Here is a 72,089-nt window from a genome sequence, read left to right as displayed (position 1 = left end):
TGCGTGGCCTCCTACAAGCAAGGCAACCTAGGTACAACTAACTTGACACCCCCAAAGTTGCTCCAAAATGTCTAAAAGTGCCTGTAAAATTTGTGGTTACTCTTATGTACTCCAAAGAAACACTTTGGACCGAAAAAGATAATTTATAATTTATATACCAAATGTAAACACGCTCATGTTGGCTTTGGTTAAATCATTATGGTTTTTACACCTCTCAGTGCCTAACCAATTTTACTATGTATTTAACTGATCATAACATCATGCTTATGGACTTACTAGGAACTATAATCAAATGTATGTTTCTGTTTGGAGTGCATATCCCCAGAATGTTATGGTAGTGATGAGTAGATAAACATTGACCTAACTATTAAGTAAGGTTTTGTTTCTCCTCTATGAAACACCATTCTATGATGGTGTTCCAAGTATTGTGAGTTTGGATAGAATACCATGTTTTAGCAAATGATCCTTCAATTTCAAATCACGGTATTGACTTCCTTGATTAGATCGAAGTGTTTTCAAAAAATTTACCTAATTGTTTTTTAGCTTTAGCTTGGAATTTTTTATGTTTTCCAAAAGTTTCAGATTTCTTTTTTGTATTAGGCATATATACTCGCATCTTGAGAAATCATCAATGAAAGTGATGAAGTACTCATAACCACCTCTTACTTGTACTAACTCAAGTCGTTCTTTGGCTCTCTTGCCTTTTGTAGAGAAAGGTGTTTTGGTCATTTTTCATTCTATACATGATGTTAGGATTGATTAAAATACAAAGCCTAAGTTATATTTCACAAGTTGGCGTAGAATTGTTAACGATTTCACATAATGGAGGTGTGAAATTTTAGTTTGAGTTATATGCATCTAAAACATATATTTTTGGCTCTAAAGTGGAAAAATAAGGTATCTAATCATACCCAAAAAGTTTAGAAACATTTAGAGGTATTTTGGGTCACTTTTGAAGAAGTAAAACTGGCCTAGAGACAAAGGGTCGTGCACCAACTTTAAAAATTAGGAATTGATATAAGTGACACGTCGCTTGCTATTTGGCAACACATCACCTGTTTTGTTCTGTACAAGTGCATTTGAAAGCTCCAAATGATGTTTTTGAAAGCTCTAATCCTATCGGTTAGACTTAATGATAGTGCCTACACTATGAAAATGGTCTTTTAATGTTTTGAACCCTTGATCACACTTCTAAACTCTCTCTAGCTCTCTGGGATCATTAGTTTTCTCAAAGATATTCATTAATAAAGAGTTTGTCTTATGGATTTCAAAGCCATGTTCAATACAAATTCCCTTTCCTATTAGAATAGGCATCAAGCATCAGTGGTGAGCTATGAAATAGAGAATCTTGACAACAATACTCCTTGTGTATGAGCCTTTTGTGATTCTTCCTAGAGCTTGAAGATTCAAGTGATGTTCTACAACATGTGCATGATTTGATTTCAATTTTTAGTTTGCACATGGGTTCTTCTCTTTTATTTGGGTTTTCTATATTGTATTTTTGATCTAGAATCTATCTAGATAGTGTTAATATTTGTTAAAATACAAAGCCCAAGTGGTACTACACAAGTTAGGTATTAAACACTAACGGTTTCACATAATGTAGGTGTGAAATTTGACTTTTCTTGTAGGCATTTATAATTGTAATTTTTTGTCCAAAGTGACTCAATGAGGTCTCTAAGAATGCCCAAAAGGTTTGGGAGCATTTGGAGGTGTTTGAGGTCACTTTTGAGAAGTGTGACCTACCTAAACCCAAACAAAAGCGGCCTAGGTTTCCAATAAAAAAACCTAGATCACTTAAGGGCATATAGGCCTAGCTAACTAGACCACCTTTGTAGACAAAGTTTTTCATTCAACCATAAAAGTGTTAAAAAATTTGATTCTTTAAAAATTCAACCTATTGAACTGTGAGGATAAAAGATTTAAATTTGAAACCCTCACTTAATGTCAAAAAATGCATGTTCAACCTCGAGAATAATAACTTGATCCTAACAGGTGTTATGATGTTTTAAAGAGGACTAAGGATCCTAAAAAATGATCTAGTTAAAATCTTTACAAGCCTTAACTGACCCAAGGCTCATGGGGAATAAAAAGATCAAACAAGCGACGATTAGAATAATCAAATGAGTTGAGAGCTTAGATTATATAAACGATCTAAAATATAGAATTTATAATTTTTCATATAAAACAAGCAAAATAATAAGATTGAAGGTAATTTCTACTTCTCGTTCATTTTTCTAATCACCTTCACTGTGGTCTACTGGCAGGAGGCCATGATAGAGGCCTCTATGTTTCCACCTAAACCTTGAAGAAGTTCTGCCACTAGGGGATGACAGTGAATCCATATTTCTCAGAGAATAATGTCTCCATCCGTTCCCGGCAAACCAGGGCTAATTCCTCCCAATCCTCCACCTCGCGACGAGAGGGCTTATGCTAACAGATGTAGGTCATACCTCATGGATTTGGGCTTTCCCTTCTTCTTACCTCATGTATTTGGGCTTTCCCTTCTTCTTGACGAGCCTTGAAATGGTCGACTATGGCGTTGTACCTCTTTAAAAGTTTCCCCTCATTGTGCTCGGGTATGCAAGGAGATTCAGAGCCCTCAAGGGTGATGCCCGAGAGGTTGATTGTGCCTATGTCATGGTCTGCCCCTCAGGAGAGGCAGCATGCTTGGAGGAGACCTCCATAACTGGTAGCCTAGGTACCGACCTATACTCCCCGATTGACATCCTATTGGCGCCGCATCACTTTGACTGTTGGGAGGAGCCAACTTTCTCCCGAGGTGTCTTTTCCCTGCCAAATCCCGGAGCTCCCAGAGAGGTTATTCTAGCAAACTAAGTGAAGTTACTTTTCAAGGAAAAGGTAATATGTTAATTCATGAGAAAAAAAGCCAAAAAACAACAAAAAATACTTAAACTAAATATTGGTGAAACAAAGCGAAAATCCTAGGGCTTCTTGGGAAGCCTCACCAATACTTTTCTCCTCCGGATGAAGCAAAAATTGAGTAAACGCACTCATTAGTCAGGCCATCTCTAAAGTTGCATTGGATTTATATTGGAAAAACCACGAGGCTCGAAAAGAGGTCACGTAGTCAAAGGGTACAAAGCTCTAAGGAGGCAGGAGTTTCCGAGGATGTTGGAAGTAATGGTCGATTACATTATGATAATCTTTGTAATCTTTTTGGGTCCATCGATTACAGCCATTGAAGCGACATCTAATAATGGTGGGAGATACCCACACATAGTCCGGACTAACACCTTCACCAACTATCCTAGCATGAAAGTGAAGAAGAGGGGTTTTATGTTGGTTTGAGGTTGAAGCCCCATCATCCCAGTTCTCCTCTTGAGGAGGAGCAATCCCTGCTAGTAATAAGGCTCTACCCTCAATCTCCTCCTCGATCTCCTACTCAATGAGGGCTTCTTGGGTTGCCAGAACTGTCCGAGAACTCTCTACATGCTCCATTTCTAGTTGTTGAGCATGCAGTTGTTTGATCGACAAGTCAAATTATTCAATATGCCTCGTGGCTTGTTCTCTAGTCCTTCGAGAAGTCCAGAACTTTACGAGATCAAAGTTACCAATATTTTGACCTTCCTGGAAGAGACCGACCCGGACATGGTTCTCGGTTGTTACCAACTTGCTTAATTCCAATTCCACATTAGGAAATGTATTAATCTACTCCAGTCAAGAATGGAAGGCAACAACTTGATGGGTACGATGGAAAGGACCTATGGACATATGAGAAATTTGAGCAAAATAGAACCTAGTATTAAACGTTTCTCGGGAAATAATAACAAGGCTTACTAACTTTTGCAAAGTCTGTCAATAAGGTGGGATTGGATCTAGTGGGGAATCCCGTGGTAAAGAAGTATTGGTTCTCAAAATCCCTGGCATCGCTCTCGTTGAGGTGAGGAGCCTTGTAGTTGAATCGAGAATACTTCATCAGGGTGGTGAACCCATCATGGTCATTGCCCTTCTTCTTCGGGCAAGCTCGGAAGATCTACAAACATAGGATTTCCATCAGAAAAGGCTCAGGTTAATTATGGCGCTTGTACAAGATGTTCAAGCCCGCGAAGACTCAACACCCATTGGGGATCAGCTAGAGAGGAGCTATCCCCACTAATTTCAAGAAATTTACAAAGTACTGTTGAATGAGAAGTGTTGCACCAGCTTAGAGGTGTGACTGGCTTTAGGTTTCGAAGCCATGCATGCTGCGATGAGACCTCTCTGACCCCCGATAGAGCCTCGTCAAGTACCTATCCGGGATGACCCCATAGTATACCTCAATGTGAACAATGGCTTCCAAATTCCTTAGCTTGGAGGAGATGTGTTCTGCCTTGAACCTCGAGGCCTTGTAAGTTGACACCTAATTGAGAATTGGTCCAACACTAACATCCTTTTCCCTAAGGTGCCTATTGTCAAAATGTGCCTTTACAGCTAGTAGCCTCACCGTCATTAAAGCAAGCCCTACTAGGGCTAGGCACTTAGGCCCTTGAGTGGTGTCGGGAATTCTGTTTGTTCCACGGGCCATGTCTTGGATTTCTCAATCGAAGTCATAAAAGTCGTGCTCATGAAGTTCTTTGAGCTCCTCAAACATGTGAAACAAAACAAAGAAATTAGCATCCTGATCGAAAGATAAATGACTAGAATATGAAAGTACCCTAAGACAACTGCTCGAGGACAAAGAAAAATGAGGAACATTTTTCTAATATGAGTTCTCCCGGAAACACCATTGGAGATTAGAAGATTACAACCAAGGAAGCCGAATTCCAGCGAAAATCCCACAAACAAAACCCATAAAGTCCAGTTCTGGGTCAAAATACAAACAAGCCGCTTACAATTGGATATCTCACCGAAAAGGGCATAGAAAGAACAAAACAGTCACAAATACCCAATTTTCCCCTTGATTAAAAATCTAGCATGCTCAATACCCCAACAAAATTAAGAAGCATATACTAAACAAGAACAAAAAAGGAGAAATGTAAAGAGCACTTACTCTATAAATGGTGAATATAGGAGCGAATTCGGATGCAAACTCGAAGGTATTTCACCTCGTTCATCCAAAAGTATGTTGACTCCCTCCAATTATCGAAATTGCATGCAAGAATCACCGGGGAAGTAAAACACTCAAATAAGTGGAATTTTATGAGAAATGAGACTTCTGAGAAGAGAGGGTTTCTGAATATGCAAAATCTTGAAAGTGGGGAAAATGAAAGGAGATGGAGGTATTTGAATTCAAATCCTCTAGATAAAAAATGGCCATTTGCTTCGTAGTCATTGATCACCTAGGGGTAGGTACTCGAGTGTGATCCAGCGATCACAAAAATTGAGGTAACAACTGTACTTGAATAATGGAAGGCGTCTCAGGTACGGAAAAGAAACCTCATTTAATGTTATCGATTGACGACCTAAACAATGGGGAATTGACATGTAGGGCCCCTCTCCAATGGTGTCAGCATCCGAGGACCTTCAATGGTCATGTCCCGAGGATAGAGCCCTATGAATATAATGGTCATTTGATTTAAGTCTCCACTATTACCAAGAATGAGTGAAGACTTGGGGGAAAATGTTGTCCATGTTTTCTACATACAACAATGTGGCCTAAACAGATTTTGTCATCTAGCCCTCCTTGAAAACTAGAACCTAATATGTGGGTGTCGTTCCTATCACTACCAGAGAACGTACCTGACTGATTATCAATGAAAGTCACCCCTCGAGAACCTAGGCAAGTAGTGGTCTTCTAGAGCTCCTCGAGCCATGATCAACTTATTAAACTCTGAGAGCCCTTCCTCTGAGGAAGGAGAACACTCTTATCAAGTGTCAACTAGGGAGGCACTCAGGAGCACAAACACTTGCATCAGTTCTGTAAAAGTAGCAAAGGGTATGTCCCAAGACGCCGCCTCATAAGAAACGTGCAGCTGCCACCTTGACAAGTACCCGAAAGCACCTTTACCAATAAAGTGTTTGGATTGAGATGCCAAATAAATAATGGGGCCTATAGGCCTATTTTATGAGAATGAAATAATCATTTATGTATAACTAATCCCATCATTGGTACATTATATTGTAATCATATCCCATTAACGAGCTTAACCCCCTCAGCTGCCTATAAATAAGGCTAGGGCGTCACTTGTAAAAGGATCCCAATATCTAGTGCATGCAGAAATGCTGTCTAAATTTACAAAGAACTTGAACTTGGCAAGTTCTTCATCCTCAATATAATTGATTTAGGGCTAATTAATAGCCGAAACCACGTAAAATTCCGTGTTTGATCTTTATTTTCCTTAAGCTTTGTATTTTAATTGTAGTTGATGAAAAAATCAATTAACATGTAATACTTTGTATAGGTTAAATTCCATATATAATTTTGGGAAGCCTTAAATGCCAATCATCTCTATAAATAAAGAGGTATTGGTTCATTGTAAATGGTTTGAAAAAATACATATCGAAACTTTGATGAAATTCCTTCTCAAGCTTTAAACCGAAAGAATAATAAAGATTTGTGGACTAAGTAAATTTTAATCAATGAATCACGTAAAATCCTTGTGTGTTCAACTATTGTATTTTATACATTCTAATTCTTAGTGTATAAATCACTTAATTCTCTTCTTAGGTTGATGAAATTTCGTGTCAACAGCTACCCTTGTAATTGAATCCCAACAGGATGTCACAAGAAGCACAATTGCTAGACGTCATTGGAATGTGCCCCAGCTAGGTGTCCTTAGGGTGAACATTGATGTAGCTCTAATGCCACTATGAAGACGGTGTGCCTTGGAATGATTGTTAGGGACAATCAACAACACGTTTTGGCATTTGCATAGTGGCCTAGGTGGCAGAAGCCATTACATTCTTGAACAATCTAAAATTATGAGGAGTATGGGGTATTATAATATTGTTGTGGAATTTGATTATCCTGTAGTGATTATCTTGTGGAATTTGATTATCTTGTACTATAAAGAGAGCAATGATTTTGATTAAGAGAGAATATATGCTTATGGAATACATAGGAGTATAAGAATTGACACTCCCAAGACAAAACTCATACTCAGATAATTAAATACTACGGTCTTCTTGAAAGTATGGAACAATGCCTCTCCTACAAAAAATCCAATAGTAACTGTAATGACAAATGTAAATAAAATATTTTATTAAGTGCTCCTTTGCAAAATAGCCTCTTTTTATAGTGCGATTTACACTTTGGTCTAGTTCAATAGTTTTTAGCTAAATGACCTCTTTTATTAATGAATATTTTGTATTATCCATTTTACCCTTAAAATAAAATAATAATAAATTAAAACAAAAACCCTAAAAATTATCATCTTCTTCCTCTCACCCATCCACCCACACCCATCCACAACCACCCACTCTCATCCCGCCGCCGCCACCACCACCACCGGCGACCACTGCCCCTTGCCGCCACCACCCCGGCGAACACTGCTCATCATCTGCCACCACCCATTCAAAAGGTTAGTTTATATTTTTATGAAAAATGAGATTTTTTATATTTTTTTTGTATATTTAAAATGCAAAATGATTGTTTTAGTATATTGAAAAGTATAAGTAAGGATTTAGGTTTATTTATGGAGTTTTATGGAGTTTAAAGCTTGAAAATATGAAAATTTTAATAGTGGTTTTGGCCATTTTCGAGATAGAGAAACCCAGAATTTTTTTACAGCTTGCTAATTTTTCGACAAGGACTCTGATATTTTAGACCAGCTATCTAAATTTCAGACCAGTAGTCGTATTTTTTCGACCACCTATCTAAATTTTAGACCATCTGTCGAATTTAGACAAGTAGTCTAATTTTTAGACATATCGTTGTATATTTTTCAACCACCTGTCGAATTTTTAGACCGGTTGTCGAATTATCAAACAAGTTGTCTAATTTTTAGATAGGTTGTCGAATTTATAGATTTTCAACTTGATTTTTATTTTTTGTACAACTTTTCAATCAAAGTAATACCAATAATTTGTATTTGTTTATTGTATTATTTTTTTTTCAAATTTCATTAAAAAATATTGTAATATTATGTGATGGATTGTGGAAAAAGAATGAAGACTCATGGAAATGGATTTCAAATGGCTCACGATCAAGATCAAGTTTTGTACAAACTAACCTAACTTATGAGGAGTTAGTTGAACACATTTATGAAGTTACAGAAATCGATTGCAACCTCTTTGATAAAAATTAACTTACAAGATGACAGTGGTGGAGATTGAACCAATTGCAATAAAAAATACTAGAGACATTATTAGTGTATTTACATGTCAATTGCAAGATAACGACAATGGTCACAACATTCTTGTACATGTCGATAGTTTGCCATTGATAAGATTCCATGTACTCACGGCGTCGCTGCGGCAATGTATCGTGGAGTAGATGTATATAGTCTATGCTCAAAATACACATTTGAATTTTGGAGGATGGCTTATGCAGAATCTATTTACCCTTTACCACCTGAAATAGAACGACATATTCCAAAAGAGGTTAGGTCTCAAGTTGTTATCAAACCAATGAAGTTAATCCGCCCAGGGAGACTAAAGAATAAACGAATTCCTTCGAGATGAGAGTTTCCAAAGGAGAAGACTAATTCTGCACCTGAATCGTCATCAAAGAAAGTAAAGGGTAAGGTTTCTGATGTTGATGGGGAAAAAAAGCAACGAAAGTGTTCCAATTGTGGATGTTATGGACACAACAAAACCACATGCAAGAAATGATTATTTTTGGATTTATTTTGGACTTGGTTTGATGTGTAATGTTTTGATAATATTGTGTGATTTCATATTTTGGACTTGGTTTGATATGTAATGTCTTAACTAGGTTGTCTAAAAATTGAAATTGGTTGTTGATAGTTTTAGACTGCATATCGAAATTTTTAACTGGTGGTCGAAAATTTTAGACAGATTTTCGAAACATAACACAACCTGTCGAAATATACAAACAGGTAGTCAAAAATTTTAGATAGGTTGTTGAATAATAAGACAACATGTCGATATATATAGACAGGTGGTCGGAAATGTTTAGACAAATTGTCAAAACTCATGACTAATTGTCAAAAAGGTATAATTAAGATCCAATTCTACATGATAAAGTGTTGTTCTAATACTATGAAGATAATCATCATATCAGTACCTCAATAGCATATCTACCACCAATCCTTGATCATCATAGTAGTTTGATTGAAATATGTACCACTCAATCTATAATCATCATAATATCATAAAGATTAAGTTTTGTTTAAATTTATAAAATGTTAATTGGGATATTATAATTAATATATATCGTTATATAGTTATTGGAGCCTTTTTGTACATTTCAAAGTTTTTGGACAACCTGTGAAAATGTTTAGACATGCTGTTGAAATTTGAGATTACGTGTCGAAATATTGAGACAAGTTGTCGAAACTCGCGACTAATTGTCAAAAAGGTATAATTAAGATCTAATTCTACATGAGAAAGTGTCGTTCTAATACTATGAAGATAATCATCATAATAGTACCTCAATAGGATATCTACCACTCAATCCTTGATCATCATAGTAATTTGATTGAAATATGTACCACTCAATCTGTAATCATCATAATCTTATAAAGATTAAGTTTTGTTTAACTTTATAAAATATTAATTAGGATATCATAATTAATATATATATATATTGTTATATAGTTATTGGAGCATTTTTGTACATTTCAAACTTTTTGGACAATTCGTGAAAATGTTTAGACATGCTGTCGAAATTTGAGACTACCTGTCGATATATTTAGAGAAGTTGTCGAAACTCACGACTAATTGTCAAAAAGCTATAATTAAGATCTAATTCTACATAATAAAGTGTTGTTCTACTACTATAAAGATAATCATTATTGTAGTACTTCAATAGAATATCTACCACCCACTCCTTGATCATCATAATAGTTTGATAAAGATTAGAATCTATTTGATCCATTGATCATAATAGTAGTTTGAATAAAATATTTAACACTCATTAAGATTAATTTTTGTTTAAGTTTATAAAATGTTAATTAAGATATATGATGTTTTATTGTGTGATTGGAGCCTTTTTGGACATTTCAAACATTTCAGACAACTTGTCGAAATTTCAGACAGCTTGTCGAAAGTTTTAGACAGGTTGTCGAAATTTCAGACGAGGTGTCGAAAGTTTTAGACGGGCTGTTGAAATTTCAGATGGTGTCAAAATTTTTAGACAGGTTGTCGATATTTGAGACTAGCTGTCGATATTTCAGACGAGTTTGGTTTTGGGATTGGGTTTTCTTAGGAGCAAAAAGGTCTTTTTAGATTTGGGACTAAGTCAAGATGGGGCTTTGGGCTAAACACTCTACGAGATTCACGTTCATCCCCTCTCACTCTCACTTTTGGTCACTCTAAAGTACACACTTAAGGAAATTCTTGAAGGTATTTTGAAGTTAGTGGAATTTCTTGAGAGAATGTGGGATTTGTTGATGTTAGGAGCTACTCATGACACTCATTCATCTTATAGTTTGACGGGTTATTATTAATTTTGAGAGGTTCTGTATCATTTTCGACATGCAATCTAAAATTTAGAATACTTGTATCAATATTTCAATAGACTGTCCAAAATTTCGACTGCATGTCTAATGATTTCGACATCACCGTATTTGTCATCATCAATATTGTTTCCTTCCCCCTCTTCAACATCACTGTATTTTACATCATCATCATCGTCATCTTACATACCAACATCGTTATCATCGTTTAAGCCAACATCATCAAAATCATCGTCACTAGAAAGGTTTGCAATAGAACCAACCTTTGCAGTAGAATCAATATCAGTAACAAGGTTATCCTTAGTGAGTGCATTTTTCATCTTCTTTATCAAACCCACACATAATGGAATTAGATCACACTCTTGCCATGTAAAGAAACTAACAATGTCTCTACTATTCTTTCTTGCAATCAGATAAATTTCCACCATCGTCATTACCTTGTAAGTTAATTCTATTTCGAAGAGGTTGCGAACGATTTCTGTAACTTCATAAATATGTTCAACTAACTCCTCAAAACTGAGGTTAGTTTGTACCAAACTTGTTCTTGATCGTGAGTCATTTGAAATTTATTTTCATGAGTCTTCATTCTTTTTCCATAATCCATCACATAATATTACAATGTTTTTCGACGACATCTGAATAAAAAACACGACAAACAAACAAATATAAATTATTGGTATTACTTAAATTAAAATATTATATAAGAAAATTAAAATCTAAAAATTCGACGTCCTGTCTGAAAATTCGGCAGTCTGTCTAAAAATTCGATAAGTGGTCGAAATAAATGACATGCTGTTTGAAAATTTGACATGTGGTCTAAAATTTAGACTGGTGGTCGAAAATATATTACGACTAGTCTAAAATTTAGACAGCTAGTCTGAAATATCAGACAACCTGTCGAAAAATTAGACAGGTTGTCGAAAAATTCTTGGTTTCTCTATCCTCGAAAATGGCCGAAAGCACCATTAAATTTTTCAGATTTGCAACTTTTAAGCTCCATAAATCTCCGGAAATAAACCTAATTCCTTACTAATACTTTCAATCTACTAAAAAAATAATTTTACACTTTTAATCTACAAAAACAACATCAATTCTTATCAAATCTTATTTTTAATAAAAACTCATATAAACTAACCTTGTTGGCCATATTTGTGGAGAGGCGTGGTGGCGGTTGTGAAGGCAGTGGTCCCCGGCGACTATCCCAGGTGGTGGTGGTGGTGGTGGTGGCGACAGCGGGATGGGGGAGGGTGGTTGTGGGTGGGTGGGTGAGATTAGTGAGGAAGAAGAAGATAGTTTTAGGGGTTTTTTTTTGTTTTAATTTAATATTATATTATTCTAAGGGCAAAAAAGGTAATAACAAAGTTTCATTAATAAAAGAGTTCATTTAACTAAAAACTATGTAAAGTAGGGCATAGTACAAAATGCATGGTAAAAATAGTCAATGTCCACCAATTTCTCTTTAACTATATAAATTTATAAATATATATATATGCATATATAAGGAAACATTTGGGTATATGCTATGAAAAAGTCATATTGTAGTGTTATTTTTTTTAATTTTCAACTCTTGGAGAAATTATAACCTATTTTTTTTTATATGACAGCATAAATTTTAGTTATAATATATATCTTACTAATATTTTAGAAATTTCAAATAATTTACGCTGCTAAAATCGGAGTTTAAACAGTTTGACTTTTATGCGTATAAAAAAATATGCAAAAGTAAAACTGACTATTTGAACTCTGATTTTAACATCATAAATTATTTTGAATTTCTCATTAAGATGCTTTCTATAACTATAATAGATATTCTTATATAAAAAAAAAAAATGAGTCATAATTTCTAAAACTAAAACACAAAACTACAGCACTTGTGCTTTCGAGGTCTGCATTCAAGAATTTCTATAGCAGAATATTTGAATAATAATAAAAATAGGATAATATATTTGACTTGATCTTATTCTTGTGTAACATCACTATCCCATGGTGACAGCGATGCTTTTGATCGAGGCTGATGCCAAGATATCTTCTTTTGCCTACCTTCTTCGATTATGCTAACTTCAATAGCAATTTCGTGGACCTCCAATTTTATTTTATTTTTTAAGGAAAAAAAATACATGAAAGCAATTTAATTTGTGAACCATCACAAAAAGTAATATCCATGATATACGTTATCTCTTTCAACACCAAGGTGATACTTGTGTAGTTTATTATGAGGATAATAAAGTGATTAAGCTTTTGTAATGTATATTTTTTATTATACATTTGAACTTTGTATTTTAAAAATTTTATTTTTGGACCCTATATTTTATAAAATGATTCAAATATAGACCCCTAAACTCAATTTTGATGAAGAAAAAAATTAATATAGCAACATCGTTTTTAAGCAGAATGAATTTATTTTTGTTCTGAATTATTAGTTTAGTGAATTATTTGTGATTTCAGCTGAGAAAAAATTGACCAAAATTGTGTTTAAGATTATATTTGAACCATTTTACAAAACATAGGGTCTAAAAAGTAATTTGTCAAAACACAGGATCTAAACAGTTAATAGGACAAAACACAAGGTCCAAAAAGGTATAAACCTTATTTTATATCGGTGTATACTATATATGGTTTTTTCTTATTTTTAAAATTTACAATTTTTTTTAAATATATGGAATTTTAAAAATACAATTATTAAAAATTATTTATTTAAAATCAAATGTATAACCAATCTAAATATATATTATTGATTTTATCAAAATATAAAAAAACAAATTAAAGGCTGTATATTCTTTTACAAAAAGAAAAACAAAATCATAATAGATATGATTTTTTCTATTTTATACTGAGATAAATATTTAGGTAAATATAATACTTCTTGTTGACTTGTTATTTTGGTCAACAGTCAATTAAAATGAAATAAATAAAAAGTGAAAACACAATATTTCGAGAGGGCACTACAAGAAATAAGGGTATTTGTGGCACTCAGGTTTGCTGCAAATAACCTCCAAATTCATTGGAAATTCCTCGTTGTTAATGTAATTATTTACGGTGAAAAAAAGTTGCACTGCAAATACTCAAGTCATTTACAGCAAAGAAATTGCTACAAGTATCCAGAATCGTGTCGCAAAATAATTGTGCTTTTGTTGTTATTGATCCTTATTTGCGTAGAATTATTTAAATTATTCACCGCAAATAGTTCAATATAGAAATAAAATAATAAAAAATTATTTAATTGAAAATTAAATATATAATAAAATTTAAAATGTATAATTGTGTCTCAATTGATAACAAAATAGTTCATAGAATATAAAATTAATAATTTTCTTAATAATATTAAAACATAAACATTAATTAGACAACACTAATCTATCCTAAGTGCATAGCATCATCATCATCATCATCGCCATCAACATCTTAAAACTCTATGATAGGGGCCGGTGGACATCATTATGGAGGTGCTAATGACAACTCGCCATATCCGAATGTAGATCGATGAGGTGATTGGGGACGAAATTGCTACATATCTCTAGACATATATTGAGTCAGTACTGGTGGGGGAGCTTGTGTAGGAACGTCAACTTAACTGTGAACATATATTGAGGTGGTGGCGAATCTTGTGAAGGTATAACTGTATACATCTCTCACCATTCAGCCGCTTCATTCTATCTCATTGTTTGAGGTGGTGGATGAGATTTGGGAGGAAGGCTCTGAGACAAAAATTCAATATCTTCTTTGTCATGTCTCATCAAGTTAGCTATCGTCTTTTCAAACATTCTATTATCATTTGATTGAGTAGGCTGGATATATGACGATGACTGAGACTATATCCAAGCCTGAGAATGATTGGCGGAGACCCCTTTCCCCTTCAATGTGCGGCCTGCTCCTCGTTCATGGGCAACATGTTCACCCAACGCTTTTCTCACAATCATCATTTAATTGACCGTGCTTCCTTAATCAGAAATGGAAGACTGGGTGTGCTGGCTCTCTGCTTCAAAATCTTTATACATCATTTCCTATTTAACAGAAAAATGACAGTAATACATCAAAACCATAGTGATTTTAAGGCCAAAGAATGATTTAATTATATTCTTACATATTTCATTCTTGCGTGGTCATTAACGAAGTCATCTTTCTCCTTGCGACTGTGAAATTTCTTCCAGCTTTCATTGTAACCAAGTATATTCTCACATTACAGGTTTTCATGAACACAAAGAAACAACTTATTAGATAACTAATTAATTAATAAAGAAAAGTTATATTATTTTTGTTACTTACTCTATCATGACGAGTAGCCACGAATGACTTCGATCCTTGAGTAGAAGAATACTTCAACAACTTTCTATTGACCTGATTCTTTTCAGCCTGTTTAATCATTTTCTCATACATCCATAGGTCAATGCACTTTTACCAATCTTCAACATTAATACCACTGTAATGGTTATTGAAAGTCTACTCTATGTTCTTATCTTCACCATAAAAATTTTTGAAGTGCGCCTTTCGACTGGTTTTCCTATCATAGTATTTTACGCTAGCGTCATCATTTAAAGCCTCAATAATATGATAATAATCTGACCACCCTACTATATAAAAATAGTACTCCATTTTGAAAGAAAAAAAAACAAAATACATTAGTAAAATTTTATATAACACATTTTTTAGAAATATATTTTAATTTTTTACCTTTACAATGGTATAAATTCATTGTTTGTATTGCTCTAACATTGACTTCCAATTCCGCATAATACAGTGGTAATTTTTGAGTCACCGTGTTCTTGATACAATGTGTGAACCATGCATAATTCTCCCACACTGGCTTATAAGTGCCTGGGTCAAATGTTATTGGAAGTGGCTTACCGATGATGCGCCTTACCTTTCCGAGATCCTGGACTATCCCTACTGCAAGCCCTTTACGCAGGGTTGTTTTATTTACATTATAGAACAAAAAAAAACATGGGTAAATAACAAAAAATACCTCACTTAATTATCTAAAATTAAAAAGAAAACAATTAAATACCTAACTCAGAAGATGAAGGGATCCTAGTAGGATGAGGGGGAGGATCAACACCTGCATCTCCACCGTGGGATCGTGTGACATCTACTGACATCTTTATAAGAAAAACATTTATTGAAATATGACAAAATTAGTTAATGTTAGTGTGAGACACGCGGATAGATCACTAGATAATGACATATTATTATTTCTAAACACATTGTTTTTGTTACATATATAAATACAACTTTCTACTACATAGAGTAATCACTATCATCACTACTTGAAGCTACATTAATGGGAGACACATGATCACTATTGTCATCACTAATGTCTTCAAGCAGTTCATCCTCAACATATTTTCCTCCTTCCTCGTCCTCATCATCGTCGTTAATAAAACCTTCATCGTCACTGTCATGATCTTATTGATTAGTAGTAGAAGGACGAGACACAACATCAACATGTTGAGCTGGTTCATTAGAGTGTTGCACAATCAACTCTCCCAAATCGGAAATTAGGATGAAATTTGATGAGTTTTCATCATGGACAACGTCAATATTAGTGATGACTTCATTAGCGTCCGTAATATCCCAAATATCTCTATGATTCACTTCTTGAAACACATTCCAACCTCGACCTTTCACCAGATCATCGAGATAGAAAACTTTCTTCGCTTGGGTAGCAAGTGTATAATGATCATCTTTGTGTCATTCACCAGTGACATTTATACCAATGATATTATTTTTAGTGACTGATTTTTTCCTGCTCGGATCAGTATTGAACAGTTTACACCAAAATAATACCACTTTATATTCACCACTACAAGATAGTTGCAATACTTCCTTAAGCTGGCCATAAAAGGTCAAACTTTTTTCTCCAACAACGAATACTCCACTATTTAGTGTAGTGTGATTATGATCTCAATTATGTGTCACAAATCGAACCCCAATCTCAACACATGCTTGGTAGGAATGGGCAAGTAAGTCTAACGTAGATGCTAAAACTAGTAATTCATCTGTGCAGTTAGGTGACCTATGTCGATGCAATTAAAATATCTACATATAGATAAAACTTAAATTACATTAATGGATAAATAAATGATATAAAATGTTTGAGTAAATAATTTAGCAATTACATATTACGTTCTTATGAAATTACACACGAAATAGTGGCACCTTGCTCTACGATTAGAATCTGTAATGAATGGTTACTAATGCAGTTTACTAAGCATACGAGATGCAAGTGATCTAGATTAGGATTACTGATGTGGATAGACATCTTAGTAAATGTGTCATATATAATAGAGATTATATATGACAACACCAATAACAATTAATTATCTTTATAAACTTGTCGTTTGACATAAAAATTTGATTCTTATTATAATAGATGATCATTTGTAGATCAATCTAAATCCTGAGTATTTATGAACTCCTGGTTGTGTGTATTGGATCTTTTGACTCACTCGTTAAGGTTTCTTAGTATAATGAGGCTAATGACTTTTGTTTTGGAGATTCAATATCATGAATGACTCTAAACATGAATTACAATAATGGAATCCATACTTTCCTAACGGATCGAATATTGGTTCCCTTAAGGGTTAATTCTTGAACTGAATAGTTGTTGATCAAACTATAATTTGATTATAGATTAATTATTCGCTAGTGAATTAATGGTACTTAAGGATCAAGAGGTAATTAGAAGGGTAAAATGGTAATCTTGACCCGCTCTAATTAACGAACCAATAAATGGAGGACAAAATTGCATTTATTGATTATATTAATGGATTATAAGAGAAAACTCAGTAGATATAATTCTATAAATACTTAGAGCTAAATTTCATATTTATAATGGAGTAATCATTGAATTAATAAATATGATTATTGGATTAAAGATTTTGATTAAGAATATGGTTTATTGGAGCTTCATATTATAGGTCCATAGTCCACAGATCACATTTGTCCTACATTGTCAAGGGTAAGGATGTCAAAAGAAAGATTTGTAAAGGGAAGGACTTAATTGCAAAGGAATCAATTTTCCTGGGTAATGAAATATTTATGTGGTAGTTATGGGAAATTGATTAATTATGAATTAATTAATTACTTTACTATATAGTTTTTATTTTGAAAAACTATAGGTAAAAATAAATATTAATCTTGTTTGGATTAATATATAAAGATAGATTAATAATTATCTTATTTAGAATAAGTTAGTTATTTATTTATTTAAAACTGATATTTAAGATAAAGTTAATTTTGAATTAACTGATATTTATTTTGGGATAAATATAGTGTCTTAAATATTAATTAAATAAATAAATAAGAAAATTAGGGAAAACCCTAATGTGGCGCCACACAGGGATATTTCCTATCCCTGGGATTTGAATTTTGAATTTTAAAATAATTTGTTTATTTAATGATATATATTTAATTATTCGTTTTTAAATATGATTTAAATTAAATAATTAAATAGGTTATAACTGATCAGTTTTATTTTAATAAAAATACAGATTAAGTAAATTAGTTAATTATCTTTATAAACCTAAAAAGAAAGTATTGTTAAAACATAGACTCTGTCTCAGAAAAAGAAGCGATAGTTTTCCTAAACCTGAAAAACTATTCAATTCCTCCTCTCTGTCAAACCTCTCTAGATCTCCTGTGTTGAGTACATCTAGAGAGTCATAAATCAACTTTTTGAATCCTACGTGCCCACACACGTCCTTGTGTGTTTGAGGATTGGTTTGGAAGATCAAGGTGTGAGTCTTCAGAACTCTAATCTGATTGTATGAGATTTAATATATACATTGACATAATCTGCATATCTCTTATTTTCTCTTTTAATACCAACATTGACCTCAGGGACTCCTTGAACAAAAGGAGTCCAAAGTAAGACACTTAAATGAAGAGCCTTTAGAGAAAGATAGTCACTCAATCTGGGGGGCATGTGGGTGATGACGAGTTCGACTATAAGTCACCCTTCACAAGGGAAACTCAAGTCAAGCGACTCCTTGCCAACTTCAAAGAGCCTCACATGACCACTTACGAGGGTACTACAGACCATAAGTACCACCTAGACACCTTCAACGATTTAAAGAAATTGAGAGTGTTCAATAGTAGAGCAAGGTGCCACTGTTTCAGTGTTACACTAAAAGGAGGGGCATGCAAATTGTTCAAGAGGTTGTGTGCAACATCCTCATATTCCAGGACCGTTAAATTGTGTAATTGAAATTGTGTTTAACTCACTAAACGAGTCATTTGGACTTAAAACGTGTAATTGAAACTACCAGGTTTAGGTACTAAAATTTTTGGCCAAAATACAACCATTTCATTAAAAGGGTGTTTGAGTTCGATACATGGGATCCCAACAGAGTTTAACACTGTTACGGACTCAAAATGAATACAAAAGTCAACCTAAGCGAAAAAATCAGGGTCCACCCCTAGTTCCAACTGATACCCTTGGTCGTGGCAATCGAGCAGGCCGCATATGTACACCCTGCCCTTGAAGCTCTCCAACTCATGGCTGCTCCAGTGTTTCTTTTCCTTTACCTGCAACATTTAGCACCCGTGAGCTGAGGCTCAACAAGAAAACATAATCATGTTCATAAGCAGTAAATCATCAAATCACAGAATCATAATTAACATGCCTAGCAGTAATAACCCTACTTGTGCATGCACTCAATCCAGATAAGTGACTATAGAGCCACACCAGGGCCGATTGCCCAGTTCCCTATATAACCAACCTTAGGGCTGGCCGAGTGTACCTGAAGCTTTATTTTTAAGGCATCCATATGGTGGTTCAAGCGTGTACAATGCTTCCAGGTTAGCTTAACCAAATCAGGCCTCCATCGACTCATAAGTTGAGCCTTTAAACCCTTGACTTATTAGCCGAGCCTTGTAAACCCTTGACTTATAAGTTGAGCCTTTTAATAAGATATATCCTCGATTAATAAATCGAGCTTTTAATCAGATACCATAGATAGATCCTCAACTTATAAGCTGAACTTCTATTCATATACAATAGATAGATCCTCAACTTATAAGCCGAGCTTTTCAGTCGAATATAATCAATATACTCTCAACTTATAAGTTGAGCCTTTCAATTATATATAACAAATAAACCTCAACCATAAGTCGTGCCTTTCAACTAGACATAACAGATAAGCAGTCATTACTTAACACAAGTAAGCACAATGCAATCAACATGTTTAATAAAAAATTCCAAGCGTGGTTATGACCATGTTCTATAACTGGGTCAACCCCTCAACACAGACTATGTGCAGTTTTCTTACCTCAGGTCCTCAATGAATAGCATATGACGACCCCAAGTATGATCATTTCCTCCTGAGCCTAATAGTTCACCCCAGTCACAACCATAACAAGGAATAACTATCATGAATGAACTAATAAAGGCTTCCAGACCAAGTCCTAGCCTCCGAGACCCTGAATTCTACTAATCTAGGTAGTAGAACCATTCTCGAGCTCTTAAGTTTGGGTTCCCATCACCCAAAAACAAAATTTACAATTTTTCCCCAATTAGAGTCGCGATGCCCCCCACTTAGGGTCACGAAGCAACAAGTCTGAGAGCCCTGAGCCCAAAACCATAGGGCACGCACCGCAGCTCAACCTGCCTAGCGCCCCTCTGAGTTCATGAGGGTCACGGCGCTCCAAGAACAGCGCTGTGGCACGACCTACGAACCTTGAAAATAAACAATTTTTAAAATTGAAAACATATCCAAAATCATCCCAAAACACGATTTTAACCAGTTTCGATAACAATAATGGTCCCAGCAGCTTAGAAACATCAAAATCAACCTTAAACTCAATCAAAACTCCCTTAAACTTATAATCTCAATAAAACTTCAAAACTATAAAAACCAAAACTAAAACTCAGATAGTCGAACTACCTCTGATAGAATTCGTATCCAGCTATGTTCGTGAAGCTCATAAGCTTCCAATCCCTCCAACACTTGCCTCAAAACTCAAGGATCAACAGTTCTCCGAAATTCAATCACTTATAGAGAGAGAGAGAGAATGTTCTGCTCTAAAAAAAAATTAAAGCTGATAAGCTTTAGCTAATCAAGACAAACCCATGATCCAAATGACCATAATCGCTTCACTCTCTTAGAATCTTCTCAAAGCCCCTCAAAGGAAAAAAACGTCATTTGACTCCTAGTCCCACAATTCTCAAAATTTCTAGAAAATTTTGCTAAACCCGAAATATCACTATTTTCCCAAATTACCACTCATACTCTAATGAGTCCCAGTAACTCACCGAAATACCGAAATACCCCTTGGCTCACCTCGAGCCGGGTATAAATCCCCCATTGTGACTAAACTGCTTTCTTACTTAAAAGGACTGATTCCTGCTGAATATCTCAAATATATCCACATAATAATGTGGTCTCAATCATATAATATCATATAATCACAATTATACCCTCAACGGGTCAAAATTACAAATATGTCCCTTTAAATAATCAGTCATATAATAATATAACCCATGCAATTCACATAGTCATATAAATAATTAATTAATTCACATATAAACATGTAATATTCTAATAACGCCCTCCCGAGCCCCTAATCAAGGCACTAAGCCTTATTAGGAATTTTGGGACGTTACAACTATCCCCCCTATAGAAACTTGGCCCTCAAAATTTACCTAAACAACTCGAGATACTGATCCCGCATGTCTGATTCTAGTTCCCAGGTCACTTCCTCAACCTTGTTGTTCATCCATAATGCCTTAACCAAAGGTATGGTTTTATTCCTCAATACTTTATCCTTCCTATCCAAGAGCTAAACTGGTTGATCTTTATAGGAAAAATCTGTTTGTAGCTCCAACTCCTCATAACTTAGCACATGAGTTACATCTGACACATATTTATGAAGCATCAAAAAATGGAATATGTTATGAACCACTGGCAACGATGGAGGTAAAGCCAATCTATAGGATACCTGACCAATCCTCTTCAGGATCTCAAAAGTTCCCACGAACCTAGGGCTTAGCTTTCCCTTCTTCCCAAACCGCTTCATCCATCTCAACGATGAAACAAGGAGGAAAACATAGTCCCCAACCTGGAACTCTATGTATCTACGCTTGGGATCAGCCTAGCTCTTCTGTTTACTCTGAGAAGCGAGCATCTGAGCTCTAATATGCTCAATAGCCTCATTTGTCCTCTATACTACTTCAGGACCCAAATATCACCTCTCACCCATTTTGTAACGCCCTATATAAACAAGATCGTTACACTATGTGTTTATAAAGGTGTAAGACTTACTAATCAATTCAATTAGTTGAAAATGTGGCACTAAACCATAATTGAACTTGGGTTAAAAGATTTTGGTCATAAAAGATAAATTTCATTTAAATAAGTGTTTGATACACGTGATTCCAAAAATAGGGTTAAAGAACAGTTTACAAAGTTTCAAAGGTTATATACAATCACAAGCCACTCTAATGAAAAAATAGGAATTTTAGGTTCTCTAGTCCCTGTATCATCCCTCGGCTGTGGTGGCTAGCAGTCGGCTATGTACATTCCGCCCCCAGAGTTCTCCAAATCAGGGTTGGTCCAGCTTACCCTTGCCTTTACCTGCACCACGTAGCACCCGTGAGCCAAGGCCCAGCAAGAAAACCATATACATAACATAACCAATAACAGTAATCAAACCATTTATAAATCACCAATCAGATACTCAGCAGACCACATTGTTCACATAATTAGCGATATCAGTCAACAAACCAATAATCAATCATCCAGGTAATAAAAATGCAATAATCATCATAATAACAACAATAAATATATCATACAATATCCAGGGTTGATGCCCATAAGCCGCACCCTCTATTTATCCCATTGACTCCAGCTCGTTTACGAAGAGCTCTGTGATTATATAATTAACCTCAGCTATCAGTGGTCGAGCCGCGTCCTGTGCGCCAATATTAATTATGGCACTCTTAGGCCGTTTATTTCATGTTCACATGGAATAATATCATCATACAACATTCCGTACAAGTATAGGGAACTCCTAGTCCCAACATAGCCACACAACCGGGTGCAATTTTCTTACCTTTGATTCCAAGCGGAGAAGGTGAACTGATTCCGAGCACGATCCCTAGCCTCAAGCCCTGGCGACAAACCTAGTCACAAGAGTTATTGATATCTATCAACTTCCAATCATAAATAAAATACCTAGGGAACAAAGCTAGCCTCCGGGACTTCAATTTCTACTAAACCGGGTAGTAGAAATTATCCCGAGCCCCTGGGTTCGAACCCCAAAGCCCTAACAACACTAAGAACACTTCTAAGCTCAAAACCCCCAAGCAGGTCACGACTTGGCTCAGCAAGTCGCGACTTGCCCCAAGTCAGAGAGCAAGCTCTCACGCCAAAGGGGAGGCGGGTCGCGACTTGGCTAAGCAAGTCGCAGCGCGCCCCCAAATCAGAGAGCTCTTAGGCCAGGAGAGCCACATGCATCACGGCCCCCTAGGCTAGGTCGTGGTGCGCCCTGCGAACCTAGAGAAAACCTGGGTTTTCTCCTCCTTCTCCCAGCCATGCACACACAAACTTACCCAGAATATTACCCAACATCTTTCCCTAATTCCATCTTTAGTCAAGCTACGAATTTTAAGAGTAAACCACCTATCTTAATCCTTAAAATCTCAGCAATAAACGTGAAGTCACTAATCAAATCCATTAGCTATTATCCTATACACGAAGAATTATCACATGTTCTAACCCATAAACCTCATCAAAATTACCAACAATTCACCATTCAATTTCATATACAAGAACCCAGCAATATTAAGAGATTAAGGTCAAAGCTTTTACCTCAAATTTAGCTGGCCTTTCCTCTGAATCTCCAGCTCCAACACCCAGCCTACTTCCCTTTCAACTTCTTCTATTTCTTCACAAATTTTCAACTTAATCCCAAGAGAGAGAGGAGAGAAATCGCTTAGAGAGAGAGAAATAATTCTGTTTTGTTTCTTTCCGTAATTGTTTATACCCTTCTGCCTTATTCTAACATAAAGGCTGAATATATCTTTGACTTAGGAAATGACCATTATGCCCTCCCAAACAAAATAATTCTTTAACTTATTCTAGGGCTATAATGATCATTTATTCCCAATTCCCACCAACTCCTCAAGTGTTCCTAGTTTTCACCACTTATATCCCATCCTCCAATTAATCACCATTTATTTACCCAATGTCTAATAATCTCCAATATATCTCCTAAATTCCCGAAAATACCACAGGCTCCCCCGAGCAGGGTATAAATCCCCACCGTGACTATTTCGCCAAAGCGCTCACTAGGACCATCTCAAGCCATGTACTGCAAATATATCCACATAATAATGTTGTCTCAACAATTTATCCCAAATAATCACATTTATGCCCTCAATGGGCCAAAATTACAATTGTGCCCCTATAAGCTAAACAGGGCCCACATGCATATTAATACCCATAAACATGCATTTCATATATCCATATAATCATATAAGCATGCTTATCTCATAATCATGTATTAAATCATTTAAATCACACATAAACCAATTATGCCCTGCCGACATGCTAATCAAGGCTCTTAAGTCTTATTAGTAATCTTGGGTCGTTACAACTATCCCCTCCTACTGAGAATTTCATCCTCGAAATTTACCTGAATAACTCAGGATACTGATCCCGCATCGCTGACTCAAGCTCCCAGATCGCCTCCTCGACCCTGCTATTCCTCCATAACACTTTAACCAGAGGAATTGTCTTGCTCTATAGAACCTTATCTTTCTGATCTAAGATCTGTACCGGTTTCTCCTCATAAGACAAACCTGTCTACAGTTCCAAGTCTTCATACTTCAACAAATGTGTTGTATCTGAGACATACTTCTGAAGCATAGAAACATGGAATACGTCATGAATTCCCTACAACGATGGTGGCAAAGCTAACCTATAAGCCACCTGTCTGATCCTCTCTAGGATCACAAAAGGTCCAATGAATCTAGGGCTCAGCTTGCCCTTCTTCCCAAACCTCCTCACCCCTCACGGTGGTGAAACTCGCAGAAACATGTGGTCCCCAACCTGAAACTCCACGTCCCTACGCTTAGGATCAACGTAGCTTTTCTGTCAACTCTGCGAAGCAAGCATTCTAGCTCGGATCTTCTCAATAGTTTCATTAGTCTTCTAAACCATGTCCGGCCCCAAATACTTCCTCTCACCCACCTCATCCCAATGAATGGGTGATCTACATTTCTTCCCATATAACATCTCATATGGCGCCACTCCAATCGTCGATTGATAACTGTTGATGTATGAGAACTCAATCAATGGGAGATACTTACTCCAAGATCCTTCAAAGTCGATCATGAATGCCATAAGCATATCCTCCAACACCCGAATCATCCTCTCAGACTGTCCATCAGTCTGAGGATGAAAGGCTGTGCTGAACTTCAACTGAGTCCCCAATGCCTTCTGCAAACTACTCCAAAACTTGGAGGCAAAGATAGGATCCCGGTCTGACACTATAGACTCAGGAACCCCATGGAGACATACGGTCTCCCTCACATACAACTCTGCATACTGATCCACCGTATATTTCGTCTTCACTAGAAGAAAATGAGCTGATTTAGTGTATCTGTCCACTATCACCCACACTGAGTCATGAAGCTCCACTGTCCTAAGTAAACCTCCCACAAAGTCCATGGTAATATCCTCCCATTTCCACTCGGGAATACCCAAAGGCTGAAGCAACCCTGTTGGTCACCGATGCTCAGCTTTCACCTGCTAATAGGTCAAACACCTGGCCACGTACTCCACCACATCCTTCTTCATCCCGGGCCACCAAGACAATGTCCGTAGATCCTAATACATCTTCATGGTACCTGGATGAAGTGAGTACGGCATAGTATGCGATTCATCCAGTATCTCTCATCTGATCCCCACATCAGTCGGAACACAAATCCGACCCTAATACTGTAGCAGACCAACCTCAGAAATAAAGTAATCCTTAGCAGAACAGAGGAGTTGATAACCTTTTCTGAAGACGATGCTCAACATATCCGATTTCCACTCTCCAATCCGCTGGTCGTTGACGTCCAAATTGCCAAAATGATGGTTAAAAGGGTGTTGGTTGACACAGGAAGCTCAGTCAACATCTTGTACACGTCGTCACTGGAAAGGATGAAGTTGTCCATCCAAGACCTGGAGCCGTGCAACCAAACCATATACGGTTTTTATGGCGAGGGGCTCACCTGACAGGGTCGATTAGATTCCCAGTTATAGTAGGAACTACGCCTACAAACAGGACATTACTCACTACTTTCATAGTAGTTGATTGTCCTTCAGTGTATAATGTTGTAATTGGAAGGCCAATTTTGGTGGACCTGCGAGCCGTTACCTCGATATGGCACCTTGCCATGAAATTCCCAACCGATGTAGGGATAAGATGTGTGTTGGGAAACCTGCAAGAAGCAAGGGAGTGCTATAACGCCTCAATATCTAAGGCGAAGAAAGGCTGGTCGAGGGAAGCTGCCGGAAAGGAGTTGCAAACGGTCAGTGATGTACAAGCCCAATCAGGTGATTGTGTCACCAAATAGGGTGTTGCCCAAAGTGAGGATAGGGATTTGGATCCTCGCTTTGGGGATTTTAATGAAGAGATAGGTCCCATCGAGGACCTTGAAGAGGTCCAACTCGATGAGATAGGTCCAACCAGGGTTGTGAAAGTCGGTAAAAACTTAGAGACAACAAGGAAACAAGAACTTATGGAATTTTTAAGGAAAAACCAGGAAGTCTTTCCCTGGTCTCATAAACACATGGTTGGAATAGACCCTGCGGTTATTAGCCATGTCCTGAACATAGACAAGATTTTTCCACCAGTACAACAGAAAAGGAGGCTGCTCTACAAAGATAGATCGAAGGCTTTATAGGACGTAGTCGAGAAGCTAAAGGAGAATGGATTCATCAGGGTAGCATTTTATCCATTATGGATCTCTAATCCCGTGCTTGTTCCCAAGCTGAATGGAAAGTGGCGAACATGCATGGATTTCACAGACCTTAATAAAGCCTGCCCTAAAGATTGTTTCCCACTTCCTAGAAACGACCAGCTAGTCAATGCCATTGTAGGCATGAGATTCTCTCATTCATGGATGCATACTCCGGATACAATCAGATCAGTATGCATCCCCCTGACGAGGATCACACTAGCTTTCGGACCGATACAGGGCTCTACTGTTTCAAGGTAATGCCCTTCGGTTTGAAAAACGCTGGTGCGACTTACCAACAATTAGTCAATTACATGTTCAAGGAGCTGATCGGAACAAACATGGAGGTATACGTCGACGACATGCTGGTTAAGTCGAAGAAGGCTGAAGGACACATAGGGGACTTGGAAGAGTGCTTCAATGTCTTGAAGAAATATCAGATGAAGCTGAATCCCCTCAAGTGTTCCTTCGGAGTTGGATCAGGGAAATTCTTGGGATTTATAGTAAACCCACGAGGAATGGAAGCCAATCCCGAGAAGATCAAATCCCTGTTCGATATGAAATCACCAACAAAAATCAAAGATGTTCAAAGCTTGACTGGAAGAATTGCTGCTCTCAGTAGATTTATTTCCAAATCGACAGACAAATACGTCCCATTTTTTAATCTACTCAGAGAAAACAAGAAATTCGAATGGACGAAGGAGTGCGAACAGGCTTTTCAAGCCTTAAAGAATCACATGTCACAGCCACCGATTCTATCAAAGTCAGTTCATAAAGAGACTTTGTTCATCTACTTGGCGATCACAGAATACGCTGCTAGTGTGTCCTAGTAAGGGAAGAGGAAGGCGTGCAAAAGGCTATTTATTATCTAAGCAAGAGACTAATAGGAGCAGAGTTGCGGTATCCACCTATTGAAAAATTAGTCTATTACCTGATCTTAGCCTCCAGAAAATTGCGGCCATACTTCCAAGCTCACCCAATCACAATTTTGACCGACCAACCTCTACGGCAACTTCTACAGATGCCAGAAGCCGCAAGCCGATTATTGAATTGGGCGGTCGAACTTGGGCAGCTTGATATCTCTTACTTGCCATGAGCAGTGATAAAAGGACAGTCTCTGGCCGATTTCATCGCAGAACTCACTGGGCTTCCAGACAGCGAGCAGCTAAAAGGGCCTGATGAGCCTGAGTCTCAAAGTCAAACTCCTTCTTGGAAGTTATTTACAGATGGTTCTTCTAATGAGTACCACATAGGAGCAGGAGTGATTTTGCTAACGCCTGAGGGACATCGATTTCATTGCGCAATCAGATTTGACTTCACTGCTTCTAACAACGAAGTCGAGTATGAAACACTGCTCGCAGGATTACGGTTAGCCTGAAGCATGCACATAAAGTCACTTGATATCTACAGTGACTCTCAGTTAGTGGTCAATCAAATCATTAGAGAATACCAGGCCCGAGGTTTAAAAATGGTCGCTTACTTGAATAAAGCGAAGGATCTATTGGCATAGTTTGATAAGTACACTCTCCAGCAAGTACCTCGCGACCAAAATTCAAATGCTGATGCTTTGGCCAAGTTGGTGAGTGCCAAGGATGCTGACACTAAACATAGTGCCAGTTGAATGACTATCTACACCAAGCATCCAAGCAGAAGGGGCCTCTTTGGTGATTTAAGCGGCAGATACATGGATGGCACCTTACATAGAGTACCTGACGAAGGGTGTGTTGCCAACAGATAGAAACAAAGCCAGGACCCTTCAGCGGCAGGCTGTTAGGTATATCCTGGTCAATGGAATCTTGTACCGAAGGGGATACTCAATGCCACTCCTCAGGTGTATTTCGAAACAGAAGGCCAAAGAATAGATGAGAGAGGTCCACGAAGGCTTTTGTGGGGACCATGCTGGCGCAGAGTTTATCAAAAAAGATCCTAAGGCAAGGATACTTCTAGCCAACAATGAATGAAGACTTGATGGAATCTGTGTGGAGGTGTGAAAAATGCCAGAGGTTCTCCAAAATTCCATGAGCAGCCCCTAATGGGCTAAAACAGATGCAAAGTCTGCGGCCGTTCGTAGTCTGGGGTATAGATCTAATCGGATATCTACCCACAGGAAAGGGTGGCATCAAGTACGTCGTAGTGGCCATTGATTACTTCACTAAATGGGCTAAAGCTGAACCACTTGCAACCATAACGACCAAGAAAGTGCTGGATTTCACAGTCAAAAACATCGTGTGTCGCTATGGATTGCCAAGAAAATTTGTCTCAGAAAACGACACCCAGTTTGATAGTGATATGTTCACAGATTTTTGCAAGCGGCATGGAATTATCAAGAGCTTTTCTTCGGTTGCTCACCCTCGAGAAAACGGACAAGTCGAGGCAGTCAATAAAACGCTAAAAGATACTTTGAAGAAAAGACTTGAAGAAGCAAAAGGGGCATGGCTAGAGAAATTTCTTGAAGTCCTTTAGTCATACAAAATGTCCCATCACACAGCAACAGGGCATACCCCATATTCCTTAGCTTATGGATATGAGGCTATGTTGCCTGTTGAGTTAGATCCGCCATCGCATCGAAGAATAACGTACGATCAGGGCTCTAATAGCCAGCTATTGATGGAATCTCTAGATTTGGTCGATGAAAAGTGAGAGCAAGTGTAACGACCCCAAATTTGCTAATAAGGCTTAAGGGCCTTGATTAGTATGCCGGGAGGGCATAATTGAGCTATAAGTGATTTGAGTGAATTTATTGACTTAAATGCATAACTATATGATAAAAATGCTCGTATGATTATATGAATGTAAATGTGATATATACAGTATTTGTGAGAACCACATTATTATGTGGGTAGGTTGGTAGAGAACGACTTGAGGCGATACTGGGGAGCTAGATAGTGGGAAAAGTCACAGCGGGGCTTAATATTTGACTTTGGATAAGTTAGGGGTATTTTAGGTATCGGGTAGTTATTTAGACTATCGGTTTATGGAAATAAATATATGGAGATATATTTAAGGTTAGGAAGTCTAGGCGGAAATGTTGGGGAAATTTACCATTTTGCCCTCGGGGACGTTTCCGGCACCCCAAGCCTTGGGATTGACTTAATTAGCCAAAGTTAGACTTAGCAAAAACAGAAGCTAGTGGAACAAAAATAGACCGACCCTCTATTGTTCAACCCTCTTCTCTCTCAAGAAAACTAGTGAAATCCAAGGTGAATTCAGCTAGGAATTCAGTGATTTGAGGATAGAGCTTTGAGGAAATAGCTCAGTTTCAGCCAGGGAATTCAAGCATAAACTAAGGTAAGCACTGAATTTCATTTTGACTAATTGATTATAAGGTTCATGGGTTGAAAACTAAGGATTCCAAGGTTCTTAATCTCAAGGTTGAATCAAGGTGGAAAGCTTGGGAGTTGGCTTGGATTCCGTTTAGAGAAGTGATTTCGCTGTGGAGGTAAGCTTGAATCCATAAGTTGATGACTGAATTCCGGTGTTCCATTATTGGTTTTTTTGTTCTTAATTTCTTGAGTTTCATAAATTAAAAATGGGATTTTAATGAGATTTAACCTGGGTTTTCTGTTGGATTATGTTGTTAGAGTCATGATAAAAGTGTTGTGATTGATGGGTTTTGAATTAGGGAGCATTGGGATGGTTTTGGATGAGGTTTAGATGTTGGAAATGGTGGATTTTCTGGGCACGAAGGGAAGGGTCACAGCTCTGTTCTAAAGCGCTGCGGCCCTAGCATGCGAAGGAGCCAGGGAGGCTCGGCCAAAGGCACGTGTCTGCTTCCAGGGATGGCCTTGGCTCTGTTTTAGGGCAGAGCCACTGCTAGGTTTCAAGGGCCGCAGCCCTTAGGTGAACACTTGAACATTTGGATATTTTAGATACGGGAATGTAGCCTAGGGTGCTCGGGATCGATTTCCCCACCGTGCTTGGTGGAATTCGATGTCCCATAAGCTAGTATTGTACCCGGAGACATTTACTTGAATATTAATGTAATCCAATACCTTGGTTGTGACCAGGTGTTAAGGCTAGGGCTCGGGAAGGAATCGTGCTCGAGGAGCGTTGCTCGTAATCAGTGAACACGAAGACTAAAGGTAAGAAAACTGCACCTGGTTGTATCTCTGTAATGGGACTAAGGGTTCCCTAATATGTATAATTGAAAGGATGGTATTATGCCATGTAAACAGTGAACCAATGACCTAAGAGTGCCAAGGGTTACACAAGCGCACAGGGCACGGCTTGGCCACTGGTAGCCAAGGACAGCTTATTAGGCACTGAGCTCGGTTTAAGCGGGCCTGAGTTAGTGGGGTAAATAGAGGGTGCGGCCTATGTTGTTGGCCCTGACTATTATGTGACCTGATTATCATGAAACTTGAATGTTATCTGTGATTAGTTGCATCTTTGATTTTGAGTATATGCTGAATGGCGGATGTGGATTATTTGATGGTTGATCGTGCTTAAATAATTGACTATTTGTTATTATTGTTTATGTTGCACATTATGTTTTCTTGATGGGCCTTGGCTCACGGGTGCTACATGTGCAGGTAAAGGCAAGGGCAAGCTTGACCAGCCCTACCTTGGAGAGCTCTACGGGCCGAATGTACATGACCAGCTGCTCAACAGCCACGATTGGGGTTTAGGCAGGGGCGCAAGCACCAGAAATGTCTGTTTTGCCTTAGTATGGCTGATGGTTGTCTGTATTTTGGGAAAATCTGTAAACCAACTTTGAAACTCTATTTCTTTTTGGGATCCCATGTATTACACTGCTTAATTATATAAAGTGAAACTTTTGAGACCAAAACCTTTTTAACCCTAGCTCATACATGTTTAGTGACACATTTTTGAATTAATGACTTGATTAGCAAGTCTTGCACCTTTATAAGTACACAGTGTAGCGATCTTGGCTATCTAGGGTGTTACAGCAAGCCCAACTCTGAGTAGCAGCTTACCAGCAAAAGGTCACCCGGTATTTCAATTCTAAAGTACGCGAAAGGAAATTCAATGTCGGAGATCTAGTACATCGAAGGGTTTTCCTCAACGCCCGCGACCAAGCTACTAGAGTACTCGGACCTAATTGGGAAGGACCGTACCAAATTGAAGAAGTCCTCCATCCAGGCACTTACAAACTTGCTCGCTTAAATGGAGATCTCATTCCTCGCTATTGGAACAGAGAACACCTGCGCAAGTACTATCAATAAACAATTCTTCTTAAAGAATTGGCTTGTATTAATTTTACTTTTTACAAGTTATGCAAAATGGTTGGTCATTTTATGTGACTAATAGCTTATAAGTGTAAGATCATTTTGTTGATCACTCGTACAGACATGTTTTGTCCATTTATTACGAGAAATAAAAGGGACTGGGCGCAGCCAGTCATTCTTGCCAACTATTGTATTTGTTACATGTATTTGCTCATTACGTGTGTTATTTTGCTGTATTATCATTTTTACAAGTCTTTATTACGAGCATAAATGTTCGAAAAGGTTTCGGTCAAGGCAAGTGACCGAGGACCTAAAGCTCCTCCATCACTTGGGGGGCATATAAGGTACCTAGTAAGCAAAGCATATCAACAGGTATGAAAACACACGAGCAAAATAAGTGAAAGCATGCTACGGCACTTAGAGTATTTTTCAAAATTTTGTATTTTGTTAAATCAAACCAAAGTACTATGCTAAGTTCGGTCATGCGAACAAATGTTATAATAAAATGCAAGTATTGTAATATCAAAAAGGAACCTTTTACACCACGAGCAGTTACTGCTCGGATGTAATTGTCTGTTAAAAGTTAAAGCTACCCGTACAGCAATAAATATAATTGTCTTGAAGTACAGATAAAAAAAAATAATCATGAGGCAGGAGGGTCTTATGGGTTTTCCTGGTCGACTGCAGCTTTGGCGTCATTCTCTACGCCTTCAATGCCAGTGGCCAAAGAGATCTCGGGCGAGGCTGGGGTTTTTGCTCTCTCTTCTTCCTCCAAACGAGCAACGCACCGGTCTATTTTTGTTTGCCTCATGCGCTCAGAGAGATAGCTGAAATTGGCCCCTTGGTTGTTTTTCCAGAAATCATAGAAGCACTTGGACGTGGCGCCCTTGTACCTCTCCAGATTGCTGGCATTGGTTTTTTCGAGATCGTTGAGGCGAGCCTCTAGCTTATCAGCCTCTTGCCTGCTCTCGATCAGGTTCGCCTCGAGTCTTTTGGCTTCGCGAAATTGGTGAGGTGGGACTCTTTGTACTTCTCCTTTTCTTCAAGGGCTTTGTACAGAGCAGCCTGTTATTGCTTCATCTCCTTGGCCAGTGTATTTTTCTCCTCGAGCAATGCCTCATTTGCCTTCTGAGCCACCTCAAGTTGCTCTGTATATTTTGCTTCAGCGGCCTTAAGTTCCTCAGCGTGCCATTGCTTGGATGCCTTGGATTGCTCAGTAATGACCCCCGAGCAGAGCCGGCCAACAGTCATGGTTAGCATTGCCTGTGATCAGAACAAAAGTTAAAATGACTATAATACATAAAAACATTGATTCTCAACAGGAAGAGACAACTTACACTGGAAAGCTCGTTCAGTGTGCGGTTCAAGATCTAGTCGACATCCATCGACTCTGCCCAGCCATGGCTTTTCATCTGCGCTCGTGCCTCAGGATCCTTGTCATCCTGTCCTTGGCTGATCTTAGAGCGTGGCTCGATAAACCATCCCCTGTTTGAACGGGGCAACTGGCTGTATCTGATCGACAGGAGCCGGTGGAGGAGGGGTCGACCCGACCGGTGCAGGCGGAGATTGCTGCTTGAGGGGAAATGGAGGCGGTGTTGTATTTTTCGAAGGACCAGCTGCTGGAGGGTCCTCAGTGAGGCTTTTCTTGGCTGGAGGCTCTTTGCTGCACTCCCCGTGATGCCGCCTACTCGCTTTCTTCTTGCTCGCAGGAGCATCACGCACACTGTAGAGGTCAAACATGTCTTCGGATGGCATGTCTGCAAGAAGGCAAGTACATGAACAGTTAGAGAGTATAAATAAATGAGTGTGCTATGTCAAAAAAGGAAACAAAGGCAATTGTAAGTAAAATACCCGAGCTATAATTACTAGTCGCTACATTATATACTTTACTAGTGTCACACTCACTCTCTGGCATGAAGAAGTCTGAATCTAAAGTGGGAGTGTACTTAAAGTTTCCATCCCCGTCAAATAAGTGATAGGGAATAGGCAAACTATGTAAAAGTGAGAGATCAGTACCGTTCTCGTTTGAGGATTCAGAGACAGGCTCGGAGACCTTCTTCTTGCCCTTTCCTAAAGGGGCCCGAGGAGCATTTGCTCGCGGGGTGCTGGAGGGTTCCTTGATTGTCACTCCAGTTGTTTTCCTCCTTGGGAGTTGTGACACATCTGGGTGCTGCGCGGGAACACATTCATTAGTGGCACTCCCCGCAGTGGTTTCCCTCACATCCTGGTGAGGTGCCAGAAGGCCGACCAGCCTTAGATTGGCCTCTGTGACCAGCTCTTTGACGCTTTTTTCCACGTCGGTCATGCTGGCCAAAAGATCCGCTCGTAACTCCATCTCTGGAGTAGTGGTTGGTCGTAGCCATGGACCTGAACGACATAAAAGTTCTACTAAACGCGTGGGAAAAGTTAAAAGAATTTAAAGCGACAAGAGAATGAAGAATTTACCTCCCTCGGTGAAGGCCAAATTGTTAGTGACCTGGTCTGGGGTTAATAAGTACTCCTGGAAGTACTTTCCTACATTGGACTTGTAGGAGGTTTCACTCAGGAAAATGTGAGACGATTCCTGGTGGTAAAAATAGAAAAACCCCGTGTTGTTCTGAATGGGGTTAGACTTGAGATCGAACAAGTAGTTGATCTCATGAGGTGTGGGGACAGGCCAATTTTTATGGCTGTAGAGGATATAAAGGGCAGAAAGTGTCCTATACCCATTTGGTGTTATTTCGAAAGGAGCGTCCCCGAAATAATTTGCCACTCCTTGGAAGAATGAATGAAGAGGCAAGGTTTCCCCTGCCTCAATGTGATACCTCGACCAGGCGCTGAAGGCGCCACCAGGCAAGTTTTCCCGCTGATCGTTAGTGGGTCGGACTAAGGTTACCCCAGGAAGTCCATACTTCTTAATATAATTGGCTATCATCCTAATCGTGATTTGGCTAGGAGGAGAAACGTACCATTCGACGTTTGGTCGAAAGACGTTTCGGAGTTGGGCTTGATTTTGGATTTCTGGATCAGGGGTATTTTCATCTCGACCATTGGTGGAAGGAATTCCAGCCCGAGTAGCAGGCTGATTTGAAGGAGAGTTGGATGATTTCTTTTTCTGGGCTGTAGACTTTACTCGACCCATGTTTTGAGGTGAGGTCAAAGGATTATTTGGGGTGTTTCGAGAAAAATGGATCTCCGGGATTAGCAGCAACGATTGTTCTTTGTCCTCGAGCAGTTAGGCCAGCAGATCGTCATGAATTGGCCTCTCACCTCCCCACGGATCTTGCATGCAAATCTGCGAACAGAAAAGGGGAGATGAGAATCTAATGACCAAAAGGATCAAGATGTTTAAAAGTTGGAATAACATTGCTCATATATAAAAGTTAAGCTTTTATACGACCAGCAGCATTCTGACAAAAAACACTACATTTCAAGTGAACAGTTTGGAAAATGGATTAAAAAGCAGAAGTGAAAAGTTTTTCAGGAAAACTTTTCGACTCTGAAAGGGCGGGAAAAACCCAATTTTTTCTACAAGCTTAAAAATCGAATTTTTACTTCGATTTCACGCCCTAAAGTTATAATCCTAACTACCCAACTAATTCATCATCCCAGCAAAGTGTTATTTTCCTACCAAACTTAGCCCAAATCAATATACCGATTTACCCCGAAACCATTTTTCAAGAACTGACAGGGATATTCAAGAACTCAAAAATCAAAATTAAAGGGGAAAACAGGTACAACACAACATAATAGAAAAAATCGACCAGAAAGCTTACTTGGATGAAGGATTGGAGTGAAGATTTCAGAAGAATGGACAGGCGCACCTTGAATCAACGAAGTTTTCTGGGTTTGTTTTGCTTTGTTCTTCAGAGTTCTTGAAGACAAGAAGATTGGTAAAAAGTGAAAAGTGAAGAAAATGGGTTATTTATATTGATCGTGGAACTGTAAAAGAGGTAATAATGAGATTAACTTTTCAAGGCATGGGGAAACGCAATAGCCATCAGACAACTTTTTGGAAACTAAAAAGACATGATTGGTTGCCTTTTTCGAGAAGGCATGGGCGGCTGTGACAGATTTGGTGGGGTATGTGAAGGGTCAGTCTCCTAAGTTTACTTTATGCTGGTCGCAGTAAAATAAACTTGGGGCGCAAATGTTTACCCGAAAATGACTCCTGATAACGTGGAAAGAATTTATTACACATGGCAGCGTCAAAATGAAGGAATGTTGTTCACTTATCGACCAGGTGTTTCTTGCCTCATCAAATCTCGCGATTAGATGAGACCAGTCTAGTCGCATGCTTTGATTTATTTCCTTTAAAGATATGTAATCTTGTAATAACTGCATTTATTATATTTTCTCTTTATTGCCTTGATACGCTGATATTAAGGATAATTAAGGCACATTGGCCCATGTAACCCCCTTGAGCCTATAAATATGAATGAGAAGGATCAAGGAAGGGACTTTTAAACCTTGAACCTGAATACTCATAGAAAGAACATAGTGTGATTATCCTTCGAAAAGTTGTAATTCTCCTAAGGCTGGTGAAACTCAAGAACTCTAGTTCTTTGATCACGACATTAGGATTCAACATCAATAAGAACACTAAGTGGACGTAGGTTATTAATACACATTTGGGGTCGAACCACTATAAATCATTTGCATCACCTTCTTCCCATTTGATTTCATTCTTGATTTCGTTTTTGTTTCTTTGTCATTATTTTGACTCCGTGTCGTTGGCCAAATCGAGGGTCAATAATGATTTTTGAGTTTTTAATAATATTCATTGTTCTCCTATTCCTAATTATCAAATTGAATATATTCTTCTATGCTTAATTTCATGATTATTATTTAAATCTTGTTTACAGGGCCCGTAAATAGGATTTTTCTAAAATTTATTATCGTCGTGGAAATTCTATTCACATAATTGTTTATAATTCTAGGTTTGGAGTGATGAATTGTAATTGAGATTAATGTCAAAGTTTGTTTTAATTATGATGAGCAATATGCCCTAGGTTAAATGAATTGCATGTTTATGGATTTATTTCTTAGATCAACCTATCTTCATTGAACTTAATTGTTTCATTAAATTAAATCTTTGGTGTTTGATCTTTAGGTTGTTTAGTGAATAGAATTAGTTAAGACTATTAGCTTTAGTTAATTATATTAGAAGATTGGGGTAATGAAGGTTTCATATTATTTACTATTTGTAATTTGGCAGGGAATAGAGTTCAATGTTGTTATTGATTGATTGAATGATTGTTTAGTGGTAGCGAATGATCTCTTAACTGCTTTAATTGTCATGTTTTTCATCCATTGTTTTTGTTTTTGTTATTGCTTTTATTTCTTTTTACTTCACCGTATCCTTAAAACCCCATTTCATTAACTTTAAGTTGAATTACTAATGTATTCAATTAGTAGTCCTCGTGGGTTCGAATCTTACTACCACTATATTAAAGTAGTTGGTAAAATTTTAAATAAATAGTTGTTAAATTTTATAAGCCAAATGACACTCATCAGATGTGTTCATTCTTTTACTACATTAACTGGAACTAGGAAGAAGTGGTTTGATAATTTTAGAAGGCACTCCATAGTTTCTTGGGACCAGGTATCAGTTGATTTCAAAAGTAATTCCAAGTCACCAAAAATATGAAGGTGGAATCTAGTATGTTGGTGAACATGAAACAACAACAGGGAGAGTCAGTAAAAACCTTTGTAAACAAGTTCACTAGTATGTGATTTCAACAATGACTTCAGACACACTACCAATAACAATCATCAACTGAAGGATGAAATATAAATGTTAATAAGAATGGGATACCTCTGTCAATATGTTAAAATTCGAGCTACCAATAATCAGCAACTGACAGCTCCACAAAAATAACCAACAAACCCCTCAAACACAACCTTCCTTCGAACGACCAACTTTGGATGTCAACTAACCAACCCCAATCAAATGAGATCAAATTGTAACCATCTCCAAAGGCCCTCATATGTCAGGTTCGAGCAGAGGGCACATAAGAGGTATGAGAAGAAACTAATAATGATGATAATATACTATTTGATCTCGATCCTAGAGCACCTAAACAATAAAGGATTGAGGAGCCACCCATAATATTTATTGACGAAGATGCAAGAAATGTGCAATTCTTGCTTAACGATCCATTTGTGGTCATGATTCAGCTTTCCAATAGGAGGGTACAACACATATTTGTTATAACGGAAGTTCAGTGACTCTCTTATACAATTCAGCTCTGGAAAAGATGGGGCTGACTATTCGCGATCTATAGCCCTGCACCACTACATTGTATGGATTTGTGTGAAATGGAATCTTAAGTACCGGGTTGATGTAGCTCGTAGTAACAAGTTGGGAGTTAAGACAGACTTTTACAAAGATGTTCAATTTTGTAGTGGTCGGTTCACCGTCATTTAATAATGTAATTCTTGAAAGACCAACATAATCAGATTGAGGGTAGAAACCTCGTTCATAAATTTGGCCATGAAATTCCTCACTCCAATCGGCATTGGATTAGTTAAGGATGATCAGCTTGGCACTCGAGAATTCTATAACATCTCGATGATAGGAAGAACACAACCTGATACCAAGTGTTAGTGGTCATTGAAGACATCGTCTACTAGGACATAATGGAAGTTGAAGAGATAGATCCACAAATTGGAAAATATTTTGCATATTTAGGACCAATAGAGGAACTCGATGATATACTACTTGATGAAAATAACAGGACTTGAGCTGTGAAAGTTGGTAACAACCTCAATGGTATGGTGAAAAAAATAATTGGTCTAATTTTGAAAGAAAAATCTAGATGTGTTCTCATGGACACATGTTGATAAGGTTGGGGGTTGGGATAAGCCCGACTGTGATAAGTCATGCCTTACATGTCGTCTAAAACGTACTACCAGCCAAGTAGTAAAAAAGGCGACTGCTCAATGCCAACAGTCATGAGGCCTTAGAGGAAAAGGTTAGAAAATTGTTAGCTAATAAGTTCATAAAGCAAGCATGTTATCTAATATGGATATCCAACCCGATATTGATTCAGAAGCCAAATGGAAAATGGAGAACTTGTATCGATTTCACTGACTTAACAAGGCATGTCCAAAAGATTTCTTAGTGATGCCTCGAATAGATTAGCTCATAGATGCAACATTAGGGCACGAGTTGATGTCACTTATGGAGGCATATTCTGGATATAACCATATCACAATGCACACACATGATCAGGATCACATGGGACTATACTATTATAACGTGATGCCATTCAAACTCAAAAATGCTTAAGCAACTTATCAGCGACTCATAAATAAGACGTTCACTTACTTAATCGGTCAAAACATAGAGGTGTATGTAGACAATATGATGGTAAAGTCTAAACACACCAAGGACCATGTGACTAATCTAAGTGAGTATTTTTCTATTGTTGACGGTGAGAACTTGTCAACTGCATTATGGTCAGAAAATACAAAAACCAATATGAAATATGTGAACTAAAATAAACTTGAAAGAAAATTGCAGAGCTATAATGGAGAAAAAGTGTCTATATTTCTCTTGGATCAAATGTTACAATGATTTTCCAACCTCCATTCTTCTTGGAAGATGGTCATTATTTATAGATGAGAGCTTTCGTTTATATTACATTGTGGTCCCCAAGGGACAAAAAAAAATGGTACTATGAGGTACAACAAGAGATCATGGAGTAGACAAAAGTGGTGTTGGAAAAATGAATGTTGGGCTTGCTAATTTTTGGAGATGTGGTGTAGTGCTTCCACCTTGTTCTGACATCGTACGACCACTACTCTTCTAATGGGCGTACCTAGTTCGTACTCCGTAGCACTCAGACTATCGTCTTACCATTCTCTTGTATGCGTCTTGATATGCTCTTGGAGGTTGAAGTTCAAGATATCTATAAGTTGAGGTCACCCCATTACCATTGGAGGGACCCTGAGCTCGCCCCCAGGTCTCAGAAGTGCCTTGAGCTCCCCCGTCCAGCCTAAGGATGACCTTGAGTTGGTGGGGTTCTTGAGACCATCTTCTTAGCCTTCAAGGGGTCCTAAACACACCCTATTGCTCTGAGATGTCCTGAACTTGCTGCTAAGCTCTAGAAGGTATTGAGCTCGCCCCTCGAGGTTGCCCTTCAGGTGAGCTCATCCCCTAAGCTCGCCCACTAGCCTTCAAGGAGGAGCGAGTTTGGTCCTTGGGGAATTTCCTATCTCTTGGTACTCCTCTTGGGTGCTTTTTCTACACTTGGCATCTTTTATCATTTTCCCTCATCCACACTTTCCCCCTAGTCTAGAATGAAAGTTCCAAATCTTCTTATAGAGTATTTGTGATGCGTCATTATGGATAGAGAAATGATGGATAAAAGGGACGATGCCTTGAACTAACATGCCTTGTGAATTTTGGGTAATATATTGGTATGTTTCTAGTTCAAGAAAATAATGGAAAGGTTACATGGCTTCTTTTTTGATTTGGTGTGAATTCTTACACTTTTTATGCAAGATTCAACTAACCAATGAGGGCCCTTCATTGAGAGGAGCGGATCCCTATGCTACTTTAAAAAAGTGATCACACTTTTCCTCAATTTTGCACCCTTAGATTGTATCTTGATCCAAAGGTTGAGAGTGATTGGACCCTCCTATATAAACCTCCTTTTTTCACACTTCACTCACACACCAACTTTCAATTAGTTTGGTTAAGTGGTGCCACTCTTCCTTTCAAGAGGTTGGAAGTTCAACTCCCATTGGAAGCATTTTAAGGTAAGTTTTCTCTTTTTTTTCTTTGGCTCACGAGGTCGCCCCCAAGCAATGCTTGTCCCTCCAAGTCACTCCCAGTCTAAGATCGGCACCCTAGGTTGCTCCCTTCATTGTTGCATGCTCCAAGTCCATTTCTCCTCTCCAAGTGTGTTTTCATTTGACTCGTCTCATATCCTTTTTGCATAGGGTAGTTTGTTTCTCTTGGACAATTATGTGAGCATCATTAAACCTTCTTTCTTAGATGGAGAAATGTTATTTTCTGATCTTGGTGTATGAACTCCATTCTCCACGCTAGGTCTAGAAGTTATGTTTTCTTGCTTGGAGCTCTTTTTGCTTACTTAGGTGTAGGATTTCCATTTTCATGCTCACCTTATTTTCTTCCACTTACTTGTATACATACTTATATGTACACATGTATTTTTTTAGCCTATTAGTCATGGCCCTAAGTGGGTCTTTAAGGATCTCTCCAGGTGCCATGCCTATGAGTTCTCATCTTCAAATTTCGAGCATGATGTAAAGGAGAAATTACAAGACTATGGGACTCTAGAACAACTAATAAGTTTTAGGAGAAAAGTTTAGGGCTTAGAGAGCAAGCTTAACCTTGTCATTTGTGACGAGTTTTCGAACACCCTTTCCTCTTCTGAGGCCTCCATCACTCAACTTTGGGTTGGTATATTGCTCAGCAAAGGAGAGATTGCTTATGTGAATGGGACTTTGCCTGCTTGCTCACTGGGCCTCTTTATTATTATGATGGGTGTTCCTGGATGTTGCCCCCAGTTCTATTTGAAAGAAGGCTCGAGCGGGTAAAAGGAAGTGGCATTGAAAAAGTCTGCCTTTAAACTAACTCCTCATTTTTCTTCTTACATTTCATATATGTCTAAGAAGCAAAAGAAAGAAACTTCTCCTGTCGACCAACCGATTCCTCTTTTTGTTGTCGCTTCTATCACCTCTCAAATGGATGCATTGAAGTTGGTCGACATGGTACAGAAATATAGCCTAGCACCCCTTGTTCATTGCATTCCTCCTACGAAGAATTTTTGCACTTATCCTACTCCTCCTAGGATGGTGGCTTTTAGTGGGTTTATTCTCAAATTAGGAGGGGCTCACCCATTGCATCCTTTCTTTGTTGACTTGTTGAACTACTTTGGCATTGCTCTGTTCTTGTTGGCTCCTAATGCCTGGATCACTTGGTGTTGTTTGAACATCCCATATCAAAGGAAGCATAAGTGGTCGCCATTGCCAAAGGAGATACAATACATGTACAACCTTAGGAAGGTTTGTAGTAGTGCTTGTTTTTATTATTTTGGGAAGGCTCTTGAGGAGAGGGATTTTGGAACGTCGTCCTAATGCGGGACTGTGATACTTGTAATTAAAATAGTGCTTAACTCACTTAATGAGTCATTTGGACATAGAACATGTAATTGAAACAACACCAGGTTTAGGTACTAAAAAATTTCATCAAAAGTCAACCATTCCATTAAAACAGCTTGAGTTCGATACATGGGATCCCAACAGAGTTTAATACTGTTACAGACTCAAAATGAATACAAATTCAACGTAAGCGGCAAAATCAAGGTCCAACCCTAGTTCCAACAAATACCCTCGGCTGTGGCGGTCGAGCAGGCCGCATATGTACACCCTGTCTCTGAAGCACTCCAACTCATGCCTGGTCCAACTTTTCTTTTACTTTACCTGCACCATTTAGCACCCACGAGCAGAGGCTCAGCAAGAAAACATAATCATGCTCATAAGCGGTAAACCATCAAATCACAAAATTATAATTAGCATGCCTAGTAGTAATAACCCTAATCGTGAATGCATTTAATCCAGATAAGTGACTATAGAGCCACACCGAGCCCATTTCCATATTCCCTGTATAACCAACCTTAGAGTTGGCCAAGCGTATCTAGCACAATACATTTCAGACGACCATAGGGTCATTCAAGCGTATACCACACTTCTGGTTAGCCTAACCACATCAGCCAACGCTAAGAATGTTATTTTCGCTCTTGACTTATAAGTCGAGCCTTTAAACTCTCAACTTATAAACAAAGCCTTTTAAACCCTCAACTCATAAGCTTAGCCTTTTAAACCCTTGACTTATAATTCGAGCCTTTTAACCAGGTATACTCTAAACCGATAAGCTGAGATTTTAATCAAATACAATAGATAAATCCTCGACTTAACCTAAGCTTTTAATCAGATACAATAGATCGATCCTCGACTTATAAGTCGAGCTTTTCAGTACGAATATAATCAATAACCTCTCAACTTATAAGTTGAACCTTTCAATCAGATATAACAAATAACTAACCATTACTTAACACATGTAAGCACAGCGCAATCAACATGTTTAATAAAACATTTTAAGCATGGTTATAACCATGTTCTATACCCAGGCCAAGAGCTAAACATAAACAGTATATAGTTTTCTTACCCCAGGTTCTGGGTGAATATCGTGTGACGACCCCGAGTATTGACCTTTCCTACCGATCCTAACAGTTCGCCCTAGTCACAAACATAACAAGGAATAACTATCTAGAAACAGACTAATAAAGGTTTCCGGATAGAGTAATAGACTCTAGGATCCTGAATTCTACTAACCCGGGTAGTAGATACATTCTTGAGACCTTAGGTTTTGGTTCCCATAACCCAAAACCTAATTTCCAATTTTTCCTCAATTATAGTCGTGGCACCCCCCACTAAGGGTCGCAACTCTCCACAAGTTAGAGACCCCAAGCCCAAAACCATAGGGAACGTGCCACGGCGCAACCCACGTAGCTTCGCAACACTAAGGCAGTTCGAGGGATCCCTGTCTCGCTGGGTTCATGAGGGTCGCAGCGCCCAAAGAACAGCACCGCTATTACACCCTGGAAAGCCAAGACTGTTACACTATTTATTTTAATTTGTGTTAAACTCTCTAAACAAGTCTCTTGGCTGTAAACATGCAAATTAACATGATTAATGGCATAGGGTTAAAGATTTTGGTAAAAAATTAATAACCATTTCATTAAAATATTTACGTTCTTACATGGGATCCAAAAATAACGTTTAAAAGGATGATTACAGTTCAAAAGTTAAAATCAGCCGACCTAAGCGGCAAAATTGGATTCAACCTTATTTTCTATGAGAAACCTCGGCCATGGTGGTCGAGCAGCGGCATATGTACACGTCGCCATCGTGGCTCTCCAGCTCATGGCTGGTCCAGCTCCCCTTTCCCCTTACCTGCACCATATAACACTTGTGAGCCAAGGCTCAGTAAGAAAACTTAAACATGCTCATAAGAAAATAATAATATATCATAGAATCATGCACAGTGCCAATAAATACAAAGGGATCCTCACCCTCAAGTTCAAAGGTTACCATCTTCTTCTTACAATCTATGGTTGCCCCATACTTCACTAACTAGTGCATACCCAGAATCATGTCAAAGTCAGTCATAACAAACTTTATCAAGTCAACTGACAACTCTCTACCATCCACTGTCACTGGCAGTGATCTAACCCTTCTTCTGGAAACTACTAACTCTCAGTGAGCAATAAGGTTCTGAACCCCATAGCGTAATAATCACATGGCCTTCATAGTCTATCAATAATCCTACTAGAAACAAATTAGTGTGTAGCACCAGAATTAATCAAAACAGGATAAGAGGTTCCAGCACTAGAAAGTTGACCTATCACTATTGAGGTACTAGCCTCAGCCTCTGCCTATGTTAATGCGAACACTCGAGCTGGAGTTGAGCTGTCCGCCTTCCTTGGTTCTTCTTTCTTTACTCTTAGGCAATCTTTCTTTAGGTGTCCCACTATCCCGCACAAAAAGCAGGCATTTGCTCGACCTTGTCCTACATGACTTTACCTACATCTGGCGCACTCTGGATAAGTCTTCCAGCCCTCATTACCGCCCTGGCGACCGATCTGTTTACTGCATGGTCTCCTCTCAAGGCCTGGAGCTGGAAAGGCATCTGGAGCCTTTCTTTTCTGATCATTGGGGCCTCCACCCCTTCCTGAACCCATAAATGGAGGTCCCATCCTCCTAGTGTCTCTCTTGGTCACGTTCTCGCGCCAGATTTTGTTCTCTGCGCCCTCTGTAGTAAGGGCTTTCTCCACCACTTATGCATAAGTCGTTACCCCAGGCACGGTGGTAATGCGAACATCCCAGGCTATCATAGGTTGTAGCCCTTGAAGGAACATTTCCTTCCTTGTCTCATCAGTAGGTACCAAGTTCGCAGCAGACTTGGCCAGTCTATAAAATCTCAGTGCATACTTTGACATTGACATGTTTCCCTGTACAAGCTTATTGAATTCTTCTGCCTTTGCAGCCCTAATTGCATCATTGTAATACTTCTCATTGAACAGAGTTCTAAACTCTTCACAATCCAGGGTATTGATGTTCCTGGTCTGGGATATCTCCTCCCACCAAATTTAGGCATCCTCCTAAAACATGTATATGGCACAGGCCACCCTCTCATTACTAACCACCCTCATAAAATCAAGGATAGTGGTAACCATGCTCATCCACTACTAGGTATTAGTCGGATCTGCACTGCCCTCAAATATTTGAGGGTGCTGCTTTCGAAACCTTTCATAAAGATGTTCCCATCTATTCCCAGCCTCTGGCGGCTGCTTTACCACCAATACCAATACCGGTGGCACCACTGACTAAATGTGCCCTGGAAGAACCTGTTGTTGTCTCAAGAGGCGGGTCTCTTCTTCCTGCCTCAGTAATCTGGCTTGCATATCAGCAAGCACTTGTTGCCAGTTCTCAGGAGCTGGCGAAGGGATCTGACCCTGATTATCATTTTTGGCCTGTATTCCCTAGCAAGCTTGCAGATCTGACTGCCTTGAAAGCATACTTCTAAGCTTGTACCTTGTTGTAGTAATCAATTCAGCCAGTTAGATAGTAATAACTATACCTCTTGCTGCCTATGGTCCAAGACCGAAGAACAGACATGCACACACACTAGTCATGGTAATAAGCATTTCGATTCATATTCATACCCAAACATGGTGCTAATAAGTACCTCTTGGCCTTTATAAGCAAGTAACGATGCTAATAGACATGTTCTAGAATTTATAGACAAATAGCGATGCTAATAATAATTTTTTGGCACTCATAAACAATTAACAAAGCTAATAAGCATTTCTTTAACATTTAACAGTGTTAATAAACAATTCATGGCATACATGCACATATAATAGTGCTAATAAGTGTTTCCTTTGCATTCACAAGCAATATCAAGGCTAATAAGCACGTCTTTATCAATCATTCAATAGTCAAGGGCCAGGCCCTATCAAAATATCTCATGCTCCCTAATAAAGCAGGTAGATAAGGCATTTATATCCTATTTAAGCAATTAAACACATAAGCACATAAATAGTTACCAAACCGTGAGTCGAGCTTGTCTTTAGTGGCTGTTATACCCAAAAATTGGAGATCAATAACGTGGCAATAAAGATGACAAAATGCATCCTAGGAGACTCAAGAAAGTGGTCTTAGGAGACCCCAAGGAGAAAGTGGTCCTAGGAGACCCAAAGGAGTATGTGGTCCTAGGAGACCCCAAGGAGTATGTGGTCCTAGGAGACCCCAAGGGTGTGTCCGAGGTAAGCCTCCCAAGGTTTCCTAAGTGTTGGCTCGAAAGTGTCCAAGGTAAGTAGCTAAGGAGGAGGAGTCCCATGCAAGTCAAGAATGGAGACTTAGATTTTGACAAGGAGAGCCTACACAATGTCCGATCGGACATAGTTGGGAGATGCTAAAGGAGAGTGCCTCAGACTTGTCCAAGGTGAGATGCCAAGGAGGATGCCTCGGACCACCTTGGTCTGAGGAGAAGGCCACAAGGTCCGAAGGGACCTTGAATGGAGGGGGTATGCTCGGACTTGTCCGAGGAGAGAAACAAGAGAGAAGGATGCCCCGGACCACCTTGGTCCGAGGAGAAGGCATGAGAAGGATGCCTCGGACCACCTTGGTCCGAGGAGAGCCAAGCTTGTATCACCTTGGTCCAAGGAAAGCTTGAAGGAGTAATCAACATGCATGTGAGACTACGTCAAAGTCCCCAGAGCGACTCTAGCAAGAATTGGTCTAGGCACCCGGGAATCTCTCACTCCTCACTCAAATTGAGGAATCAGTTGTATTTTAAACATTTATTGTAATATAAATATAAGATGAATAATAAAATATCCCTATCGAAAGGGGATATCAGTTGAGGATCCAAGGCCTATAAATAGAGGGCTTATGGGATGAGAGGGGGGCTTCTTCTGCTTCTTCTTTCTAGAGAGAGAAAATTGGGTCTGTGTATTCTAGAGAGAGAAAGTGCTGATATTTGAGAGAACTCTTGTATTTTCACAATCTGTACTGAAGAAACTCAGTTGGCTCAGTCCATCTAATCTTGAGTATAGGTCTATAAAGCACAACTCTAAGTGGATTAGGCTGTTACCGACAATCAGGGCTGAACCACTATAAAAATCTCTTGTGTGTTCTTTATTTTCTTTATTATACCGTCTGTGTCGTTTATATTCTCTTGAAGGCTTGTCGTTATTGACGTTCTCACGTCGTTGGCTAACAACGCAGTCAACAGTGGCGAGTGTACATGCCATGCCAGTCTTCAGGAACCCTTCACCTTGCACATTCTGATACCAATTTGTAACACCCTGGATAGCCAAGACTGTTACACTGTGTATTTTAAAAAGTTTTAGACTCTCTAAACGAGTCTCTTGGCTGTAAACATGTAACTAAATGTGATTAACGGTTTAGGGTTAAAAAATTTAGTAAAAAAGGAATAACCATTTCATTAAAATATTTATGTTCACACATGGGATCCCAAAAAAAACTTTAAAAGGATGATTACAATTCAAAAGTTACAACCAACCAATCTATGCAGCAAAATAAGGTTTAACCCTAGTTCCTCTGAGAAACCATAGTTGTGGTGGTCAAGCAGTCGCATATGTACACGTCACCACCGAAGCTCTCTAACTCATGGCTGGTCAAGTTTCACTTTCCTCTTACCTGCACCACATAGCATCTGTGAGCCAAGGCTCAGCAAGAAAACTTAAACATGCTCATAAGAAGTTAATAATATAACATGGAGTCATAATAAGCATGCCTAGCAATAATAGCCCTACTCACGCATGCACTCTATGTAAATAAGCACTATCACACAGAACCCGCTACCCTAAATAGATGACTAATAAGTCATATTGGGGGCCATGTGCCCTAGGATATGGGATTAATAAGTCACATGTGGTCTACCACACTATCCTTTGTATAACCAACCTTAGATATGGCCCAGCGTACCTGGTGCTTTAGTTTTCCAACGACCATAGGGTCGGTCAAGTGTATAATACGCTCCTAATTAGGCCTAACCATATCGACCAGTGCTCAACGCGCTATTGCTGCACTTGACTTATAAGTCAATGCTTTCGACTAGTACTATGGTCATCCTTGACTTATAAGTCAAGCCTTTCTCAATCATATAATGCAAACAGGCATACACCATATAACAATTATCCATATACAGAGCATTCAACATGCTTAGTCAAAAAATCTCAGGCATAATCATAATCAGGCTCATTTACAAGGCCTCAAGCCCTAAACAAATCTATATTTAACAACCAAGCCAAGCCCTAATCACATACATCACGTATTTGGTGCATTTTTCTTACCTCTGGTCCAAGCACAAGTTGGTTAACCACGACAATCGAGGACGATCCTGTTCCAAGCCCTAGCTGTAATGCCCTTGTTAGCAAATACCGATACACTGTGTGTTTAAAATAGTGCTTAACTCTCTAAGTGAATCGTTTGGACTAAAATGTGTAATTAAAGACTAAATCAAGGTTAGGTATAAAAAATTTTGATCAACGAAGTAATTGTTTTTCATTAAAATATTAAGTTTATACACGAGATACCAAAAAGTGGTTACAAATTTATAAAAGACAAATGGAATACAAATTAGTTGTCCTAAGCGGCAAAACAGGGTTCAACCCTAGTTCCTCCCAGGCTATCCCGGCCATAGCGGTCGAGTAGGCTGCATATGTGTAACATCCTGCGTTTCGGGTACCTTGAAACGACTCGGGTCAGAATTTTTTCCCCAAGTTAATAATATTATATTTGTTTGGAATTTGTTTGTTTCCATGAGTTATTGCTAGCCAAATTATGAATTTTTTGTTTAAAAGTCAAGATAAGACTTTCGGTCTTTGACCGACACAAATACCCCGATCGAGTAAAAATCTCATAAAATCAAATGAAAAACTATGGAAAATATATTTTGGGCATAAAATACATTCATAAAAATTAAAGTTTGGTAAAAAATAATAAACCTAAGAGAAAATGGAAATTTTAGGGCATTTGGTGTTAAATGCTTAATTTTATCGAATTGGGGAATTTTATTCCATGAATGGACCTTAGGTTAAATTTTATTGTGTGATTAATTAAATTAAATTTGAGAGATATTTAATTTAATTATTGTGTGTTAAGTTTTATTTTTTTTTCTTTAAAAAAAATATAATAATAACTTTATTATGAGTGAAAAATGTTATAGATAGTCAATTTGGATTTTTCTTCCTAGGAAATGTTTATTAACCTTTATAAAAAAATAATAATATAAATGCATAAATAGAAAGAGGTGGCCAGCCATGTGAGGTTTTAAATGGTGTGAACAAAATTAAATAAGTTTTAAATATTAGGGAATGGCAAGTGGATAGTAAAACACTCAAGTGTTTTATGATATTTTAGAGTAGTCTAAACCCTTCTAACCCCCCCCCCCCCCCCCCCTCCCCCCAAATCTGACCCTCCCTCTCTCAAAATCACTCTCATATTTTTTGAAAAATCTCTCTCAAGTTTTCTGTCCATCTTCAACCTCAAGAACACTAAGAAGGCTTGGAAGCCTAAGCTTTGGTCTAGGAAGGGTTTCCCTAAGGTGAAGTTTCAAAAAACTTGACTTTGTAAAGTTTTAACCATAGGTCTTTCAATATCTAACTATCTATGTTGTTGGGGGGAGTTGGTTAAGGTATTGAAAGAGTTTTGAAGAACTCAAAGCTATTAGGAACATCAAAACCTAGAGCAAGAACAACAAGAGGTAAAAAGTTTACGTTTTATGGTTGTTGTTGTATGGTTTTTATTTTAAGCATTATTTGTATATTTAATTCTTAAAGTTTCTTATTGGTGATGTAATAAGACTATGTTAGTTTCTCTATAATTTTGATGATGCTTGTGTGTTGATTTTTGAAAATAGGGACCAAAATCCCTAAGGGTTTTGGTGAGAACCCGAAAACAAAATACAAGTTTTGAGCTGTGACTTCCAAAGGGTCAACCATCTACTGTATATTTATTTTGTAAAATTTAATTATACTGTGATGTTTTTGAGATTGAGTACATAAAATTGAGCTTTTGAAACACTAAAAAATGTTTAGAAATGAGTGAGTTATGCTATTTTAAAGTTTAGGTAAAAAACGGTTTTTTCGTATTCTTAATTTCGGGACCAAGTTTGGACAGCCACTGTATAGGTCAAATGAACCCAGATTTTCTAAAATTTGGTGGGCATATTCTTGGCATAACCTAGTATTCCACTGAAAAAAATTGGGAACAAAATAATGAACGATTTGAAAGTTATTAAGTGCCAAAGTTTGGAAAAATTAAGGACTTGAAAATAAGGTCATTTTTACCTCATTGTTGGAAAATAATTTCACCAATTAAAAATGCTCCTTTTCACCTAAGATTTTACAAAGACCTAAATGGAATACTTAAAATGGAATTGGTAAATTTTGGTAACAACTGGGTAAGTAAATTTCAAGTTATGACCTAACAAAGTATGTAGTTAAAAATGTGAAAAATAGGGTTTTCACACTTCGTATAAAAATGAGATTTTGGAACTTAAGGTAAAAAGTAAAATTTTGCTTATTGCAAGATAAAAACTTGGTAAGTCTTGAAAACATATTTTGACCTAAAATACCACTTTTAGTTTAGTGAGAATTATTTTTATTAAAGAATTTTTATTCTTTCTACAAATAAAAGAATTAATTATTAATAAGTTAATAAAATAAAAGAGGGTTTAAAACCCTATATTTTGAGAAAATAAGTAAGTGAATTATTTTCCCAGTAAGTAAACTTGATTAATTGACTTAGGAGAATTAACTAGTCAATATAAGAAATTATTAGCGGTTCTCCTACTTAAGTTAAATTTAGGCGATTTTCTTAAAACGGTTTATAGAGATTAAAACCTTAAGAAAAATAAAAGGAAAATTAAGGTATTAGTTTCTTGAAAAATAATTGAGGAATTTAATGTATTTTCTGGATATAATACCAGCTAACATCTTCTATATATTTAACCGACTTGTAGAAAGTACGGGTTAATAGTGATACTTTTAAAGAATAAGTAATTTAGGAGATTGTGGGAAAATACTATTACGATACCCAAGCCAAAGTATTGAGACCATAGGATAGGTCTCCCCGAGACTTAGGGTTTAGTCTCAAATATTTTTGTATGAATTTCCTTAATGGCTTTAAAACCAAATAAGGATCTTTAATCCTTACTAATGATTTTGAAAATGACCAAACTTCCCAAAATAATAATAATGAATTATGAAGTGCCATAATTAATCTGAGTACACTGTATGGATAATTACAGTATTGGCTAAGCATAACTAAATTATACATTGGAGGGTGAAATCTTGCTGAGGGTGAAATCTTGCTGAGGGCAAAGGACTCCAGGTAAGTCAACTTCTATAGTGTGGCTGCAACATGAAATGACTATTGTATTGTATGTTAGTATATAGACACATGCACATATATACACGGTCGTAGAAAGTTTGCTTAGACACGTTAGTCTAGTTGGTGTTGATTTAGAAAATATGACCGGTAGATATCTGTCATATTCTAGACGGCTGATCCCAGTCACACTACTTGATTTTGTTTATGTCCAGTGAATTACCGCGACGAGTGGCCAAGAGCTGAGGATTGCTGGTTTAAACCTAGGGGCGCCAAAATGAATGGGACCTAAGGGCCTTCATGCTTACTTAATCAGTGAACGGTTAGAACCCGAGCAAGTGCTCTGATAAGTTATTCCCAGATAGTAGCCGTGAATATTGGCCATTTAGTGAGAGTGCCTAGAGATACTAGTGGTTGCCAAGTTTAAGTGAGGCTGAACACACCAGAGGCAACTGCTCACCAGCACCACTGATTAACATAAAAGTCTCTATAAACCCGTGTAACTTCGATTACACTCTTGGATAATTAGTGATGCCCTAGGTAACTTGATAGTTACCCTTGTGAGGGATTTACTCTTGGATAAGTAGCGATGCCCTAGGTAAGACGATAGTTACCCTTAATGGGGATATTTATTTGCTAGATCTTAGTGTTGAGACTCGGTTCTCCCTTACAGATTAGCATTTATGCTGGAGGGCGTGTTATGCCCGAATTGTTGGAAGTTGTCAAGCACTGGTCTCGAATTATATTGTGATATATTATATCTGCTTGCTCTGGGATATTTCTGAGTCCAGGGATTTATTTGTTGATAAGAAATAGTTGTGATATAATATATCTGCTTGTTCTGGGATTTTCTGAGTGTAGGAACTTATCTGACTATATGAAATAATTTGTCATTGGTTATTAGGCATGACCATAAGTTTGCCAAGACGCTTTTGCGTACTTGAAATTGATTCTGTAGGGTCCCGATGGATCTGGAACCCTAATTCTCCGCATGCTTTTGTTTTAAAGTTGATCTTACTAAACGTTTTCGCTTACCTAGTTGTTTCATGTTGTAGGTAAGAACAAGGGCAAGGCAGAGCAGTGAGCACTGGAGTCTACCTTGCAAATGTACATTGAACTGACCTTTTGGGAAGCTGTTTTATTTTTGGAAATGTTGTGTTATTTTCATCAACTAGGCTCACTCTACTCTTTATAAAATATGTTTATATTAAATGTTAAATATGGCCATGCGAATTTTAAAAAGTATTTTTTATCGGGTTTTTGAGACATTTGGTTAAATGAAAACATTTATATTTCCGCATTATCTAGCCTGAAAAATCCGGGTCGTTACAATATGTACACACCACCTCTGAAATTCTCCAACTCATGGTTGCTCCGACTTTCTCTTTCCCTTACCTGCACCACGTAACACCCGTGAGCCAAGGTCCAGCAAGAAAAATTATGTCAACAGGTACAAATGAGCAAAAATATATAAACAGAAAACTTAAATCAATAAATTCAATCAGCAACATGATATAAGAAATAAGCTAGCAGTAATAACCTACTCAATAAAACACATAATCCAATCTCAACAATCAACACAGTTAGTTAAGTGCAATCAACACTTCAGTTTATTTGTATAATGTTCAGGCTCGGCGCCCTTAGGCCGAGTCCTCTAGTCTTATAGCCGACCCCAGCACGCTTAGGTCAGCTGCGTTCTGCATGCTTGCTATCAGCCCCGGTGCCCTTAGGCCAACCTTCAAAATAGATATAATCACATATATATTGCACAACACTCAATTAGATGTTGCATATAAAAGCATGCACTACTGGATATTCTCAAATACAGTTATATCCATATTCTCACATATAGTCATAGTGATAATCATATTTATTAACAAGGGTCCGAGCCCCGATCACATCCCGGGTGCAGTTTTCTTACCTCGAGTTCCGAGCTGAAAGTATAAAGCAATCCCGAGTACGATCCCTAAACCCGAGCCTTAGCGGTATAACCTAGTCACAACACAATAATGAATAACCATAAAAACCTAACCCAATTAAAATCTTTTTAATAATATACTAGCCCCCAGGACCTCGAATTCTACTAAAACGAGTAGTAGACACCTTCTTGAGCCCTTAGGTTGAGTTCGCGAGCTTAAAAAACTATTTTGGCAACTTTTCTCAATTAGAGTCGCAGCTCAGGCCCAAGGGCCGCGATGCGCTACAAGTCAGAGAGCTTGAGGCTCTCTCTTGGGAGACACGGGTCACGGCGCGCCCCAACTAGCATGACAGCTCTTAGGTGATTTCAAAGAACTACCAAGGCCATTTCATGTACACGGGTCGCGGCACTTGAAGAACAGCGCCGCGGCTTGAACCCGAAACCCATAAATTTTGGGGTTTTTTCTTGCGTTTTCCCCCATCCAAATTCACCAAAATTCATCCTAAAAACAAACCCAAGCCACAATTGAGTCTAGAACTCTCAACAACACAGTCTATGCATCATTTATAACCCAAAAACCAACCAAAAATATTACCATAACTCAAAAACTAAAAATAGAGTCTAAACCTCAGTTAAAGTTTAAACTAAAAAAAAAACATTCATCACAGCATGGAAGGGTCCTTACCTCAGTTGATAGCTCCAATCCTCAACCTGCCTTGACCCCAATCCTAGCTCCAGTTCTCAGCTTTAATTCCCAAACTATCACCTCAAGAACTCAAGGAAGCCAAACAACCTCAAGGGAGAAGAAGAAATCGTGAGAGATAAAAAGAGGATAAGGGTGTTTTTTTCTTGTTGTTTCTAGGCTTCCTAAGGCCTTTAGGCAGCTAAGACAGTCCAAGGGTTAAGTCTATCCCTTTGAAAAAAGACTACAATACCCCTTAATCATAACCTTATTATTAAATGCCCCGGAGGGCAAAAACATCATTTTCCACATTCCCCACTAATCCTCACGTAGTCCTATAAATTCCCAATTAATCCATATATGCACAAATAATCACCAAATAACTACATGTTACCCAGTAAATCCTGAATACACGCTAAGTTTCCCAAAATACCCCTAGGCTCACCCCGAGCCGAGTATTTAGCCCCGTTGTGACTATTCTGCAAATCCGCTCACTAGGATCACCTTCAGCCGAATATCGCAAATATATCCACATAATAATGCAGTCTCAATCATTTAACACATATAATCACATTTATACCCTCCACGGGTCAAAATTACAAATATGCCCTTATTAACAAGAATGGGTCCACATGCATATTTAATACACATAAACATGGACAAATATTCATATTACCATATAAATCATGTATGCCACATATATAAATTCAATTATGCCCTCTCAACACAGTAATCAAGGCACTCAGCCTTAATAGAAAATTTTGGACGTTACAATAGCGGTACCCTAGTCACAACCATAATAAATTAGTTTTATCATTATCAAGTAAATAAAGACTTCTAAACTGAGTCCTAGTCTACCGGACCTCAAATTCTACTAATTCGGGTAGTAAAATCCTTCCCGAGCAATTAGATTTAAGTTCTCGTCACTCAAAACCTATTTTGTCCATTTCTCATAATTAGAATCGTGGCTCCCCCGCTGCGTCGTGACGCGCCTCAAGTAAAAGAGCCCCCTTGCCTTAATATCAGGGACGCACACCGCGGCGCATCCCTGAAGGGTCGCGGCGCGCCTACGAAAATCAGAGAGCCACTTGGGCACTAGGTTCACGCATGTAATGCCTTGGACAACCAAGACAGCTACAATGTGTATTTAAATAGTGCTAGACTAACTAAATGAGTCATTTGGCCATAAACGTGTAACTAAACGTGATTAACGGCTTAGGGTCAAAATATTTGGATGAAAGGAATAGTCATTTTATTAAAACATTAAGTTCGTACATGAGATCCCAAAATCAACATTTACAAAATAGTTTACAGTTCCAAAAGGGTAATTACAACTCAAAAGTTACAAACAGCCAACCTAAGCGGCAAAATAGAGTTTGACCCTAGTTCCTCAAAGAAACCCCGGCCGTGGAGGTAGAGCAGTCACATATGTACATGTCGCCACCAAAGCACTCCAACTCATGGCTGGTCCAAGTTTCCTTTCCCCTTACCTGCACCACGTAGCACCCATGAGCCAAGGCTCAACAAGAAAACTTAAACATGCTCAGAAGAAGTTAACATATTGTAGAATCATAATAAGCATGCCTAGCAGTAATAACCCTAGTCACGTATGCACTCTATGCAAATAAGTGACTACACTATCACATAGGGGCCCGCTGCCCTAAATAGATGACTAATAAATCATACAAGAGGCCATGTGCCCTAGGGTATGGAACTAATAAGTCACCCTAGGGCCCGTTGCCCTATCCTCTGTATAACCAGCCTGGAGCTAGCCCAGCGTACCTGGCGCTTTAAATTTCCACGACCATTGGGTCGAACAAACGTATAATGCACTCCTGATTAGGCCTAACCATATCGACCATCGCTCAGCGCGGTATTGTCGCCCTTGACTTATAAGTCAATCATTTTCAATAAGATAATGCAAATAAGGATAAACCATTTAACAATTATCCAGATACAGAGCATTCAAGCATGCTTAATCAAACAATCACATGCATAATGATAATCATGCACATTTACAGGGGCCTAAGCCCTAATCAAATCTATATTTAACATCCGGGCCAAGACCTAATCACATACATCACATATTGGGGGCAGTTTTAATACCTGCGGTCCAAGCACTGGATAGATAAAATGACCCTCGAGCATGATCCTGCCACAAGCCCTAGTGGTAACCTAGTCACAACCATAAATAATACCCTCATTATGATTCAATCCCATAAACAACTTTGAGATCAATTCCATGCTCTCGAGACTTCCAATCCTACCCAACGAGGTGGTGGAACCATCCCCGACGCCCCAAGTTCTTCCTAAGCTCTAAAAATGGGGCTTGCAGAAATTGGCATAGGGCAGGGACAATCAAAGATAGGGCAGGGGTGCCTAACCATGTCAGAGAGCCCCCTATGCCCTCACCTCCATAGCGCAAGGGCGCCCAAACCCAAGGCAAGGGAGCTTCCACACGAATCCAGAAATTTCTGGGTTTCCACCTGTGTTTTTTCGAAGCTAAACTCCTCAAACCTTACCCCAAGTGCCTACCCCAACAAGAAATGAGTCCCAAAATAATTATAATGCATCTTAGGCAACATCAAAACACCATGAATTCAACATAACTTTAATTAGAACTCGATTAGAGATTTCGGGTCTCACAACCCATCTCAAAAACAAGCAAGGTTCTCAAACTCAAATCAGCATTACCCAACTAAATTCACCTCCCAACTGTAGATTTAGGTCCCCCAAACAAGTATTAATAGGTTCATGATCTCAAAATACTAACTTAACTTTGGGATATCCAGAGGCTGTAATAGCCCTGCTAGTCTCTACTACTCAACCTTCACCTGCTGACATGCTAGGTATTTAGTCCCACAACCAATTATATCCTTTCTCATCCCAGGTCACCAATACAAGGTCTTTAAATCCTGCTACATCCTCACGGTCCCTCTATGTCTCATCAACTGAGAATTACTTATCTAACCTTCTGTGTTCTCTCTATAAGAGTAAACTATCAAGTAATGATGGCTATCTAGCCCATCGCCAACTCGGTTCCCATTCTAATCATACTTTATAATAATGCTCTCTCTGGGTTTCAGTTCTAAACTAAATAACTATCACGGATCCGTCCAGCTTAAAACATCTGCCACTACATTGGCTTTTCCTGGATGACAGATAACTCACACTCATATTCATTTACTAGCTCTAATCAGAATTTCTGTCTCACATTCAAACCCTTCTGAGTAACAAGATACTTCCAACTCTTAAAAGTGTTGTATCTCACACTTCTTTCCATACAAGTAGTATCACCACATCTTCAATGCATATACCACTGCCACTAATTTCAAACCATATGTTGGGTACTGTCGTTTCTGTCCTGCCAAGTGTTGTGACACATCGGTAATCATTGTTTTAGTTTGCATAAGGGTACAACCTAGTCCTTGGCTCAGTGCATCATAATACACCCCAATCGGCTTTTGCTCTCATGGAAGACTCAATGTTAGAGTAGCACGCATCATTGCTTCAACCCTTGGAAGCTATTCTCATATTTGTCTTTCTATACAGACCTCAAATTCTTACGTGTCCATTATGTTAATGGTGTAGCAATCCTTGACGATTCTTCTATAGAACGCTAGTACTACCCGATCGCTCCAAGGAGATTTATAATCCCAAAAGCATTCCCAGGCTTAGTCCATTTCCAAATTCCTCAACTTTGATTGGATCCACCTCAACCCCATTCTTGTTAACAATGTGACTAAAGAATGTCACCTGAAATAACCAAAACTTATGCTTCTTGGATTTGACATACAATCTATGTTCCTTCTATCTCTGTTCTATCTGCCGAAGATGTTGCCCACACTTTATCTCTGACTGAGAGTTAATCAGAATACTGTTGGTTGAGATCATCACAAAACTATCTGGATAAGCCTGGAACATTATGTTCATTAAATCCATAAAAGTTTGTATGGAAAGTCGTCTTCAACATGTCTTCTTTTTCATCTTTGATCCCCCAGCTGGTAATGACCCGATCAAAGATCAATCTTCAGAACTCTTGTTTTGCCTCTCAACTGATCAGATAAATCATCAGTCCCTGATAGCAATTACTAATTCATAATGGCCAAACTACTCAATTATCTATATTCAACACACATCCTCAATGTCTCAACTTCTTTCTTTATTTATCCAAACTGGTATATCGCATGATGAGAAGCTAAATTTAGTAAACCCAAAATTAATAGTTCTTATAAATATACTCCCAATTATGTCCATTCTGCTTGAGCCATCCTATATGATACCTCAGACACCAGTTATATCCCTGTGTCATTCAGGCCTCCGCCCCTATCGGACCCAACAAACGGAGGTATCACCGTCTGAGCTCTGTACCCTCTGGTGCTCTCCCTCCATACCTTGTTCCCTATGCCCTCAACAACAAGGGCCCTCCCTTCCACCTGAAGACAGGTAGAGATCTCATGTACTAGGTCGACCCTGATGCCCTAATCTATCCCGAAATTCAATCCTTGAATAAATCGCTCCTCCCGAACCACGTCATTTGGCACCATATCAAAAGAAAATTTTTCCATCCCATCAAATTTGTTATTATACTCTGTTACGATCGTGTTCCCCTGAACCAGATTCATAAATTTATTCATCTTCACAGTCCTAACTGCATTACTATAGTACCTCTCATTAAAAAACTGCCTTAATTCCTCCCAGCTCAATGTAGCTTTATTTCGCGTCTGGGATACCACTTCCCACGAAGTTCGGACATCCTCCCATAACACATACGTAGCACAGACAACTCTATTGTTTCCTACAATCCCCTTAAAGTCAAGAATGGAGTTGATCCTACCTATCCATTGTTCAGCTCTGAATCGATCTAGGCCTCCCTCAAAAACTAGAGGGTAATGTTTCTTAAATCTCTCATATAGAAATTCCCACATGTTCTCAACCCTAGGTTGAGCCAAAACTGGTGCCACTCCTGGCATGACAAATGAAGAAGTGTTCTCTGACAGAACTTGCTGTCTCAACAACCTGATCTCCTCCTCTTGCCTCTCCAATCTTGTTTGCATATCTGTAAACACCTGCTGCCAATTTTGAGGGGCAGGCAGAGGGCTCTGGCCCCTAGCTATAATTTTTGGCCTCAACATAAACACTGTCAGGTCCCATTGACTTCCTTGGGTGCATAACCTCTGAGTTCGCCCGCAGTCAATGACTTGATCCATCAGGCATGATGACCACATTCAGAAGCCTTCCCACGAGAAAATCAAACAAGACCTTATTCACATGCAGCAATAGTATTAAAATGCATGCCCATAAAATTGATGCATCAATTAATAAGCCCAACTCTTAACAATATAAATATCATGCTCTCTACTCCAACATCTAGGTAAAGAATTTATTTATCAACTAAGCACGCAAGCACATAATCATATCAATAATTACCAAACCCTGAGTCAAGCTTGTCTTTAGCGGCGAGTGTACATGCCCAGTAAATCTCCAGGAACCCCTAACCTTGGCACGCTCTAATACTAAGTAGTAACACCCTGAATAGCCAAGATCGCTACACTATGTATTTAAATAGTGTTAGACTTGCTAAACGAGTCATTTGTCCATAAACGTGTAACTAAACATGATTAACAACTTAGGGTTAAAAATTTTGGAAGAAAGGAATAGTCATTTTATTGAAACATTATGTTCGTACATGGGATCACAAAATAAACATTTACAAAGTCGTTTACAATTCCAAAGGATAATTACAACTCAAAAGTTACAAACAACCGACCTAAGCAGCTAAATAGGGGGCCCAAGCCCTAATCAAATCTATATTTAACAATTAGGCCAAGCTCTAATCACATACATCACGTATTGGGGGCGGTTTCTTACCTCTGGTCCAAGCACCAGATAGATAAAATGACCCTCGAGCATGATCCTGCCCCGAGCCCTAGCGGTAACCTAGTCACAACCATAAATAATACCACCATTATGACACAATTCCATAAAAAAACTCCAAGATCAATATCGTGCTCTCAGAACTTCCAATCCCACCCAACGGAGTGGTGGAACTATCCCCGGGCCCCAAGTTCTTCCCAAGCTCTTTAAATGGGGCTTTCCGAAGTTGGAATAGGGCAGGGGCGCCCAACCAAGTCAGAGAGCCCTCAAGACTTCATTTGAATAATGCAGGGGCCCCCAAGCCAAACACAAAGCCCCCTAAGCCCTCCCATGCATAGCATAGGGGCGCTACTACGCGAACCCAAAAATATCTGGGTTTCCACCTGCATTTTCTCAAAGCTCAACTCCTCAAACCTCATCCCAAGTGCCACCCCAACAAGAAATGAGTCCCAATATCATTATAATACATTTTAGACAACATCAAAACACCAAGAATTCAACATAACTTCAATGAAAACTTAATTAGAGATTTTGGGTCTCACAACCCATCTCACAAACAAGCAAGGTTCTCAAACTCAAACCTGCATTACCAAAATAAATTCTCCTCCCAGTTCCCAAACAATTATTAACAGGTTCATGGCCTCAAAATACCAACTCAAACCTCCTGAAACTCAGAATTTCAACAAAACACTTCAAGACTTCAAAATAACTCAACAACATGGAGAACACCAAATTCACAGAAATCATAGCTACAACTCTGAAATTCCTGGCTTGGAGATAACCTTCACTGCTCCTTAAACTCCCATCACTCTCAACTTTCCTCAAGATATCCACCAATCTTCAAGAATCAACCTTCAACTCCCAAAGTAGTCCAAGCCTAGAGAGAACTCTTAACTAAAGGAAAAGGGGAGAGAGAGGTATACTTATATGAGACAAAGTGCTCAGATTTTGGATAATATGACTCAGCCCAAGGGTCAAATTGACAAATTTACCCTTACCCAAACCAATGTCCCTTTAACCAAACCAAAGGCATTTTGGTCTTTTCTCGAGATTCCCACTAATCTTAAATATCACTCTATTTCCCAGTTAATTCAATATTCTGAAATGATTACCAAACAATTTCCATTACCCACTAAATCTCGGTAATGTACTAAATTACCAAAATATCCCTAGGCTTACCTCGAGCCGAGTATTTTTCCCCCGTTGTGACTAAACCGTTACTTTGCTCGCTAGGATCGCCTTGTGCCGAGCAACCCAAATATATATCCACATAATAATGTGGTCTCAATCAATATGGACATATAGTTACAAGGAAGGAGTCAAAACTCACACTTCTTGAACTTCGCATACAGTTTGTGTTCTCTCATCCTTTGTAGAACCAACTTGAGATGTTGCTCATGTTCTACCTCTAACTGAGAATAAACGAGAATGTCATCGATGAAGATTTTCATAACCCGATCCAGATAATCTTTGAACAACCCATTCATCATATTCATAAAAGCGGTTGGGGCGTTAGTCAAACCAAACGACATATCTAGAAACTCATAATGCCCGTATTTGGTATGAAAAGCATTCTTCGATATATCTCCCTCCTTGATCCTCAGCTAGTGATAACCAGATTGAAGATCTATCTTTGAGAATATCGTCTTACTCTGCAACTAATCAAACAGATCATCTATCCTTGGCTACCGATAATTGTTCTTACTGGTCAACTTGTTCAGTTATCTGTAATCAATGCACATCCTCAAAGAACTGTCCTTCTTCTTCACAATTAAAACTAGTGCACCCCATGGTGAGAAACTAGGTCTAATAAAACTCAAGTCGAACAACTCATGTAGTTGTACCATTAGTTCTTTCAACTCTACTGGGTCCATTCGGTATGGTGCCCTAGACACTGGCTCTGTCCTTAGTGTCAGTTCAATAACGAACTTTATCTCTCTATGTGGCGACAACCCTAGAAAATCCTTTGGAAACACATCCAGAAGCTCACAGACTAATTTAGTCTCTTCTGGTCCCACTGGTACAACCTGAGTCATATCTACCACACTAGCTAGGAATCCTATGCAACCACCTCGCAGTACGTCTCTAGCCCTCAATATTGATATCTTAGGTACATGGGGTCCATGCACAGTGCCAATAAATACAAAGGGATCCTCACCCTCAAGTTCAAAGGTTACCATATTCTTCTTACAATCTATGGTTGCCCCATACTTCACTAACCAGTCCATACCCAGAATCATGTCAAAGTCGGTAATAACCAACTTTATCAAGTCAACTGACAACTCTCTGCCATCCACTGTCACTGGCAGTGATCTGACCCTTCTTCTGGAAACTACTAACTCCTCAGTGGGCAATAAGGTTCTGAACCCCATAGCATAATAATCACATGGCCTTCATAGTCTATCAATAATCCTACTAGAAACAAAATAGTGTGTAGTACCAGAATTAATCAAAACAGGATAAGAGGTTCCAGCACTTGAAAGTTGACCTGTCACTATTGAGGTACTATAACTACTACTACTACTATCTAACTAGCTAAGTAAATTCTGGGACTCTACAATTCTCCCCTACTACAAAGAATTTCATCCCCGAAATTTACTTACCAAACAAATCTGGATACTGAGCTTGCATGTCCTCCTCCAACTCCCATGTTGCCTCCCGTTCAGAACTATTACTCCATAGGACTTTGACTATCATAATATTTTTGGACTGTAACTGCTTCATCCCTCTATCTAAGATGCTAATCGGTCATTCCTCGTAACTCAAGTCTTTTTGGAGCGCTGTCGTATCATACTTGAGGACGTGAGATGAGTCTGTCACATACTTACGCAGCATCGAGATGGTGGAAGACATTGTGGCTATCTGCTAGAGCTGGCGGTAGGGCTAATCTATATGCAACTGCTCCCACTTTGTTCAATATCTTAAAACGACCTATAAACTGGGCACTAAGCTTGCCTTTCTTCCTAAACTTCTTCACACCTTTCATAGGAGATATCCTTAGGAAGACTTGATCTCCGACCTTGAATTCCACATCTCTCCGCTTGGCATCCGCATAGCTTTTATGACGGCTTTGAGCAGCGAGCATGCTCTTTCTAATCAGTGTTACTGCTTCCTGAGCTTTTCTAACAGCTTCGGGACCAATAATTTTCCTTTCTCCTACCTTGTCCCAATGTAACGGCGATCGGCACCTTCTTCCATAAAGTATCTCATAAGGCGCCATCCCGATCATTGACTGGTAGCTATTGTTGTAGGAGAATTCTATCAGCGGCAAATACTTACTCCATGATCCTCCAAAATCAAGTACAAAAGTGCGCAACATATCTTCTAAAATATGTATGGTACGCTCGGATTGACCGTCAATTTGAGGATGAAATTTTGTGCTAAGACTTAACTTAGTACCCATGGCTTGCTGTAAGCTTCCCCAAAATCTCGATGTAAACACCGATCCTCTATCGGATACTATTGTCTTAGGGATTCCTGTTGGGGTTTTATGCCCTAATTAAAACCCAAATTCTTTGTAATCTCATTTTATTATCAATAAAAGAATAGAAATCATTTTTTTGACTTGGTCAATCACTTTGCTCACATGGTTTATTTTCATGATTATTTGTTTAATATAAACTTCTATTAAATCCCGAGCATATAACTAATCTTATTTATAGTGACGTAATCACAGTGGAATATAAATATGATTATATGTTAAAAATAAGTTAGTCCTAAGATTAGTCAGTGCACAGGATTTACACTGACTTTCCAATCTACGATATGATCTACTTACACATTACAGTGTTATGTTCTTTCCATAACATTTGCAATGTAGATAAGATCGGATGTATTTGTTACATCGGACAAGACTGATATTGACAGTTGATAAGATAAGTAAACATACCGTTATTATCTATTCTAGTCATATTATATAGTTGACCATAGGTCAATTCAATCTCAATTCTGAGTGGTTAGTATTCTAACTGATTGTATTATTTGAGTTCTTTGACTTGTTCATTACCAGCTTACCCTACGCACTAGCCCATACTTAAATCTTGGGAACTCGATAGTATAATTGAGTGGGAGTGTTAATCATAGATATGAACATCTATAGCTTCTGATGAAGAAGTGAAACGATGGTTTCCTTTTAGTTTGGTTCAAGGTGTTAAATGATAGAGATCTCATTTTAATAATTAAATTATTTTATTGAAATATCATTTACAAGGAACTAAGTGTTTTAAGGATAAAATACAATGAGGGGTAAAACGGTATTTTAGTCCTATCTCATTGTAGACCGTCTATAGAGGATTGAGTGACAATTATGGTTGTAACAATGGATAATTAATAGCGTATCTATATTTGTTATAGAGTGTTCTATGAATTCAAGAGTGCAATTTTGAGTCTATAGTGGAGTCACGAGGAATTAATAAGTTAGTAAATTTATTTGTTAGATTTATGATAACTTATTGTAGCTTGATTTCATAGGCCCATGGTCCCCATTGTACCTTGGATAAAATCATCTAGATAGTCTCAATTAATTGATTCAATCATCAATTAGAATTATCAAAGTTGACCAGGTCAATTTTGGATAGTTTCACAGAGTTGTGTAATTTTGAGAAGAAAAGAGAAATTATGGCAGATTTATTAATTAAGATAAATTGGTATCTAAATTGATAAATAAGTTTAAATCAAGGTTCAAATTATAAATAATTAATTTGATAAAGGATTTAAATAATTATTTACTTGATTAAATCAATAGAAAATAATACATGCCTTGATTTTAAGTCTAATGGGCTTATAATCAAATGGGAAATTTCACGGGCCTATTGCCCATGATAATTTCGACCTAAGGCTTCAAAATGGCTATTATTTTATTTATTTTTAATTAAATTAAATGGCCTAATTGAGTCTATAAAAGGAGCGCTTAAAGAGAAGTCAAAACATAAGTTTGATAAGTCACAAGTCAGATTTTCTGATAGTTTTAGATTCTCTCTAAACACAAGTCATTTTCTAAGCCTCTTTGTTATTTTCTCTTCTTCTCTCTATATCTATCTCATGTGTTGAGAATTGCCCACACTAGTCTAGGTGGTTCTAAGGATACATTGGAAGATTGTGAAGAAAATAAAAGATCAGTTCAGTTTCTTGACAATACTCTGCGACAGAGAGGATACTAGAGTTAGAGAAACTGAAAGAAAGACTCTTTAATTCTGCTGCGTATACTGTAAGTATTCTATTCTTTGTTTCTCTTTGAATTCAATTTTAGAAACATGTTTTAGGCTATCTCGTATTAATTTGTTTAATATTAGCTATACATGAAAATAAATAAAGATCATGTATAAGCTAATCAAACAACTGGCCTCAGAGCCTTTGGTAATCTTTATTTTCATACATGAACATGTTTAAAATTGGATAATTTGATATGTTTGAATAATTGCATGGTTTTCATGTTTTTATGAAGCATATTGATTTTATGTAAATTTTAGCAATTTTTAGGTTATTTTGTTGTGTTTTCTATGCTATTAATTTTTATATATGCTTTATTTTGTGTAAAACATGTTAAAAATTAATTAGAAAATTGTTTTGGTTTGAGAAATCGCTCAAAAAAAATTTTGGAAAAATTTGGCCTCGTTGGCCATGCACGTGCCCACGCACACCAGCAGCCAGCAGTGAACAATAACCGTACGGACGGGACTGTTCATTGAGTTTTTTTTTTTTTAAGAAAATTAAAATTTGTAGAAATAAATTATTTATAATCAAAACCAAAAATATCTTTTTTGTTTTATCATTTATTTATTTTTTTAAAAAAATAAGATATTTTTGTTTTTTGAGATTTAAATAATTAGATATTTTCTACAAAATTCAAATTCAATTTTAAAAATAGACTAACAACTTAATTTTAAATCTTTTAATATATTAAAATATTAGAATTATGATATCAGATATTTAAGATATTTTCATTTAAATTCTTGATATTTTTATTAAATCTTTATTTAAAAATATAAATATCTTTTTATTCTATAGTTTTTTAATATTTAAATTATTTGAAATTTGAACATTGTTAGTTAGATATTTTTATGGATATTTGAATTTGCTTAACTATTTGAGATATTTTAGGGTTGTTATAACTATTTTTATTTTATTATTTTTAAATGGTTAAAATATTATATAATAGTTGTAACAACACAAGATATTTTTGGAAAATAGTTTAGATATTGATTTTAAAATTTAAAATTGGTTAAACTTTGTAAAATATCATTTTTTTCAGCCAATTAGCAAAATATTTTTTTTAATAAATGGGATTTAAATTAACTTTGGTTAATTTTTGATAAATCATATTTAAATTAAATTAATATATTTTTTTATCAAATTAACCTAAAACCAAGTTGATTGTTGATAAATGAAATTTAAATTAATTATTGTTAATTGTTGATAAATTTCATTTAAATTGACTTTTTTTTTGTAAATATTTAATTAATTTGAATTTTTTTGATAAATTCTAGATAATTAATTGTGGTATTTTTGCAAATGATTGTGGTATTTTTGCATAAATTCATAGAATTGCTCATATAGTAACATGATTAGGCCCATCCAATTATAACATGTCTGTTTGCACTATATGTGGTATTTTTGCAATTGGGCTTAGATGCAAATAGTGGCCCATATGTTTGCTAGATATATGGTATTTTTCCAAATAAAATATTCATAAAATGATAGGTTTTATTTAGGCCCATTAGAAAATGTAAAGTTTAAATTCCTCTTTTGTGGGTGATTCCACTTGTGAATGCCCATTTGCTTTGCATGACTATGGTGGGCCTAATCAATTAATAACAATTAATAAAATGAATGTTTAAATTCCTGTCTTTTGAACCTTGTATGGAAGATAGGGGGCTTTTGTAGTGGGAACGACATACTGAACCCAACCCTCCTCCATACTAGCCTAATTGTTAAGGCCCATTTACCTGAGTTGGACTTAATTGTATATGTTCATTATATAGGTTAAACCCAAATTTTGATTAGCAACAAATTAATTCTAAATTAATTGAATTTGTTTCAATGTGACAATTTAGAATTAATAAGAAATTATAGGACTTTGGTTTTAAAAAAAATTAATCTGTTTATTTTTTTTAAAAAAACTATAGTCATTAATTTTCTAAAAATAAATAATAAAAATACTATTTTTAATTTTATAATGAGCTTATTTTAAGAATTTTATTCGATCTCCACCGTTGGTTTAACATAGTCAATAGCTTAATGGGGCCTCGAGGCGCTTTGATTCGTCCCCCTACAGAAGGTGTTCCTTAGTTATTTTGACAAGGTTAGATTTCGAAAGATAGATAATTATAGGTCAAATTCTACTAGACTCGCCCCTTCGGTGACTACTAGGACTAAATCTATGATTATTGAAACCGTGGGTCTAGCTCATAAAATAAGAGATTTTGTTTTCTTATTTTGATCGAATAGTAGGTTGTTAATAGTGGTGTCCATTATTAAATGAGTTTACAACTCTATTTAACTAGTGGTATTTTTTACTCTCACCAACCGAGACAAGGATATCATAGATTAGTTAAAAACCTAAAGAAGTAGAGATATGAATGTTTTTGGTATTTTTTATCATATCTTACATATTTTTGGTATATGTTGTGCTATTTCTTGAAATTTGTGTGAATAGAAGTTTTATTGAGAAAATGTGACTGATTTCTATTTTATTGATAATTTGTAGTTTAAAATTAAGTAGTGTCTGTGTATACTCCCATCCTTTCTCAACTTTTGATGGAGAAACTCACTAGAAAAACTTTCTTATTTGGAAGCAGAATATCAACATAAAGTTGATTGGTGACAACTCTGAGTTCGTCATGATTCAGGAATCCCCAGAACGAGCATCGTCTCTGCATGTTCTTGATAGCACCATAAATGCTTGGATAACACCGTCTCCACACGTACGTGATGGGACTGTGAATTCTCGGATGGCACCGTGTCTGCACGTTCGTGATCAAACCAACTATGGTCTGACGCAGCTCATAAATGAGCTTTAGAATTTTGAGCCTATCATGGGTGGACCTAGTAAAGGAGGAGAAAATAAGACTGCTGATGTTGTTGTTGATCTAGCTAAGGCTGAAGCTAACCCAGCTTCGTCTTTGAAAGCTAGAAACAAGAGGAAAGGTGGACAAAACAAAAACCCCAATCTTGCAAAGGCTGCAAAGACGAGTGCACAACCACGTGCACAGACGCCTAAGGGGAAGAACGTGAAAAACAAGAAAGGTAAAGATAAATGTTTTCACTACAAAGAGAAGGGACATTGGAAACGAGATTGCCCCAAGTTTCTAGTAGCGAAAAACAAAGGTAATGATTATAGTTCATTTATCTTAGAAACATGTGTTTTAGAGAATGATAAATCCGTTTGGATTATTGATTCTGGATCTACCAATCATGTTTGTAACTCTTTACAGCTTCTTGAATCATGGGAGGAAGTGAACGAAGGTGGCATAAAGCTTAGAGTTGGGAATGGAGTGTTCGTTGCGGTCCAAGCTACAGGAATATCTCGTCTGAAGTTCGGAAATAAATACTTAATTTTAAAAGATGTATTTTTTATTCTAGATTTTAGTAGAAATTTAATTTCAGTTTCCATGTTGCAATTAGAACAATTTGTTATGACTTTCACAAGTTTTAATATATCTATTTCTTTCAATGGATCACAATTGTGTATTGCATGTTTGGAAAATGGGCTTTATATTCTGCGACCTAATGAACCCCTCGCTCTTAATAATGATTTATTCAAAGTAGCTAAACCTAGGACCAATAAACGTTAAAAGACCGATAACAAAAATATGACGTATTTATGGCACTTGAGAGTAGGTCACATTGGCTATGATAGGATTCAAAGACTTACAATGGATGGACCTTTGAGGGAACTCACCTTAGGTGAATTACCTGTCTGTGAATCTTGTCTAGAAGGCAAACTGACCAAGCATCCATTCTCTGCAAAGGGTGATAGGGCCAAAGAACCACTTGGTCTTGTGCATTCAGATGTTTGTGGACCTTTGAATGTACAAGCCAGGGGTGGTTTTGAGTATTTCGTCACTTTCATTAACGATTACTCTAGATACTCATGTCTTTACCTAATGCATAGGAAATCATAAACATTTTCAAAGTTTCTGGAATTCCTAGCAATGGCTCACAACCAATTAGGTAAAACGTTAAAGATCTTGCGATCTGATAGGGGTGGAGAATATTTGGATATGCAGTTCCAAGATCATTTAACTAAACTTGGGATTTTATCACAACTTACTACCCCAGGTACTCTGCAACAAAATGGTGTAGCGGAATGCCGGAATAGAACTTTATTGGAAATGGTTAGATGCATGCTTAGTTACTCAACTCTGCCAACTTCGTTTTAGGGACATGCAATTGAAACCGCAAATGACATTCTCAATGTCGTGCCGTCAAAATCAATCCCCAAAACACCTTTAGAACGCTGGAATGGTCGTGAACCTAGTTTACGCCATTATAGAATCTGGGGGTGTCCCGCTCACGTCCTGAGGAAAAAGGAGGGAAAGCTAGAACCGTGAACTGAAGTTTGCATGTTTGTTGGCTATCCTAAAGGTACTCGAGGTGGAATTTTATATAGTCATTCAGAAAAGAAAGTGTTTACTTCTACAAATGCTACTTTTCTGGAAAATGACTATGTCCAGAACTTTAAACCTCGCAGCAAAGTAGTTTTAGAGGAGATGGTTAAAGGATTGACTCCAACCAATGTTCCATCGTCATCAACGCAAGTTGATGATGAAATTCTCACTCTTCATGTACAACTGACGCAAGTCAATTTAAATGAAGAAAGTACCACTGTTCCTGAGCAAACAGTCACGGAGCCTCGTCGTAGTGGGAGGGTTTCTAGAAACCCAGTTCGCTATGGTTTGGATGGTGAAACCAATATGGTTGTTGGTGACACTAGTGATGATGATCCATTGTCTTTCAAACAGGCAATGGCTAGCCCTGAAAAGGAACTATGGCTCGAAGCCATGAAACAGGAAATGGAGTCCATGTACTCAAATTCCATCTGGGATCTTGTGGATGCACCTAGTGACTTTAGGGCCATTGGGTGCAAGTGGATCTACAAGAAGAAATGAGGTGTTGATGGAAATATCGAGACTTATAAAGCTCGATTAGTGGCAAAGGGTTATACCCAAAGAGAAGGCGTGGACTATGAGGAAACTTTTAGTCTGGTAGCCATGCTCAAATCCATTCGCATCCTCCTATCCATAGTAGCCGCTCTCGACTATGAGATCTGGAAAGTGGATGTCAAGACAGCTTTTCTTAATGGAAAGCTTGACGATGTCATTTATATGGATCAGCCAGAAGGATTTAAAGTATCTGGACAAGAAGGAAAAGTTTGCAAGTTGAATAGGTCCATCTATGGACTTAAGCAAGCTTCTCGTTCCTGGAATCTTAGGTTTGATGAAATAATCAAGACCTATGGCTTTGAACAAAATATTGATGAGCCCTGCGTTTACCAATTGAAGGCAAATCAAATAGTGGTATTCCTGGTTCTTTATGTAGATGATATCTTACTCATTGGAAACAATGTTAAGAAATTATCAGATGTGAAGAATTGGTTGAGCACTCAATTCCAGATGAAGGATTTGGGTGAAGCGAGTTATGTTCTAGGTATCCAGATCATCAGGGATAGAAAGAGCAAACTTTTAGCTCTATCTCAAGCAGCTTACATTGATAAAGTGCTTGAACGTTTCTCAATGACAAATTCCAAGAAAGGGCGTCTACCATCTCACCATGGAATTCATCTTTCAAAGAAGCAGTCTCCCCAAACTCCTGAAGAGGAAGATGCAATAAGAAAAGTTCCTTGCGCATCTGCAGTTGGAAGTCTGATGTATGCCATGTTGTGTACTAGACCAGACATCTACTATGCAGTGGGAGTAGTGAGTAGGTATCAGTCAAACCCAGGATCGAAACATTGGATAACAGTTAAGCATATCCTGAAGTATTTGAGACAGACAAGGGATTATATGTTAGTCTACAAGGGTGGTGTTTTGAACCCTGTACGCTACACCGATTCAGATTTTCAGACTGATGTCGATGACAGAAAGTCTACTTCTAGAATGGCGTTTACTCTTGGGGGTGGAGCTGTGATTTGGAGAAGCGTAAAGCAGTCTGCAATCTCAGATTCCACCATGGAGGCTGAGTACATAGCCACGTCAGAAGCAGCTAAGGAAATAGTCTGGCTAAAGAAGTTCTATTCGGATCTTGGTGTTATTCTAGAAATGGATAAACCGCTTGTGTTGTCTTGTGACAATACAGGAGGGATAGCCAACTCAAAAGAACCTCGAAGTCACAAGAGGAGTAAGCATATAGAAAGGAAGTATCACATTATTCGAGAATATGTAGCCAGGGGAGATGTGAAGGTTATGAAGATTGCAACTGAAGACAATCTTGCGGATCTGTTTACAAAGACACTACCAGAAGCTACATTTGATAAGCATATCAAAGAGATGGGATTAGTATAATTAAGGCATTAGTTTCAATTAGTGCAAGTGGGAGTTTGTTGGGGTTTTATGCCCTAATTAAAACCCAAATTCTTTGTAATCTCATTTTATTATCAATAAAAGAATAGAAATCATTTTTTTGACTTGGTCAATCACTTTGCTCACATGTTTTATTTTCATGATATTTGTTTAATATAAACTTCTATTAAATCCCGAGCATATAACTAATCTTATTTATAGTGACGTAATCACAGTGGAATATAAATATGATTATATGTTCAAAATAAGTTAGTCCTAAGATTAGTCAGTGCACAGGATTTACACTGACTTTCCAATCTATGATATGCTCTACTTACACATTACAGTGTTATGTTCTTTCCATAACATTTGCAAAGTAGATAAGATCGGATGTATTTGTTACATCGGACAGGACCGATATTGATAGTTGATAAAATAAGTAAACATATCGTTATTATCTATTCTAGTCATATCATATAGTTGACCATAGGTCAATTCAATCTCAATTCTAAGTGGTTAGTATTCTAACTGATTGTATTATTTGAGTTCTTTGACTTGTTCGTTACCAGCTTACCCTACGGACTAGCCCATACTTAAATCTTGGGAACTCGGTAGTATAACTGAGTGGGAGTGTTTATCATACAATGAGGTGTAAAACGGTATTTTAGTCCTATGTCATTGTAGACCGTCTATAGAGGATTGAGTGGCAATTATGGTTGTAACAATGGATAATTAATAGCGTATCTATATTTGTTATAGAGCGTTCTATGAATTCAATAGTGCAATTTTGAGTCTATAGTGGAGTCACGAGGAATTAATAAGTTAGTAAATTTATTTGTTAGATTTATGATAACTTATTGTAGCTTGATTTCATAGGCCCATGGTCCCCATTGTACCTTGGATAAAATCATCTAGATAGTCTCAATTAATTGATTTAATCATTAATTAGAATTATCAAAGTTGACCAGGTCAATTTTAGATAGTTTCACAAAGTTGTGTAATTTTGAGAAGAAAAG

Source organism: Humulus lupulus, chromosome 3, assembly GCF_963169125.1.
Source record: "Humulus lupulus chromosome 3, drHumLupu1.1, whole genome shotgun sequence".
In the NCBI taxonomy this organism is placed as follows: Eukaryota; Viridiplantae; Streptophyta; class Magnoliopsida; order Rosales; family Cannabaceae; genus Humulus; species Humulus lupulus.
This window is presented reverse-complemented; position numbering follows the sequence as displayed.